The sequence below is a fragment of the Osmerus eperlanus genome, chromosome 20 (assembly GCF_963692335.1).
Source record: "Osmerus eperlanus chromosome 20, fOsmEpe2.1, whole genome shotgun sequence".
Classification (NCBI taxonomy): domain Eukaryota; kingdom Metazoa; phylum Chordata; class Actinopteri; order Osmeriformes; family Osmeridae; genus Osmerus; species Osmerus eperlanus.
The window spans coordinates 4287651-4357577 of NC_085037.1; the positions used below are offsets into that span (position 1 = coordinate 4287651).

The 69927-nt window shown below is 48.0% G+C and overlaps 1 protein-coding gene across 4 annotated transcripts; it reads right to left on the minus strand.

Moving 5' to 3' along the window:
• Positions 1-8140: 8140 nt before the first annotated feature.
• runx1t1 (RUNX1 partner transcriptional co-repressor 1) lies at positions 8141-58259 on the minus strand. 4 transcript variants are annotated; one of them, XM_062446150.1, is made up of 11 exons: positions 57605-58259; positions 27311-27448; positions 26060-26301; positions 23580-23669; positions 19482-19663; positions 16473-16798; positions 15609-15697; positions 14936-15149; positions 14609-14677; positions 11931-12121; positions 8141-11076 (listed from the first exon to the last, which is right to left on the minus strand). In XM_062446150.1, the coding sequence occupies exons 1-11, from the start codon at positions 57630-57632 to the stop codon at positions 10762-10764; spliced, it is 1884 nt and encodes a 627-aa protein (XP_062302134.1). In that variant the 5' UTR covers positions 57633-58259; the 3' UTR covers positions 8141-10761. The 4 variants fall into 4 exon arrangements, with proteins under 4 accessions (XP_062302134.1, XP_062302135.1, XP_062302133.1 ...); XM_062446151.1 differs by having other exon boundaries at positions 14936-15131; positions 15600-15697; XM_062446149.1 differs by having other exon boundaries at positions 15600-15697.
• Positions 58260-69927: the final 11668 nt, after the last annotated feature.

Consider the following 69927-nt stretch of genomic DNA (forward strand, 5'->3'; position numbering starts at 1 on the left):
GTTTATTCTGTAAATATCCAATGTGTGCTGTCCTGCTGACTGGAAGTTAGCAATGCAAGTTGCATGAAATATTCAGCTTCGCTGACAGATGAGCACAAACAAGTTAAAAGGCACTCCAGAGATATGGAAATAACACGCCTATGACACTTTCTAATATTCAGTCCATGCATTGCTCCCAGGACCCAGGCGTTGGGTCAACCGCTATGTTTGTGCGCTCTGATGGAAGTGTCGTCCATTTCGTTTGTTTGTTTGAATTCATCCTTGTGCATGTAGTCCGATGATTTAAAGGGTAGTGACAATAGAAAAGTGGATGAACACACATATCCCTGACTGTAGGCAATTAGTTACTGTTGCGAGGCGTGCCCTCCAACACTGAGAACACTCTGGAGCAAAGCAACAAAGTCTGTATCCTAGAGCCCACCCCCACACAGACACACACGCACGCGCACACACACACGCGCACACACATACACGCACACATACGCACAAACCTCACCTTGGTCCCTGAGAACACCTGCCAACCCCTACCCCCACCCCCCCTCCCCCCCCTCCTCACATACCCCCTCGGAGAGATGGATGTGTGAGTGTCTCTCTCGCTTTCTCCTGCTTTTTCTTTCGCTCTCAGGCCAGCATCCAGGTGCCGAACAGCTGGGGAGAGACCAGGGGGAGGGGGAGTGGAGGAGGGATGGAGGAGTGGAGAAGCAGGAGGGGGGGGGGGGGGTGGAGGGGTGCCGGGCAGGGGCTATAAATTTCCCGGTGTGCTTCTCTGGGGTGCTTAACACCGCCGCGTCTCCCGGACGCCGTATTAATCACGCCAGCGCGAGGGGCTCAGGTGTGTCCCGTCACTCCTCGCCTCGTCAGACGCACTTATTTACCTCCTCCTGCCCCCCCCACCACCACCCTCCACCTCTCCTTCATATCTCTGCCTCTTCCTTTCTGGCACCGCCAGCAGGCCTCAACCCCCAACCCCCCCCCCCCCCGTGCCCTGTTTCACTCTACTGCTCCACGGCTGCCCGGGGAACAGGGAATGGTGTGTGTGGGAGTGTGTGTGAGGGTGGTGGTTGTGGGGGGGTGGGGGGGGAGGGGTGGAGGGGGTCTGGAAGGATTGAGACTGCGTATGGGCGAGTGAACTAAAGAGAGAGAGCGAGGGGAAAAGGAAGGGAGCAAGGGAGGAAGGCAGGAGCGGGTGACCTTGCTGTTTTAGAAGCCCTCTCAGGTGCACACCGAGGAGCTTGGGAGAGACACAAAGGAACTCTCACCACTCCCTCATGGGGTTTAAGAGAACTTAGCATAAACCGTGTAACATTCAGCAACTTTTAAGTCCGAAAGAGTTCAAATCCAGTAATGCTTCCATTTTGACCTGCGTTGCTGAGTGGACGCACATCCCAGAATTTCAGCGCCCAGCAGGCTCTGTGAGGGAGTTTGCAGCGTAGCTGCCAAATGCACTCCCTGAGCTAAAACAGCTTTAGACAGGATTCAAGGGGAAGAGACGGTTGCCTGTCTCAGGTAACGGTCCTGTGTTTTATGTTATAACATTTATATTATAGAATGATGTACCAGTCTCAATGTTACAAATTAACTCATTGGGATGCCTCTGCAACTTCTGGACGCTTCAGTGAAGTTCAGTTCAAAAGGCCGTTGCCAATTCTCCAGAGAAACCAAGTTACAGATATCTTTAGAAGTTCAACTTCTCACATGACATGTTATACTGTAGTTGAGGTCATTTGTCTTCACTTATCTCTATTCAGACCTAAACATCTAGCTTACTCTAGCTCAAGACTCAGTATTAGAAACTCGAAAAGATACACGTCTGCAAGGACAAACTCCCTTCCTGCTTCCTGTCGCCTGTATTCATCTATTGGTCGACTGGTGAGATCCCCACTTGTGTCTTTGATCCAAAATAAAACCGATCCGGATGGAGTGTTGTCTAAAATGGGCATGGAATCTACGGGACTCAACATTCCAGTGTGTTGTGTCTCCCAGAATGCACCATGGCAAAATGGCCTTGGTGTCCTGGTGAGTTTAGCCTGGAATGGAATGGAATAGATCAGATGGCAGCTGATTGGACACACAATGTGCTGCCGCTGATAAGAGGTCTACTCACTGGATGCGCCGAAAGTGAATCTGTGCACTGAGAATGAATTTGGTTGAATACGACCTGATCCTGTTAGCTGTTCCTGTGTCCATGCAGTACATACAGACCTCCCCCGATTAGCCTTACTTCTTGTACAGTGCGCACACCTTCGCAGATTTGAGTCCTCAGACACACACATACCCACACACACACAAACACGTTCCTGGATTTTGCGTGCGCCGTCGAATCTGTGCGGCGTGCTGGGATCTCTGAGCGCCATCCATCATGTGCTAAACACACAGTAGGCAGCAGCGTGGCGCCCTCGACCGCTCCTCATTCAGAACTCATTACCCATCAATCACCTGGGCCGGCGGGAGAACCGATTGGCACTCCTCGCAAGGCGTTCGCGTCTGCACTTTTCACAAAGCCTATCGGCCCACAAAGTCAGTGTCCAAAATATTAATAATAATCATAAGACTTTATTTATATAGCACATTTCATACGAGAATTGCAGCTCAAGGTGCTTTACATAAAATCCATAAAAACAATAATATAAGTAATAAAAGTAATAAAATATTTGATGCTTGTCGTTTATAAACTCTTGGTTTCTGATTACAAATGAGGCCTATGTATAGCTGTGTCAGGTTTTTCACCGTGCAAAAACCTACAGTACAGTCAAAAGGGATCATTTTAACCAAGAAGCTGCCTCTACGACAGTATAATAAACCATAACTATATACTACAGTATAGTATAATATGTAGAAAAGATATAGGGGCCGGGTGGGTCTCTTGTCGCTGTTGGACAGCCGTGACAGCTGGGACACACACACACACAACAAGCCTGTGTCTGAACGTGTTCTCCATCTACCCAGCTCCTCCGAGATGGGAAGATTCAGTCCTTCATCATCTCCACCGCGGCCTCCAGACTGTCCAGTTTTGGTCCAACAACCGAGCGAGCCTTCCTCACCTGCTTGTCGAGCCTGTTGGGTCTCCCCCAGCCTCGGCGCTGCCTACCCCGCACGGCGGAGCAGAGCGCAGCGCGCTGACCTGATGGAGGAGTCATCAGAGAGCTCCCGGAGGTGGCGCGTTCTAGGGTTGAAGCTGAAGTCAGAGGTGTGGATGGTGAAAAGAAGAGGCGCCGGTGTTGCACCTCAGCACATCTAACAGGCTGCCCTGCCGGTGAGGTAGTCCGCAATTAAAACGTACGACAAGCCCGCACACTCAAATACACTGTTCCGTAGGATCTTCATCTACATATCGATGCGCGGCTTAGATTGACATATATGTGTGTGTGTTAAACAGCAGGTTGTGCTTCGGGTGGATTACATGTTTTCCCATATGAGACCAGGGGAGAAAAGAGAGGACTACTGGAGGTTTTTCCATCCTCAGTAAGTTTCGATGATCGCCTCCAAGGAAAAGCCTCAATCTTTACTTCCCCTCTCTCTCTCTCTCTCTCTCTCTCTCTCTCTCTCTCTCTCTCTCTCTCTCTCTCTCTCTCTCTCTCTCTCTCTCTCTCTCTCTCTCCCCCCCTTCCTGAGCTCACCTGCTGGTAGGATAGTGTGAGGACACAATGTCTACTTTCTCCTTGGCCTGCAGGTGCCTCAGTCCTTACCTCATTCGATCCTCTACCACAGAGCTCTCTATTTTCTCTCTCTTTTTTTCCTATTTCCTCTCCCTCTTCTCTCACTTCTACGTCTTAATCTCTCAGTATTCCCTCCGTCTATCCCTCTCCCGTTATCTCTCCTCCCTGCTCTAAAACATAGCCCGCTCTCCTCTCTTTCCCGGTCTTATCCACCTTGAGCTTCCTTGGTCCAAACTGATAGAGTTTCTGTCGGCCGCGTGCATCGCTCAGCCAACCCCGAGAAGAGACGTTCACCCTAAACCTCGTAATAATGTCATTCACTCTGAAGGCTATTAGCAGATTACCCTGGCCTGGGGCAGCCAAGCATGTGTGGAGAGGAGATAACCTTGTGTTCAGTCATTTAATATCAACACTTGCACTCGTTCTTACCACGTTAACGGAACACAAATGCAGCGCCGTCCCCTCGCAGACAAGCCCACTATCCCTTGGTTGCGGAGAGAAAGAGAGCAAAAATAAAAAGGGATTACAAGATAGGGAGTTCCTGAACATTTGCCGGAGAAGTGTTGCAAATCATCCCGAGGATTGGGAAGTGATTAAAATAAACAGGCTTCTGGGAGATTTAGTATGGCTACAATTTATAACTACATTTTCCTCAAGGGCTATGGTTACTTTTGCCACCTTACAGATCAAATACAAATAATGCGGAAAAACTCTGTAACACACGGTTTGATTTATAGCGAGAGAGGGAGGGCAGAGAAAATAATTGTAAACCGTTTAGAAGCAGTCTTTACGGAATTCAATACCACGCTCTATCCCGGGGAGTTGAATTTGTATCCTGCGTTAGCTATCATAGTGTCTAGAGTATTGCTCTTCTCCCACCGCAAGCATAGCGGGGGCCATACGGGTTTGGCCCTATCACTCACCACCACTCGCGCTCACCGGCATTACAGTCGCTTTATCTCATCGCGCGCAGCCCGTGCCGGCGCCCAACAGTCGGCCCTCTAGGCTACTTTACTAATAACCTATTTCTTATCAGGCTCTCTGCACCTCTGCTTGTGATCAAAGACCCAATTAATAGAGCGGGGAAAGGTGAAGCATTCAAATAATGGAGACAGCTGTTTTTCTCTGTTTGAGAAAATCCATTTGTATTGTTATCGGCCAAGAGCAGCTTCCCAGACTGACGCTTAATTCAAGCCCTGTCTGCTGTGGAACGCCATACGATAAAGAGAGAGGGAGAGAGGGAGAGAATGAGAGAGCGAGAAAGAAGGAGAGAGAGAGAGGAACTTAACAATGAACTTTTCTGGGAGAATGGCAGCAGAAATATCGCCACGTTGCAGCTCATCCCCCAGCTTTATCTAGTCTAAGTGGTAATATGGAGAGATAAAGAGAAAGAAAGCGGTTCGAAAAAAGGCAACCTCCTCCGGAGTCTGCGACGGCATGGTCCCTAGCTTCTTTATTGTTAACTTTGAAGGAAGAAAGGGCGAGGTATGGGGTGGGGGTAGGTCAGACTCCGCTATATCTGCGGGTTGATTGTGACTTTGATGGGGCAGTGGCTAAATGTGTTTAAATGATTCCTGCCAACGGCCCTAATCTAATTGGTTGACAGCGTGTCACCTCTTTCAATGTCAACTGTGTCTGCCTAGCCTTTTACTACAGCTGGCCCAAACACTTCAGCAATGAGTCATGACCAGCAGCAATCAGCTTGAACAACTTGGAAGGATAAGGAAGACAAGAATTTGTCAGTTAAACCAATACATTATTTAGTTGAAATATGAATTAGGTGGAAGACAAGAAAAGGGAAAAGCCACTTGTGTCAGGCCGAAAACTTCTCAAGTGATAACTTGAAACATTTTAGCATTATGACAACATATTAAGCAATTTCTGTGTAGGGGAATACAAATGGCTGACCACTACAACCACTTGGAACTCTGTCGCCCCAACTGCTTTAAATGTGTGAAACAAATACATTCAAATTATGTTATACATCAAGATGCTATTTTAATCCACTCTATAATCATCTTTGGATCCTTTTTAGCTAGCCTGAAATCAATGTCTATGATGTTTACTTATGTCATTATGTGTGCATCCAATTGATTTGTTACTGAGAGAAATCCATACGTTTATGTGTTTTTATAACCACTTTTACCAGCTAAAACCCCATTGTTGGTTGTGTCTTAATCATTTTGACACCTCAAGAGTTGGTGTTCATCACAGCATGGGGAGGAATGCACTGCCACAACACCCAATGCCTTGAAACATCAAATCCCTCTCATGCACTGTCATATCGGAGTGTGTGTGTGGATAATCTTCAATCCCTTCTTTTCAATGTGTCTTGCTAACTCCACAACTGACTGAGCCACTTTTAGCAGCTAGCTGTGAGCCTGATCAAAGTCCCCAAAAAGCAACACTGGGACCCAGGACTTCAAAGACATTGTGGACCAATACCTAATGGGTGAGGGACTCTTTAGAGAGAACACGCCACCGATGGGTGCAGAAAAACAGAGTCATCATTCATTCATCATGATCAGACAAGACCACAAAAAACACCAGAAGACTGCATCCCCTGGTAAAATATTGGATGAGGCCACTTTGACAACATTTCAAGAGGGTAGAAATCTTGGCAATTTTGAAGATGCTCAGTTAAAGGGACACCCGGGGAGAGAGTGTGCTTTGGGAATAATGCCTTTGAGAGCACCAACTGAGTGGCTTTCAAAGGGAACATTTTCTATAATCAGAAACCAGTGCATTTGCAGAGCACAGGGTAGGCCTGCAGTAATATTTGCAAAAAACATTCACACTTAAAGTAACACGTCAGGGGGCAACTCACGCTTTCATGTTTTAACACGTGGAGTTGGTTATTCCTCCGTGAACACAGACAAGGAACAAAGTTGGGTACACAGACAACGTAACGACTCATTTTCTCTTTCTGTCTACAAATAGAACACAACTCAAGTCGCCAAGGCAGGTATTAACATATTTATTACACTGTAAAGAGAACAACAATACCAGAATTATACTGCAAAGATTCACAGACTGACAGACCATATATTACAGCCCAAAAAAAGTAAAAAGAAAATTAAAAAAAAAGAAAATAAAACGAAGAATTGAAACAAGAAACCACAAGTATGACATAGTAGACTCAAAGTTCTAGAGTGTACTAAACCCATGTGATGTTAAGACCACTGGGGTCGGTCAATTCGGTGGTTCCTGTTTGAATTAAGTATTGCACAACAAGTTCAAATCATTTCAGTTTTTTCACAATAAATTTCCCAACCACCCCGTTCCCGGCCCAGAGTTACCCCAAATCATAGTTATTTGCTTTAAAACTGTACCCCGAGGCAATTTTCCAATGTTTTTTTTTCGAAATAAGAAAATGAAATAAAATTGTCCCCTCAAACTGATTCTGAAAAACTGGCATGCTTAAATTCACAAGCCTTCATCCATCTTTTCAACAAGCTTCATATTTTGAGAATTGTTCCTCTTTGAAACAAATCTAGTGGACAAGCCATTAAGCGTGTCCTACAACAGAGACAAAGAGAAAAGAGAAGAGGGAGAAGGAGACAACACCATTTCTTATCTGTGACCAATGCTTTTATCTTCAAAACTGATTCACCACTTTCCTCAAAAGTAGCACAGTTTATTTGATCTGTAGATTTACAAATCAAAGCTTCAACGTATTCTAGAAACGTGACAAGCATAAAGGAACGTAACAAAAGTTCTTTATTCTTTTTTTTCTCATTTTATTCTATTCGTTAAGTTTTTTTTTTTTTCTTCATGAGGTCTGCATTGTTACCAAGTAGTGATATGGTTTTGCAGCTGTATGAGCTTCAACTTTGGGTTTCATTTCCTGTTCTCTTGTGCCCATTTGGTTCGACTAGACCAGTGTCTGCTCATTGACTGGTGCTCTTATCGTGCTGTAAGAGGTAGAGTGAGACTTTTTGCCACAGAGGAATTTGTAGCAAAACAGACATAGAGAAGAGAAGAGAGAGGAGGGATATAAGTAGAGCTTCTCAAGGACTCGGTAAGCAATTTCTTCATGTTTTTACCCAGGTTTGCCCTGATAACAATGAACACACACATCCTGTTTTTTTATACTTTTGAATACAACACACTTGTGTTAAACAGCTTTGCTGCTTTCTTCACAGCTTCTGAGGAGTCATGAGTTGGTGTCAGACACCTTTTTGGATTATTTAACCCTTTAGAGTCAAGAATGCAGGTTTTGTACGAGAGAGAGCTGAGGAAGGAGAGAGAAAAAAGACTCCAAACGATCTGAAACCTATGTGGAACCTACGCACCAGGAGGTCAAAGGTGAAATACGTTTGTACGCAGCACCATGGTATTTAGGGGGAAAGAGTATTGTGTACGTTGTGATAAGTGCTCTCTTTCTGCCAATCATTGAGGTTTGTTAGCCTTGTGTTGAAGACACAAGTGTCTTCAACACAAGACACAAGTGTCTTCAACACAAGACACAAGTGTGTTCAAGTTCAGATATGATGACGTTGTTATCTGTATGGAATCTAACTGCCGACGTGCACTGAGAATAGAAAACCAGGAGTTTAAATTACTTTTGAAAAGTCCGGCAACTCTCTTGTCTTTTGAGGGTTCATGACTCCCCAACTGCTTAAAGCTGATGTGAGGCAAAGTCTGATATTTGTGTAATGAGGGAAAAAGCACACTAACATAAGAGGTGGGAGGAGACCTCACAAATACAACAAGTGATCCGTTGTTGTGGATACAGCGGTTGTCATGTGACACCCTTGGTATTATTGCTCCTGTTCCACTATAAGACATGATCTCTAATGCTGTAAAACACAATTCTTAGTTTGCCCACACAAGCTGAGCAAGGGCTGGTCATGCTTCTGAACAGGAAAGGGTTAAAGTTTGAAACTGAAACCGCCATCCACTACTCCAACTCATGAAAGCTTGGAAAAATACAGCAAAAAAATAAACAACCATACAGTTAGGTGAAGAAACCTATTTTTGTTATATCTTGAGTCAGGGTTTGGTCCTTGGTGTCAGTCTTTGGCTGTCGTCCACATTTTTTAACTCGTGTTAATACTGTGTGTTACCTGGTGCTCTGCATTGTTAAAGCTGTCAATCTGAATCTACACCTTTGCATTTGGATAGTTAGTTTTGTAGAGATTTTTTTAAAGAGTTTTTTCTTCATTTTTTTGTGAAAAATAACAACAAATACTTGAACAAATGTTCAGTCATGTGCATGCACTGCCTGTAACTATTTAAAGTAAAAGTTATGACATCTTGGTCAGGAAAAAAACAACAAAAACGAATTATTAACAATAAGTGGGTTGTGTTTACACGTTTCCAGCTTTACAAAATAATAATAAATGCACGGAACGGGTACGCTAGCATTACATACAAAAATTGGTGAAGCATGGCACTATACCTGAAAAACAAGTTTTGACAAAAGAAGCATGCTGAAATAACCTTTGTGACAGTGCAAATACATTTATGTACGTCCCTTGTACAAAAACATTAAAAGGTTAGCATTCCATGTAACATGCTAGTTCTCAGAAAAAAATCTGGTTCAGACTGTGGTAGCAGCTCTGAGATATAGCGTGTCTTTTCTTGAGGACAAAAAAATTACGACCAATAAAAAATGAAAAATCTAACAGATAAAAAATAAAATGCATCTTTCCTTCTCAAAGAACTACTAGGGAACTACCATTTACACACATAAATAGAAAAGCAGCTCCGAAAAGTTACGTTTCATTTTTTTTTTCTCTTTTTGTACTGGCTAGAAGAGGGATATGAGGACCAAAAAGTTGTGACTGTTTAAAGTACTATGTATTTCCACAAGCGTCCAACACATATACAATAAATAACCATCGGTGACGCCACAGGACAGAAATGTTAAACACTGGGAGATCTACAAGGAGGAAAACATAATAGTATAGAGCAATATTGGCGGGCTTAGAGTTGGGTACGAAGGTCTAGACTGTCCAGAGTCTTGGGAGAAAGACACTGTGACATGTCATGGTGTTGTGGTGTGTCAGCCCTTGGTTGCCAGTGGCTGTCATCGTGAGGTTCTGACAGTTTGCACACGGGTAGGCTGATGACTTCCTTTCTTGAAAGCTGTTCCTTTATTCGATGACATCGCCCAAAGATTCTCTAGACTACAGTACCCCCTCCACATGTAAGGTAAATATTTATGTCACATCCGAGATTGCTATTCCCTTTGCCTTTGCCATCCTTCAGTGCGACAGCTTTGTGTTTCACAGCCCATTGACCTGGATATTATTAAAAGTCAGGGGGAGGGGGTAGTGGGAAGGGGAGGCTATCAGGGGGGGGGGGGGCACAGGATGAACAGCTGGGGTTCTTCACAATCTGGTGCACATCTGCCCTGTTCTTGTAGATGTCTGAGAAGCCCAGTTTGCAACCCAGAGATTCAGCGTCCATCCTGCTGGCCAAAGTGTGTGTCTGCTCCTCTTCTGTCCAGTCGGCCCGTCTCTCCGCCCTCCAGGACACGTGGGTCTGCTGATTTCCTTTAGCAGAGGATTGGTGGTCTTTAGCTCTACACAGCTACAGCTAAGTCATGTAGTAATCCCTTGGTATGTTGTTTGGTAAAGTGTCTTTTGTGAGGTCAACTCGTTTCATATCCCAGGTAAAGGAAATAGAAGCAATTTGTTAGAAAAAGAAAAGCAAAGGGGAGGTCAGATATACTTGTCTGGAGTTAACCACTGTTTCTGCTCAGTCTCTTTACGTTCATATTTACAGGAAACGGAAGATAAGCAACAATGACATCAACAACAACGACAACGTAGACAACAATAATAGCGATAGTAAAGGTTGAAGGACATCTAATAATTAAAAAACAAAGAATATCTTTGCGTTCTTGAAATCATGGCAAGTCAATATGACCCGATATGGAGCTCTTACTGCTTTGTGGTCACTACTCCGTCCAAGATAGATAGATCGTCGCCATCTCTCTTTGTTAGCACATTCGCTTTAGCATTAGCATCTTTGAGTAAGTGAGGCAAGTGAGACAGTCATGTTGGGGGTTAGGGCAGGTGGGAAGAGTTAGGGACAATGGAGTATAAGTGGGGGGGAGGGGGGGAGGGGTGCGGGGGTTGAGCGTCTGCCATCATTAGCGCGCCGCCGTTTCGAGGGTGGTGGAGGGGGTGCCTGGGGTAGCGGAGCGAGGGGTGGCGTTGGCAGGCGGGGTTGCGGCCGGGCTACCGGCCCCGCTGCTCGGGGTGGCAGAGGAGGAGCTGACCGGGGCGGGGGTCTCGGGCCCCGGGACGCCCCCTCCTCCTTGTTGCTGCTGCTGGGCCTGGAGGGTTTGGCCACACACGTGGTGGTGCTTTTCCCAGTCCTTGTGCTGGCAGAAGGAGCCGCAGTAGCGAGCTGTGTTGCAGCCGCTGCAAGTCTCGCTCGCCTTGCGCCCACAGTTCCAACAGCTCTAAATGGATGGATAGGAGAGGAAAGTGGGTTACAACCACTTTCAAAATGCTAACAATAATACAAGTCATTTTAACACGTTTCCCACAGTATTTGATACTCTACTCAAATAAAAATGATTTACAAAGGTATTGTGGCAGCAGAAGCCACAGGAATGAGCTGCCAAGGCACATTAGTAACACGTTAGCTCCGCACAAACTAGAGAGGAGATCAAGCTCTGGTTCAGATTACACCTAAGGCCTTTCTGTATACCTCCTTCAAGTTAACGACGAGGACATTACGACAGCATGTTGGTGGTGCACCAGAGACGGCAGACCTCAGTTATAAACAGCTACTGAACCTGATTTGGGGGAGGTTTGAAAAAAGGAGCACACCCCCACCCCCCCTTCACCCCCTTCTGTAAACATGACTCTCGCAATCAAAGTCAGGTGTGTGTCTGAGTCCGTATACCCCCCCCCCCCCAACTGATTAACCACTGAGGTTGCCAACAGTAATTAGTAACTGAGCACTGCTTTCTCCGTTTCCAAATGTCAGATCTGTACGGCATTTCCAAACACGGTAGCGAATGTGGGGGGGAGCAAAGAAGAGTGTTGGTGGTGGGGGGTGGCACAGATAGACTTGACTGCGTTGGTCATCTAACTGGTTTGCTGTTTCTCTTAAGCTGCCGTTAAGATCTTCTTTTGCCTTCGGAGGGATCGTGGCGACAACTAATCGTCCTCCACCTTGTTGTTCCAACGCTTTACAAGCTAACAAGATCATCAGTCCAGAAATGAGCATTCGAATACTTGATACATAACGAATGACTCGTTAACAGTATGTAGGCTGTGGGGATTGGGGGGGAGGGGGGGGGTCTACCTCGCTGGAGTCCTCCTGCTGGTTGATGACCGTGAGCGCGTCTTCGGCCGCCTGTCTCTTGGCCTCGGCCACGGTGCGCTCCATCTTGGCGCGCTCGGTGCTGATCATGTCGTGGGCCTTGCGCTCGGCCTCCGCCACAGCCTTCTGGAGCTCCGACATGGCCTGCCTCTTCACCTCGTTCACAGCCTCTTCTGAAAGACAGGGCGGGAGAGGACCTCAAATACCAGCTGACAAACCACAGTGAAATACTTGGACCCTCTTGGCCAGCACGCTGCCCCTGACAAGGCTAGTGTGGTGTTGAAGGAGCCAAACACTTCACCAAGTCAGGTTAAGTCTGTTGTCGGGTTTGAAGGACCCAGGTTCGCTCACTGAACACCTGTAGATTAATGCATCTGTTGTCACTTTTCCTTTTCCAAATACGACTCAGCAGTCGAATTTGGAGTCTTTAAACCCTGAGATGTTGATAAAGTGAGACTGCTCCTTTTATCTACTGAACTTTCAACGAAAACAAAGGCTTGCGGATTTCACGTGTCTTACTTGATTTTAAACACTAATTCCCTTATTTCCTGTAGCTCAGGCATTTGTAAAGGAAAGACTGTGAACTGAGAGCTAAATTGAAACAAATTATTGTCTTTGCATATCAAAGACCAATTAGCACACGCCTTTGAAAAAAAGTGTAGTATGTTAATTGGTTTGATCCACTAGCAAGTGAATGCATGATGTTTAGAATTGCAAAATTAATTGGACTGATGATTCCTGTCTTTGATTACAATGGGTAAACATCATAAAAAATACATTTTTGCTGGTATTGTTTTGCTTTCGATTTATAGTGAAACTTCTGTGTGAAGGTGCAATGGCATTGATCTCAGGTAATCCAAAAAAAAGCAATGTAACAATTTTGGAGTAATTTTCTGCCTGCGTGCTCGCTAACCTAAAAGTGTGGGTGTTAAACAGTGGAATTCCAGCTGAACGTCAAAGCCAGGCAGTTCTCTTTTGTTTGCTGCCATCAAGGCAGTAACTGGACTAATTGTGTATGCAAATCAAGCAATTTATATGCATTTCCATTGTGATCCCAAAGGCCCATGCAGCGTGGAATGTGGGGGACCGGTAGGGCATTGTGCAAGGTGCTTGAATATTTATCACCAACTGTAAACATTTAGCCCACTGAAACAGATGTATTCACTGCAGTCTGCCATTGTGTAAATAATATAATTTTGCAAACCTCTGTAGAACATATTCAAAGCTGTCACTTTCACACCACAATAAATTCTTGAAAATAATACAGGGGACTAAAAAAAGATTGTGTCGCAAACATGGACGTAACTCTTTGATTTTCGAAACAAGGAACCCATACACCTCTTTCTATCCAATATATTTCCATCTTCCAATAGCCCAGTTGTCCTCTATTGGAGAGACATGCTGCCTTTACATAACACCATATCAAAACATCTACATTCATCTGCACGTATACGCTATTTCATAAAGGTAGACATTTTCTCTATTGTGATTGAGCTCAATTGTTTTTTTTTCTCTCCACTGGAACTTAAATCTACTGTGAAGTCTGAGGTCATGGAAATTGTTCAGTGCTTCTTGATATATGCCTTGTGCAGGGAAGTGTGATTACACCAAACACCACAGATGGAAGATCAGTCTGAAGGGAGGAGAGCTGGTAGTCGAGTCACGGCTGTGCAACTCAATTCAATTTAAATGCATATTACTTGTTCCGAGTATCTTTCACACATCACGCTTGGTCAAGCAAGGGCGTCAATTTCATTCCCCTCTGGGGTTTCAAAGAAGTGCCATTGACTGGTAGATACACAGACGAGATTGCCTTTCACAGAACTCTTCCTGATATTCTAGAACATTCCCTCAGCAGTTTAGAACATTGTAGCCGCTGTCATAGAACATCAATAACGACCATTCCAGGTCAGTCTATTTCAGTCTGGAACCAGGAAGTCTTTTTAACAATTCAGCTCACTTTATAAATATGATCTGGTCAATTTTTAACTGTATTGTAAAAATCTCTTATGGTATGACAAACCAGCCTCGGTTACAAAAAACAACAGCAGAATTCATGCTTCTGTACCTCTAATAGCTAAACCATTAGACTGCTGTAAAAACGAGGTTGGATTACTCAAGCTTAAAAATAAAATAAAAAATACAGAACCGTTAAGACCATTTCATGATCTGACATCATATTTGGAGTGTGCAAACCTCATACAGAGAAACTCTGTCTTCCAGGCTTACTATTGTAGAATTCACGTAGCATTCCTTTTCTAGTGCGTAGAACTCCATCCGAGGCTTCTGTGTCTGTAGCTTTAGAGTCTCTAGTTGAGGAAAGGCTGAGTGCTCTAGGCGTTAACATTCTAAAGGGAGGCTCTTAGTCAGAGAATAGCAGAGTGTTTCTGTTTGAATAGTACGTGTTTGAATGCCGCAGACAGATGAAAAGGACACCTGTTTTAGGTTTAGAAGCTTGCTTAATAACGACGCGGCCGCAAAACGCTAGGGAGAGCGTCATGTGGCAATCTTCGTCAAGGCAAACGTTTGGAATGTGTCGGGGGAGAATTCAGAGTGAACCCTAGTACCATGCTGGTGCGACAAACAATGTGTGTGCGTGTGTGACTTCATCGGGTGCGTGTTGCAGGACGCTTTCAGTGGGGCGTGAGGGCCACACTCACCGGCTTTCTTCCAGATCTCTTCCGGAACATAACCAGACACGGGCCTGTGCATGAGCTCCCTGTGAATCTCTGGAAGGCACACACACACACACACACACACACACACACACACACACACACACGCAGGCAGTCATGTCACCTGTCAGGATCAAACACCAACAATGTTCGACTCGAACTATAAACAATCATACCACAAACTACTAATCCAAACACTAACCAGTTAACCTCTATGCTCTATCCTCTAACCTCTATGTTCCAGCAGATGCCGTTTGAAAGTCTACAGTGAGGACCTAGAAGAAAAAAAAACGTAGTTCAAGTCCTCCGTACCTGGCGTGGCGGTCTCCTGTCCCGCCGGGCTCTGCTGCCGCGATTGGCTGCTGCCGGTGCCCTTCTTCAGGTCCTCGGCGTCGCTGTAGCGCCTGATCCAATAGTTGAGCTCCTCGCGGTCGGCCTCCTGGCAGCGGCGCAGCACGGTGAGCGAGCGGCGAGTCTTCTCCACCATGTCCATGATGCAGTTGAGCAACTGTGGAGGGGCAAGGCGCTGAGTACACGCACACACAGATAGAGGGGCTTCACCAGGCTGAACTGCCACACAGACACACACCAATGACGACAAGGCGGTGCGGACGCGTCGGCCCCCGTTCTGAACTGAACTGCTCGCAGACACGCGCGCCGCCCCGCGCGAGGTACTCCGACGCGAACGCCCCCCCCCCCCCCCCCCCCCGAAATCGTTCAAACTGAGGGGCCGCACACGATCGAAGTACTGTAAGTGCACACTCACGTATAAATAACGTTTTCTCCGTTTTTCCAAAATGCTTATCTCTCTTTAAGTCAACCTTGGCTACATCAGGACGCAGTCATTCTCAAACAAAAGTATGGATCCCCCCCCCCATTCTTTTCATCATCTTTTCCAGTGACACACCAACTCTGTAGCCACAGAAAGAGGCAGAGGTAGACTAGGCACAGTATAGTAATAAAAAAATGTTATTACTTTTCTTACATGGTCAAGGTGTTTCCATTCCTCCGCCCACTCCCTCTCTGTGAGTCTGTGGTCAATGACCTCTTCCTGTCGACTTCCCCCATGCATTCCTGTGAAGCGATAGAAGAGGAACGGAGGGATGAAAAGGGAAGAGAGATGGATGGAAGGCCAAGTGAGGGATGGATATAGAAGAGAGTAAGATAGAGGTATGACGGACAGAGGGAAAATAGAGTGATGGGGGGGTGGGGGGGAAGATAAATAGAGGGTTTGGAAAAAAGGGGGTGAGAGTGAGAGAGAGCTAGTCAGTTGCTGCCCTCTCACAGACAGACCCACATGGAATATTCCTTCTTCCTGTCTGTCCATCATTTATTAGCTCCCGGATGACACACTCCCTTCACCCCTCTCTCCTTCCCTCCACCCCCTCACCCCCACCCCATCTCTTCCATCACCAGAACTAGCCTGAGGGGATAACCACCTAGCCGGAGAGTGAGACCCACACTGATGAAGCTAACACACATTCTCATAGACATCCATCACTGGGCCAGAAATGGTTAATGTCTTTGGTATTTTTAGACTGAACTAGTCACATGCACTGAGGGCAGAAGCTTAAGCCTCATGCACACCGCGATACACTCAAGACAGATTCTTCTCTATTTGTGCAGTGACCCCCCTCAACCATGCCCCCAGCCCCAACCCCTCCCCCCAGCCCCCTGCCTCCGTATACACCCCCCCCCCCAGGCTCTGGCACTCCTTCACTTCCCCTCCCCACCTCTGTCTGCTTCCTGCTTCCTCAACTCCTTAATCACACTCCCCCCCCCCTCCCCTCCTTGCTTCCCTCCCTCGTCAGCAACTCGTCCCTCCCTCCCTCTCCCGGGGGTCTCGTACCCAGCGGCCGGGGCCTCTCCCTCAGCTCCCCGCCGCCGCCGCCGCCGCCGCCGCGGTGGTTGTGGTTGTGGTTGGGCGGGTGGCGGTAGGGCGAGTCGCGGTAGTGGTGGGCGATGGCCATGTCGTCCAGGCGGTAGTGCTGCGGCGGGTGGGGCGGCGGGTGCGGGGGCGGGGGCGTGGGGTGGGCCAGACCCCCGTTGGGCTGGTAGGAGGAGAGGCCGTTGGACGGGCTGAAGCGCTGGCCCGGGCTGATGGTGCAGGGCCTCTTGTTGGGGTGCTCCGCGTGGAGGGAGTCCCGCTCAGGCCCAAATCCGTTCTCTTTGGTTCTGAGGAAGGGGGGAGTGGGGGAGGTGGAGCGAGAGGGGGGGGGGGGGAGGGGGAGGGGGAGGAGGAGGGAAAAGAAAAGGAGATAGGTGGAGGATATCAGGTGGGAGGAGGATGAGGCGGGGGGGGGAGAGGAAGGGAAGGAGGAGGTCAAAGGGGGAGGCGGGGTGAGAGGAGAAAGTGATTGGAAAAGACGATTGGAAAACGAGAGGGGGAGGAGGAGGGGAAAGAGGCGGAAGGAAGAGGCGGGGAGAGAAAAGGAAAAGGGGGGAAAGGAGAAGAAGGAAGGAGGAAATAAGCAGAAAGGTCAGTTTTTTGGAAACCATGACATTAGAGACTAGTCGTGCTACAGCTCAACAGTCCTCCTAAGAATGCCCTTCATGGCATGATACACACACATATACCTTGCACCTGGGGAATCTTGTGGTAAATTGTTGAGGCTGTTTCAGGGAAAAGATACCCCTTTGGTGTGTGTGTGTAATACAGGTGTGTGTGTGTTCATGGGCACGTGTGTGCCTATTGACATTTCAGGGTTAAACCCCTCTAGCCCTTCCTCCCATCCCCTTATCTCTCTCACTCTCTATCTCTCACTCTCTATCTCATGCTTTCTCTCTCTCTCTCTCTCTCTCTCTCTCTCTCTCTCTCTCTCTCTCTCTCTCTCTCTCTCTCTCTCTCTTTCTCTCTCTCACTTCTCTTTTCCCTCCCGTTACCACAGAAACAGATTGAACTTCTTAATGAGCTGTTTTTTATGGTTTCCTAATGCTCAACCCTGGCAGTCCATATGTTCCATCCCTCCCTGCCCCCTTTCCTGCACCCTCTTCCTCTATTACCCCCCCCCCCCCCACACACACACACACACACACACACACATACACACACTGTGCCAGTGGCTGTCCTGGTCTGCAACAATGCTGATTTGTAAACACATATATAGGCACATACACAAGCAGAACCACACACAAACTCAAGGGCAGTCACTCACACTCATGCTTAAACGTAGACACACACACACACAATCTGTATGTATGCATAGGCACAATTGTCTTCCCCTATTCTATGGTGCAGCAGTTCTATGCATACTTTATTGGCTTATTCAAATAACTATGCGGCAATATGGTATACATAACAAAATATGAGAATGAGTACATTGACTCTAACACAAACTCGGGGAAGGAAAACAAATTGTGCAAGACTTCCGCAATGCAAAAAGGCACAACATTCCAAGGTGCAATGTGTATTCCTAACCAATTCCCCAAGGCCTGTGATATTAATCAGAGGGGAATTGACCATGCATTGTATTCTGTGATTAAGGACCAGTGAAATTTCCATTCAAATTCCGATATCCCTTTGCTTGGGGTCCAATAAGGAAGCAGAGCATAGGTAAGCAGAAACAAGAGGTGCTTAGCTAGCCGGATTGGTGTGGAGGGCTCATCTGTATGTGTTAGCCCATCTCCCCAGGCTCACACACACACACGCACGTGTACACAAACACACACACACACACACACTCAGGCACGCACATAGATGCACGCCAACATGCCTGACCTCATAGGTGAACGAATGCATGGATAGACGCAAACGTGCACACACGCACACACACACACACACACGTACAGACATAAAACTGCATATCTTCCGTGCTCACACACACACATACCTATCTCCCCATAGGCTCACCCTCTGCACCGCACACAGCAGCAAATATGCAGGTATTACAGAAAAGAAGGCAGCTCAACCAACCTCTGGGAACTGAGGTGAGAATTATTCATACCTGATCCTCTATTCCTTTCTTTTTTCCCCTCAGCAAATATAAAAAGTAAAAATGTCTCCCTGCTTGTATGTACATATATATATAAATATATATATATATATATATATATATATGTGAAAAAGAAAAAAAAAGTTATCCCCGTAGGAATTTTCCTCTCACAATTCGAAAAGCACACATCAGCCTCATGGCCGGAATATGGAATATCGGTTTCTGGCTCTCTGGAGGCTTGAATAGAGACTGTGAGTCTGGAGATCTCGGCTCAGCTTTACGGTCTTCACGTTCCCTGGATGGCTCGTCTCAGCTCCCTTCTGCTGGGCTGAGGAGCGCAGGGCAGGGACCCCGGACGGAGCCGGAGTCTTACTTACTACTAAACTCACACACGGTGACGTGGACACTTACACACCTGCACACACACACTGCACACATTCTCCAGATGGGAGTTTGGCCCTGATTCACACGCCTCGGTCTTGGTGGACACAGCTGGCTGTGCACCATTAAGGAGAAGAGCTGAAAAACCCAATGAGCCACGCCACAAGGCCCAGAGTGCTGAAAAGATGCACCCCGGCGCGTAACATAACATCTCATATTCTTGACAGGTCCATCTCCTGGCTGCCTACGAGCAGTTACGGCACAAGACCGTAACCCCTCGACATCCCCTCGCCGGGAAGCATATCGTTAAACCTTCTTCTCTTGTTATTAGGATCGCAGCGCCACCGACTCGTCCGTCATCCATCAGTTGTCAGCCCCGTTCCCGATGCCAGGCGTGCGCCATACTGTGTGGAACTGGAGGTTCCCCTCATTCAACCCAACGGTCCACAGAACCTAACCCTCGCCCCGATCAGGCGATCCCCTGGCGGACTCCGAACCCCCCCCGATCATGTGACTTCCGCCTGCAGAGTTTGGGCCGGACTCACCTGTCGGGCGTCCTCCTCTTGCCGTTGTCGTTGACGTCCAGCATGAGCTCGGAGGAGTCCACAGGCGAGGAGGTGCTGGTGTCCAGGAGGAGCTGCTCGTGCTGGGCCAGATACTGGGCCGGGTTCTGCTTGGCCAGCCGGGCGCAGTGGAGGAGCTCCCGCTGCAGTAGCGGCAGGTTGGCCTGTAGGGGGAGACGGTGATTAGCGCTGGAGGTTGAAGTTGCTTTTTCGGTGTGTCAAGGTGCAGAGATCCAGACGAGAAGCATGGCTTCTGCCAAGTGGGGAGACGTCGTGGTTTCTGTAATAGGGTCAAAAACGTGTTGAGTATTGGTGGTTATTCATCAATTCATCAGTCAATCATTCATGAAAAAAACTTTTTGTGACAGGTCTACTGAGGTAAAGAACTCTCACACACACACACACACACACACACACACACACGCAAGGTGCTTTGCAGAACACTTGGATAACCTTTGGAATTAAAACCTCTGAAGTTCCTTTTCAGTTAAAGCAGAAGATAATTTTGCCGTGTCACTTCCCCCTTCAGTGCACTGTTCCCCATTTCCACCAAGACCCCAGCTTCCTGTCACTGACCCAGCATGCATTAGTCCTCCCGGGGTCTTTCTGCAAAAAAAACTGAAGGAAACACAGAGTGCCACCTTCAAAGCAGAGGTGTCGGAAATAGCAGGTATTTTCAGTCCTTTTGCTCTCATCCTTTCATTCTGGTGGGGTAACGAGAGCCGGATGGGGGATTGAGGGAAGGGGCATCGGAGGACGGGGGTGGTCCTGCTTTCTTCTGAAGACACTCTTGAGAGGTTTTTCCAGTTACGCCCGCGTGACTTCAAAGAAGCCTGATGGAGAGTTTTCTGAGGCCACATGATGAAAGGGTAGTGTCATTCTCGTTACAAAGTGGGGGAGTCAGAAGGGGGCCATTTGCACGCGTCCGGATCGGCACTGGCCTTTCCGGGAACTGCCGGTTCTTACTTTGTCGGGCTTTCTTTGTCCTCGCTCCTCTTCCCTCGCTCCTAACCCTCTCGTTTTTGGTCTCGCGCTCGCACAGATGGCTCGCGCTCTTCTCCTCACCCCCCTACTCCTCCTCAACCCTCTCCCTTTGTCGTTCGCTCTCTGCCTCTCTACATTGTGGCTCTCCGATCCTCTCAAATGACCATGTTGCGGCGGTTACATTTGGCTGCTACGTCCACTTGCGTCCAATCCAAGGTCCAAACTGGTTAAATATTGAGGATGAGCTGTTGACTCCATATTTCACCACAACATAGTAGTTATCGACCTGCCGGGGGCGAAAGACGCAGATCGTTCTCTACTGTCCTTCCTCACAGCTGTCAGACTTAATGATCCATCTCTAGTTTACGACGGTAATTACTACTTCCCTCTGAGAAAGAAAAGAAAAATGGATTGCTTTGACCCCGGTGAACTCTTGCTTGTGTTAATCAGGAGGTCCTCATAATTGCGGCGTTCGTTTAGCCGAGTCATCTTCCCTTATGCACCAACCGGACTTGATGAGTTTTGCTGGGACTGGATCAGAACTGGGCAAATCTTTCTGTACTGTGTTTACGGCGACGTCTTTATGACGGTATCCCATTAGAAATGCATACACATAGAACAACCGCATTTTGTCGATGCTGTGAGGATTCAGGTTTTACTATCTAGGGTTGTAAAACAGTAATGTTATTGCAACATGTTAAACAAAATAGATTCTCCCATATAATGCACATTATACCCTCTCTCCCTTGAATGTACACAGACGCATGTTGCTACTTGGCTATGGTGGCTGTCCTGAAGGTTGTTTTCTCAGAACCTTGAAGTCACTGTGACAACAAAGCAAGCAACTTTACAACGGGGACAAAAAAAATTAATAGGTAACATTAGCTTAATGAATCCCCCCCCCTCCGCCCCACCTGTCCTGGTGCACGTTGTTGCAGCTGGGCTTCTGTGTACCTATAAAAGCCCCCTCACACACGCACACACACACACACACATCTCCCAACTCCCCCTCGCCATATGGTCCCAGGTATTAAAGGCTCCGTTGAGGGAAAGCACTAAAATTAGACGAGGGAGAACGAGAGAAAGAAAGCCAGAGAGCACAAGAGGGAAAAAACCCTGAAAAGTTGCATCTTTGATTTCGGCTCTCCCTTCCGACTCAGTGATACAGAGACCATATGGCCAGGAGAGCGCAGGGGAATGAGAGAGAGAGAGAGAGAGAGAGAGAGTGAGAGAGAGAGAGAGAGAGAAGACAATACAATAGAGGATAGACTGAGATAGAGACCACAAAGGAAAGAAAAAGAGAGTGTAGAAAGAAAGGTCCCTGTTCGCCTCACTATCCGTCCACAACCAGTTAGACGTCTCTGTTGGGACCAATTTCGGGCTGGGCCAGACGTCCGGGCCTCCGATGGCCGTAATGGAGCTGAGAGTAATGTCACCTGGAGGCTAGGAGGCACAAGGCCCTCTGTGGTACCCGTGTTCTGGCTGTCGTAAATAACAACCGCGTTATGTCGCTGTCAATCAGAGAAGAGGGGGAGAGAGGGAGGGAGGGAAGGAGAGAGGGAGGGAGGGAGGGAAGGAGAGAGGGAGGGAGGGAGGGAAGGGAAGGAGGGGAGGGAAGGAGGGAAGGAGAGAAGGAGGGAGGGAGGGTGGGAAGGAGGGAGGGAGGGAGGGAGAAGAGAGGGACAGTGTGAGGCAGAAGGGGAGAGAGATGGAGATTTGTATTTATAATATAAATCACTTATTTATATTATTTTCCGAGTTTTTTGGGATATCTTAAACGTATTCCGCGAAAGGTTTTGAGAGAGTCCAGTGAGAAAGGTTCTACGTTCTGGTTTTCGATGTTTTCTATCCGTCAACAAAGATATGATCACAGCCCGATCTGGACACGGCCCTACACAGCACCCACAGAGGTGCCCTGTGCCTCCATACCGCCCATCCATTTCTCACGCTCAACCAAAACAAAACCCGTTTTCTGTCTTTCACCTGAGCACCATTACGGCTCACATATCATCCAATCTCAGTGGAAGATCACGATTTGCCTATCTGAGTGGTTCGAGTGATTGAATAGGGCATTGATACAAATCTTAAGTTAGTCCAGAATGTTTCTTTGAGTTCCTCAGTCTCAATAAACAGACACGCCAATACGCACACACACCCACACACACACACAGAGCCCAAGAATTATGGAAATAACCCAGGTCTCACTGACAAATGCAATGAATCAGGGGCACAAGTAAATGTTAGTCACTCCAGTACCTTCTCTCATGTTACAGTGCTTATAGTCCAAAATGGGAAATAACGCCTCAAAATGTAGCTGGAGAGAAAAATCCATTTGGGAGCAGGGCCCTAGACCTCTAACACAGAATAAAGGCACATTGTGATGCAGCCAAACCCAGCATTTGCTATGGTTGCTGAGGCTATGTCAGTTCAAATCACTCTATCTGTTTTTTCCAGATCAAATACAAGTGGGTTTACACACACCAGATGCTAATGCATGTATAGCGAGACACACATGCACATAGGAATCCTTTAAATCACAGACACACACACACACAAACACACACACACTAAGGAACAGGAAATTCAATGCTGTCAGTCAGCTGAGAGCACAGAGAAGAACACACCGGAAAACAAGAACGACCAGATCAAGCAGGCAGATGTGTCTTCGGCAAAGTCTCTCTGAGGCATGAAGGTGGAGGAGCTCCTTTATATAGAAAGAAGGAGAGATGGAGGGAGGATGAAGATTGACAACCCAATAGTTGAGACAGAGCAACAACACACAGCAGGAACTCATAAAGCATACATAAACATGTATGCTTTCATTCTTGCTGTGACTCTATGGTCATTGAAACAGGGAATGAGAGAAAGAGAGAGAGAGAGAGAGAGAGAGAGAGAGAGAGAGAGAGAGAGAGAGAGAGAGAGAGAGAGAGAGAGAGAGAGAGAGAGAGAGAGAGAGAGAGAGAGAGAGAGAGAGAGAGAGAGAGAGAGAGAGATGGAGAACAAGCAGGGGGGAAAGAAAAATGTGCAATTATGCACATTTGCGCCGTGGCTGTTAAAATGGTTTCCAGAGACGGATGCAGGGGACTTGAGTCATACCTTTAGAAATGGGATGACGAAAGGACGCAGGGGGAAGTTGGTGGCTTCTTGCAGTTTGGAGTGGAACTCCTCAATGGTTAACGTGGAATTCTGGAGAAAAGAGAGCGAGGGAGGGAGGGAGAGAGAGAGAGAGAGAGAGGGAGAAAGAGAGAGAGAGAGAGAGAGAGAGAGAGAGAGAGAGAGAGAGAGAGAGAGAGAGAGAGAGAGAGAGAGAGAGAGAGAGAGAGAGAGAGAGAGAGAGAGAAAGAGAGTGAGAGAAAGGGAGAAAGAGAGAGAGAGAGACAGAGAGGGGGGAGAGAGAGAGTTAAACGGAGAAAAAGCAGAAAAACACACATGAATCCATGTGGAAGACATTATGTGATAATATTACTTATTGGAAGCTAAGCTGTATCCTGCTCTGGATTGAATGATTTGGGGTTTTAATGGAAGCCACATGTGTGGGGCTACAGCGGTGAGGAGAAGGAGCCAAGATGTGGCTCGTTCAGCCTGTCATTTAGTGCGTGTAAATAACAACATATAACAATGGCAGAGCGGAAGTTACAATCCCATACAAATACGCAGTAGTCTACTATTGACATTGAAGGTCAATACTGGAACAAGCACTGAACTGTCAGAGTGGAGATGGGATGATAAAGATGGAATACTCCTTATTTAGCAACTCGACTTTGTTTTTAGTTGAGATCAAGTTTTTCTCTGTGATGCCGTTCTTGCACTGTGTCTTGTAAACATTGACTGTTCCCGAGCCTTAACCACTGGACCTCTTGTAGAACTGTGCACTTGATTATTGATCCTGTCCTTGATTGTTTGTTGCTCTTACCATATGGACTTGTGAACGTCGTTTTGCATAAAAGCGTCTTCAATATGAGTAAAGGTAATATTGGAATCAGTAGACTAAATGCACTCTTAGTAGGCTATAAATATAACCAGCTTAACAAAGCACTATCATACATTTTACATGTCTCCATCTAGTAGACGCTCTTATCCTAATTGAAAACAATAAATAGTGCGTATAGTAAGTGCGGCAGATACATGGAGGGAGGTATATGTATATGTGTGTTTTGGGTTACAGAGATAGAGATGTATTTGCAAAGGCGTGTGAGTGCGCGTGTGTGAGTGTGTGCGTGTGTGTGGTCCACTCTGTACTCTCACTCTCTTGTTGATAGAGCGGGACCCCGATAATAGCTTTGCCCCGACCCCCCCCCCCCCCATAAGAAAACAACCAAAACAAATGTTCCCTTCTCTCTCTCTCACTGACATCCATCTCACATCTCACGACACTAGTTTTTAATTTTCACGATACTGTTCCAAGAAAAGGGGAGAGAGAGAGGGAGAGAGAGATATAGAGGTAGAGAGAGAGATAGAGAGAAAGAGAGAGAGATAGAGAGAGAGAGATAGAGAGAGAGATAGAGAGAGAGATAGAGAGAAATAAGAAAAACATCAGATTTTGGAAGAAGAAAAAAAAAGAAAAGAAAAAGGCTTGTTTTTTTTCTTCCTTTCCCTGTGTTATTTTCCCAGACCTGAATTTTGTTGCATTAGGCTTACATCTGTTGGGCCAGATTGCGTAGTCCCCACGCTGACAGCTAGCCGAGCCTCGCCAGTCTCCCACCAGCGTGGAGACTGCTAATTAAGTGTGTCACTCTTTTCAATAACACAGCGACGGAGGAGGAGAAAGAAACGAGGGAGGGAGGGGGAGGGAGTGGGGGGAGAGAGAGAGAACCAGGGGGAGAGAGAGTGAGAGAGAGAGAACCAGGGGGAGAGAGAGTGAGAGAGAGAGAACCAGGGGGAGAGAGAGAGAGAACCAGGGGAAGAGAGAGTGAGAGAGTGAGAGAACCAGGGGGAGAGAGAGTGAGAGAACCAGGGGGAGAGAGAGTGAGAGAGAGGGAGTGGGGGGGAGAGAGAGATGGGGGGGAGGGGGGGAGGCACTAGGAGGAAGCCAGGGGGATGCGGGGGAGTCTCATAGACACACACAGAGGAAAGTAAACAAGCCGGTGCCAAAAGGAGGCTATGCTCTGTGTGGTTAATTAAAAAAATCCCTCCCCCCCACCCACCTCCATTTTCTCCTACTCCCCCCTCTCTGCTCTTCCCAACACACACACGATTTTCTGCCTTTAAGCTTGTTATTTTAGACCTACGTTCAATCTGTTCTCATTGTATGGAGATGGTTTTCAATTCCCTGTAAAATTCCCCTTTCTGTTGTCTATTTTAGTCACTAAGCCCACTTTCTAAGAAATGCAATGATGCATGTATGTCCCTGGAAAAAATTATGGTCTGGTATACAACTGTTTATTCATGTTCTGTTTTGCAAATTTGATTCTTGTCATGTTTATACTGTTCCAAACAGAACAGAAACACATATCTGTAGTTCTCATTAACTGGCCAAGTACTTGTCCTTTAGTCTCTTGTGCAGCACTCAAGTATCATAGAAGCAACTTAAGACTAGATTAGTGCACTGAGCTAAAGCCGGCTCTGCAGTTACTCACCACCAGTCCGAGGACCAGAGTGCGGACGCGCTCTCCGATCTCGGGCGAGATGTCGTTTCCGAACTGCTGTAGCGTGGTGAGGAAGCGCTTCAGCTTGCTGAGCTGGCGGGCGCCGCACGCTGGCGGCAGCTGCTGATTGGCCAGCGAGGAGGACGAGGAGGAGGAGGGGCCGTTGCTGTAGCCGTTGGGAGGCGAGGGGGTGCCGTTCAGCGCCGTCGGGGAGTGGCTGCTGCCATTGGTTACTGAAAGAGCCAAACACAGATCAGGGTCAAATACTATCACATAGTTGAGGTTCACAATTTGTTTTCCTCAGTTCATATTGAGTTTTACATTTGTACAATTAAACCAATGGCACAGTCTCTCTGGGGGGCATTAAACATAGGCTAAACACTTTTAAATAATGGATACATGTAATCTCTGCCATGTTATTGTACACATGTATTTTGACGCAGTCGAGCCCTTAAATTAGCCACGAAAATCCCTTTTTTCTTTTTATGGCAGGCTGTTTGTTCTGAACTCCTGGCCGTGACATACCCCGCATTACAACCCGGCACGTTAAAAACTAAAGTGAAAGATTTGTGAAGAATCTGCGCATACACGTCACCCCCCCCCCCCCCTCACATGTTAAGTCAAAGTGCATCGAAAAATGAGCGGGGACAGTTTGACTGATGCTCCCTATCGGCGGCGCACAAAGGGATGCGAGGCGGCGGCAGCGACGGCGGGTCTTGCTAATGAGATTAGGCTGCGCGTTCTGACTCCCCCTCTGGCTGCCAGCCAAGCGGCCGCGCCAAACAAGATACTTCAGCTACATCTGGTAACAATTAGGTTGAGGGGGGTGGAGGAGACAGAGAGGGAGAGAGAGAGAGAGAGAGAGAGAGAGAGAGAGAGAGAGAGAGAGAGAGAGAGAGAGAGAGAGAGAGAGAGAGAGAGAGAGAGAGAGAGAGAGAGAGAGAGAGAGAGAGAGAAGGAGAAGAGGAAGATATCAAAGGGAGGGCCCGCTTTGTTAAAACCACCCTTAGAATGCATAATTAGAGGCTGCATTTTAAAAGTCTTCCCGACGCTTTTCGGAACTGGGTCTGTTTCATAAGCGTTAATTGTAGAGTTGAGTTTGCACTCCTGCTTTTACAGAAGCTGTCTACAAAGAGAGAGTGAGAGAGAGAGAGAGCAAGCCAGAGAGGAACAGTATTTGAAGGAAGCGAAAGGTTTAGTGTGTGAGTGTGTGAGTGCGTGTGTGCGTGTAACCCTACATACATGTGGTGGGTGTGTAGGAGCTGGTCCTGGGCGCTCCCTGCGTGGTGGGTGGGGGGGGCATGGCGGGCGGGGTCAACCTGGACTGTGCTTTGACGTCCGCAGGTGAGTCGGGCATGGTGGAGAGCTTCTCAGTGCGATCTGGGGAAGACACACAGACACGACAACATGTTAGATGACTAGATCAAAGTGTGTGCGTGTGTGATTGTTTCGTATGCGTGGGCAGCACGGGAAGGCTTTTTTTCCCCTTAACCTTGAAACATTTACAAGCCGCACATACTGCACAACATGTAGGAAGCACTAACACGCATTCATTTGCATAAACTATCCTATGATTAAACACACTCTACGAACAGAACCATTTGAAACACACGACTTAATAAAATGTCCACGGACAACAGCAACGTGCACACGTAACTGTAGACACTGTCATCATTTGATCCCTTCTAATGACTCAACTGTAGCTGGTTTATCAGTGTAGATACACTGAGTCTATCAGGAATTGACTGGAGGTGAGGGGGGGGGGGCGGGGAGGGGCTATCGAGCTGATGTTCTATGAGTTCCTGCTGTGTGTTGTTGCTCTGTCTCAACTATTGGGTTGTCAATCTTCATCCTCCCTCCATCTCTCATTCTTTCTATATAAAGGAGCTCCTCCACCTTCATGCCTCAGAGAGACTTTGCCGAAGACACATCTGCCTGCTTGATCTGGTCGTTCTTGTTTTCCGGTGTGTTCTTCTCTGTGCTCTCAGCTGACTGACAACTAGTGCAGGAATCCCAGAACCTGAAAAGGCGCCACAACGCTTTGACGAACACTGACCGTCTTCTTATACAAGACTGCAGAGAGAGCGAGAGCGAGAGAGAGATACAAAGAGAGAAAGATGGAGAGTGTAAGAGAAAGACAGGGGGTGGAATAGAAAGTATACATTTCTAGCATCTGTGGGTCTGTTAATTCTGTTCCCATCTGTGCCACCCTCATGTCTGCCACATAAGGAGGCAACTGAAACCTGCCCTGCTAATGACTGCCTCGCTCATTACACACACACACACACACACACACACACACACACACACACACACACACACACACACACACACACACAAGCACCGACCCCATACTGCATCTCACAAAATCAAGGGCGCGATTGCGTGTGTGCTTAGCTAACCTCATCTACGGAGCGCAGCTTGGTAGAATCCAGTACAGAAAGGATTATGTACACGCCTGAGTATGACTCCAGACTGCGTTACACCGCTGAGCTAAGGCTGACGCAAGTCTTCAAGCCAAAAAAAAAAAAAACTCACACTTGTTACTCATCAGGCCACCACACATAAACACGAGGTTCTCGACGGCGGCCTCAAAACCCTGAATGGCTCGACGTAAAAGCTGAGTCGTTGAAAGTCGTTTGGGATCCTTCTCTGTTGCACACATCGCCCGGGCTCTGTGAAGCCATTTCAGTGATTCCCAAAAAAGAAAAAGGAAAAACAGAAAAACTTAAATAGAGTCAAACCCCCGCAGGCTTTCACTTCAGAGTATCAAACCTCTTCTTATCCACAAACGTTCGGCGTGGCACACTCGATCGCGGTGCGTTCCCGGCGCCACCGAGAGTTGTGCTCGGAAAGGCGTGCGCTTATCTCGCGGGCTCAAGCTATCGGTGTCTTTCAACTCGAATGTTTCTCTGACACTTGAACTTGGGATTGGTCGCTTCCTGTCCTCATCTGCAGTGCTTGTGATACGACAAGGCGCGCTAGCACACACACACACACACACACACACACACGCACACACACACTGAAAGCAGGTATGCAAAAAGCTCCCAAACACTCAACACATACATAAGAGCACACGTTGTACCACACACACACGCACACACACACACACACATGTCCGTCTGCTTGTTCCTGTGGCGTCTCCGGAGGACACAGTGTGTGCCCGGGGGCCACGCCTTGCATCTGGAACACATGCCCCCGCCGCCCTGATTACAGTGTGCGTGCGTGTGTGTATTCTATGATTACAGCCTGTCATGGGAGCCCCACCGCCACAGATAGCGCTTGTTTCTCTAGTGTCACCTCCCTTCCCTCTCTTCCACTTGTCCGTCCTCCTATCTGCACCACTCTTTCCACCCTTCAGTCTCTCCCTCCCAACATGCTACAGCAGACATGCTTGATGGCCACGGAAATAGCGTTGACGTGACATTACTGGTCATGTACTGCTAGTAAACATTTTTACACACACACACACACCACAAAACAAGGACGATAGTTTGGAGGAAACCAGCATAGGCAAGACCGGTACATTCGACTGGGGCTGAAAAGAGAAGCAGGGGGAAAACAGTACCCCGCAGTCCCGTCCCGTCCCCCCCCCACCCTCAGTCCGTACCCCTGCACCAGACCACAACTGGCAAACCTCACGAGATAGCAAGGATGAGAATACGAACCCTATCTGGCTCCCACTACGGAGGTGCTGGGGGGTGGGGGGGCGGGGCGGGGGACGACGACAAGGGGGTGAGGGGAGATAAAGAGAGGAAGGGACCAGGGGGAAGGGAGGGGGAAAGGTGTGAGAGAAAAAGCTTGGAAAGGGAGGTGAGGGTGGGAGAGAGGAGAGAGAGGAGAGGGAAGGTTAAGGATAGAGACAGAGAGAAAGAGAGAGATAGAGAGAGAGATGCACAGGCCTCGCAGCACACGCGTGTCCGTGCTGAGGCTTTAATCCAGCACATACTTTCATCCCTATCTCCAGCCCCCGCCCCCAGCACTAGCCCACACTAGCCACTATTGATAACAGACCCCAGGGAAAATCCATTACACACACACACGTGCTCACACACACTTTCCGCTTTTTCATGCACCTTTGAGACCTGCTCAGCCTACATGCAGCCTGTGCAGCACTGAATGCAGAAAAGAAGCTTTTCATGTACTGTATATAAGAGGATCATTAAAAGGAAAGTTATGGTGGAACTCTAATACTGCTCATCTGTACCTAGAGGTCTGGGGAAACCGAAAGATACAATACTTTGAAGAGATGATGACTAAAGGACAAGACTAAACCAATTTGTTGCTCTCGAACTACTTAGAAATAGCGGCATAACACGCACTTAGTGGTCAAGAGTAAAAAAGCGCAAAATAGCTTCTACAACAGGTCAGGGCACAAGTAAAATTGCCAAATTCCCCCTTTTACGGTGATCAAATCAAACCACGTCCAGCATAAAGTCATGCATGGAAAGGATGTCTCAGAAAATTTCGATTTTGCAAAAAGGACCTTTAAAACTTTAACTGAATAGTGCAATGGTATACCGACATTAAAAAAAGCAGACACATCCAACTGGCCAACAGTGGCTGAAAATCTGTGTTTGGCAACAGGATTGTATTGGGGGATTAACACCTAGGTCAGTGTTATGATTGGTTGGTGGTTACTGAAGGATAATGGGAGAAACACGACCCTGTAGCTGGTGAAACTCCACTCCACCATCCCTCAGGGCATCCAAGATCCAGGATCAAGTCAGGGGTTGGTGGATAATCTTTTCCCACACGTACATACACACCTGTGGTGATATGCAGCCGTTTGCTTTCCTTTCATGTGTGCATTATCAGAATCAGAATCAGAATTCGGTTTATTCGCCATGTATGTTATACAAACACAGAATTTACTGTGGCAGGGAGGTGCAAAACACTAAACATATACGAATCTTAAATTAAGTAAAAGTACAAAAGTTTAACTATTTCTAAGAACTAAACAATCTAAGAATATAACAATTTAATGTGTATTTATGTATGTAGGCTACGTGTAAAAGATACCGTACGGAATGTTTGTATAAATAAATTGCGCCAATGAGATGCGTGATTAAAACAAAGGCTCTTCAGAAGCCAAAGAGGTTGACTATTTTTGCAGCAACAATAAGCTCTGCAGTTGCTGTGACACTTGAATCAACCGGAACCTACTCACCGGAACATGCTTTAAGAATAGGCAATGTTCGGGTATAGAGAATTTTACAAATCCCGAGCTGAATGAAAGAATAGCTGTATACGATTGGGCTTACAGAGTGTGTGACTGACAAACATTGGAAAGGCAATGTGTGGTTACCTTTCAGCCTAGTCTCAAGTGAACGACAACATCAAAAGTTCTGTGTATCTCTGCAAACGACATGCATAATTCATATGAAAGAAGCTTGAAATCACCACGGGTCTCTTTCAGCGAACAACTTAAACAACCTTGAAAACAAAGCCTTGCTTACTTCAACAACACTGGACACCTCCACAAACTTAATGACTGATTTAATGCATACAGTCAATTTGTTTAGGCCGGCATTATTTTTACCTCCCATAAGAGGAAAGCGTCCAAAGTAAGAAGCGCATGAATATTAATATTCATGCGATTGGATATTGACGTCGTGGTGGAGGTAGGGGCGGGAGCCTTTTAATGCGTCTCCATCGAGGACAACTAAGTGCTTTGACTTCTCTCCCACGAGTTTGTCTTTTACGACTTCTCAGAAGCGCTGGGCGGTAATGAGAGCATTAGCGTCTGCAGTGTAGTCGCGCCGGGAGGCTGGAACAGATAAACCATTAGAGCAGGGAGGTTTGGTTTCTGTTTGACCCCCCCCCCCTCCCCCCTCCCCCAACTACAACAGATCACACCTACCTTTACAGTAATCGTGCCCACTAAATCCCCCACAAAAAAAATGAAGGGGGCCACCTTCGACAATCTTCGGAAACCATCATACCATCTTCCATAAGACCCTGACAGTCCTTTCCATGGGTGCTTCATAGAAAGTTGACAAAGTCAGTCGACCTGTAACCCACAACTTGAACCAATCGCAACAGAGAGCGGCCGCACGATAAGGCCCGCCCCCTCCTCCGGCAGCCGAACCGCGTGGGCGCGTGGTCCTCCCACCTCCATCAGCCTTGCGCCGTCTCCTGCCCCGCAGGACCCCAGACCGGGTTCAGGAGAGTCCTCTCTCGGGTGCCAGTCGAAAGAAACAATCCCATGGTGTGTGTGTGTGTTTCGGAGGTTACACGTATGTTACATCACTCTGCGAGAAAACGACTCGTATTCAGACTGCTGCTGAGGAAGCCTTTCAAAGACGAGGAGCCACGAGTCTCCGTTGATTCGAGGAGAGATGTGGAATAACAATCCCCGGGCACTGTGTGGACAGGCTGTACCAAACCACTATACCTTTTCTAGACCCTAAGGCCATGTATTGCACATGATTGCATACTCTTGCCCTAACAATCTGGTTTCATACAGAGCGACTAATAAAGGAGTCCTATGTGTCACAAGCTTGTTTGAGCCACAGTTTAGCAATCTCTGGACCTGATTTCAAATTGACATCACACACTTGAAATGGGAGAATTACCTCAGAGGGAAGGAGAAGAATGTTGTGATGATGAGGTAAGATATTGAGATAGTCAACAATAGCAGTGCTGGTAATAACATTCCACATGAGGGTACTTCAGACAGACAAACTCCATTCTTCTAAATGACTATGGATTTGAAACACTCAGCCAATCTCCAAGAGCGGGTATTTGCAGAGTGAATCTGGTGCTTGTCATAAACAATTTATACAGGCACCTCCGTGACTGTGTGATTATAGAAGCCAGATATCTTGTTTTTTTTCTCACACAGTCGATTTTAAAAGATGGTGGGGGGCCATTGGTATGGAGAGAAACACACACACACACACACACACACACACACACACGCATACAAACACACACATACACACTCCCATACACACACATACACAAACAAACACACACATACACATTTCTCAGGACCAATATCGCAATGTACGTCATATATATGAACATTTTATAATGCTGATGAAATAGGCCAGTTGGGCATTGATGCCCAACAGAATGCCAACACCACACAAAACACAATCACACAAATGTGCCCACTGAGGATGGGCCAGTGGTAAAGAGGGATGAGGAGAAACAAAGATACAAACAAAGATACAAACAAAGAGATAGACAAAACAAGATGTACTGTTTAAAGGTATACTGTTTAAAGGCATAGAGGACTAGTGCCTGTGTTATTACTACCACAGAGAGAGAGAGAGAGAGAGAGAGAGAGAGAGAGAGAGAGAGAGAGAGAGAGAGAGCGAGAGGGAGAGAGCGAGAGAGAGATAGAGCAAGAGAGAAAGAGAGAAAGAGAGAAAGAGAGAAAGAGAGAAAGAGAGAGAGGGGACAGAAGATGAAGAGTGTGCGTGAGGGGGGGTGAAGGGATGTGACAGGTTGAGGGGAAATAAGCGATGTGTTAAGAAGATTGTCGAGAGACACAGGGAGTGATCAGAATTCTGATCAGAGAGAGAGAGAGAGAGAGAGAGAGAGAGAGAGAGAGAGAGAGAGAGAGAGAGAGACAGACAGACAGAGAGAGAGAGAGAGAGAGAGAAGAAGAAGAAAAGGGAGACAGAGAGAGAGAGACACCTCATCTCTCCATTGGTATGCAAGGGCCGTAACCCCCTCCCCCTGCCCTCATCTCGCTCTCCCTTCTCTCCTCCACTTCTCCCTCCTCCACCTCTACCCCCCCCACACACACACCATCCCTTCCACCACCCCCCACACACACACCATCCCTTCCACCCCCCCCCCACACACACACCATCCCTTCCACCCCACCCCCCCGCCAAAGATCTGAATGCATTAGGGGGTTGCAGAGAACACCTCACGCAATCATCCCAGCCAGATGGAACCGTATGCAGAGCATGTCCTGTCTAACTCCTCCCGCTTGTCAGGAAGATGTATGGTGGCACTAACCCACCGTGCACACACAGACACACAGGCTGACAGAGACACAGCATGGGAGGCAAACGTACAGGATTCATACACTTGGATGTATGCAGGGATACGCACAGCCACAGACAGGCGGACACACACACACACACACACACACAAACACACCAATGTGCTCACCGACTGAACCTGGTTTTCCTCCTTTCTCTTTCCAGAGGCGGGTCACCGCACCACCCGTAGAACTCTCTCAGGCCCACACCCACCCACGCTTTTCCAGAACATTCCACACACACGCTCACACACACAAGCGCACACACACCTCTGCGGCCTGCATGTTTCCCATGGCGCAGCTCTCCGCTCCGCCAGCGCCAGGTGGGCCTGGCTCGCTCCGTCCCCGCCCGTCAGGTAACGTGGGGGGCTGAGGGGGGGGGGGGGGGGGAACGCGTCAACCTCCTGGTGATGTGTGATTCTTAGAGTTAACTGGTTTATATCCAGGATCGGACTCGAGCCTTAAAGCGAAACGACGGGAAGAGCGTGATGGCCTGATAATGAGTCACCTGCGTGTCTCGCTATCCCATCGCCGCGCCACGCTTGGCGGCGACGGCGACGGGAGCTCGCAGTACGGCCCGATGACACAGCGACCGTCCCTCCGTCTCCTAGGTGCAAGTGAGCACCTAGCATTTCAGAATATGATCAGATGGCGCTTGTGAAAGGAGTAAAAAGAAAGAGAGAGGGTAGCGAGAAAGACCCAAAAAGTTAAAAAAAAAGACCCATAAAACAGATGCAATCGTTTTTAAGGGGGTGGAGAAACAAGACTCTCTCTCGCTCTCTCTACGAAAAAAAAAAAAGATTTATAGAGCACGTCTGTTTAAACCATCTGCTGAAATAAGTCCCCCACTGGCAAAGTGCACGGAGGAGGACGAAAACAAGTGTTGAAGAACAATAAAAGTGATTCAGTGAGGCTCGCAACGGATCCACGGAAATCTCCACGAGATTGTTCTGCTTCATGTTTTGTTGCCAGGGAAAACCAGAAAGAGAGGGAGAGGGGGTACTCACTGGGTAGAGGTGCGAAGGGGAGAGAGGATGGAAGAGATAGAGGGCAGAGGGAAACCCAGGAAGGGGGAAGAGGAGGACAGGGGAAGGTGGAATGACAGATAGTCCTGGTGAAAGAAATGAAGCTTTAAAAGTGTGTTAATGACAAACATTGGAATGGATGGCTTTGTTAAATAGACCACTCCACAAACATACAGTATCAAACGTGAGGTACAGCAAAACTAATGACAGCTCATTCATAATTGACTCTAGCTTCCAAACCAATCCAATGCTTATGTAATACACACAATAGCCTGTATCATGTTGCACGCACCAACACCAAATAGACACTAATCACTAACTCACACACAATTCTGGAACGAATGGAGAACAATTATTTACCAGTTCCTTATCAGGACAGCTGGGGTCTATGAAGCCATATGACAGAGAAAAGGCTTTTATTCTGCTATTAGGGCACCACATTATTCTGATGAAGTGCCAAGTGCACAACTCTGGCAAGGGCCAATGCCAATTGAATTGTGTGCCTGTATGTATGTGTGTGTGTGTGTGTGTTGGAGAGGGAGGGGGGGGGGGGTGTTGCACAGAGGAACACACACAGCCATACAGACAGATGCCCACCCAGACTCATAAACACGCTATCGCAGTGAACAAAAAACACACTGCACCCACAAACCAAACACAGACAGCCCTCACACACACAGCATACGCACATACACACACGCGCTGTTGTGACAGCCACCCAGACACATGGCTTCAGTTACCTAAGCTTAGGAAAACTTCCTCATTCACTCCTATGATGATCAACCAAAGTGTGTCATAAAATCAGGCATCTGTCACGTAGCGGGTTTGTCAAGACACTGTGCACGGCTTCAGATGTGCACCCGGGACAAATTCAAAGTGTGTAAGACCAATGCTAGAACAATCACCTTCAGGGATGCCACTGTTGCACGGTTAACACTGACCCTCTGAATGCCCTCCTACACTTTACACTTCCACGCAATGTGGAACAGTGGATGCTTTGACGCCGGGAATGCTAGCTGTTGTTCCGCTAATGTTACACGGATACCCCCCCTCCCCATTTGTTCTCTCTCCGTAGCGAATCCACCACCCCCCCTCTCTCCATGGAGGCGGCTGGGTCTCAGAAGAGTCAACTCGCCAGCCATGAACGCCAAATCCATTTTCGACAGACAGTAAAGATGCTCGTGTTTTACATCCAGGGAAGAAAAGATTCTCTTTCTCTTTTTCGGCTTGAAGGACAGGGGGCGAGAGGACGGCAGGGGGAGAGAGGGGGAAGAGAGGGTGGGAGATGAAGGGAAGTGAGTGAGGGGAGAGGATGGAAAAACGGTGGTGGTGGGGTGGTGGGGGGGGGGGGTTGGGGGGGGTTTGGTGTTGTGAGAAAGCGAGAGGGAGAGAGGGGTAGAGGGAGAGAGGGGTAGAGGGAGAGAGGGGGAGAGGGGTAGAGGGAGAGAGGGGTAGAGGGAGAGAGGGAGAGAGGGGTAGAGGGAGAGAGGGAGAGAGGGATAGAGGGGTAGAGGGAGAGAGGGAGAGAGGGAGAGAGGGGTAGAGGGAGAGAGGGAGAGAGGGAGAGAGGGGTAGAGGGAGAGAGGGAGAGAGGGAGAGGGGTAGAGGGAGAGAGGGGTAGAGGGATGAGAGGGGTAGAGGGATGAGAGGGAGAGAGGGGTAGAGGGAGAGAGGGGGAGAGGGAGAGAGGGGTAGAGGGAGAGAGGGAGAGAGGGAGAGAGGGGTAGAGGGAGAGAGGGAGAGAGGGGTAGAGGGAGAGAGGGAGAGAGGGGTAGAGTGAGAGAGGGAGATGGTTTATTTCTGTTGGGACCTCCGTCTGCTAGTGTTTGGAAAATATCATATGACAAGAGCCATGTGTTCGAAATTACGCCAGTTAAGTTCCCCCCGCTCAGAAAAATATGTCGACAATTTATGAAATGCAAGCCAGGTACGTCGATTCGCTAAGTAGAACCAGGTTCGGAAAACAACACGGTCACTCTCAGGCCCAGTCCTCCCCCCTTCCCTTTTCCAGGGACCTTAAGTAAAGAGTCAAGTCGCATCTGTGTGAACAGGACTGGGGCAGGAGATGGTGGTTTGTGACCTCCCGTCAGGGCATTTCCCGAGCGAGCCCTTGGGTGTGTGTATATACGTGAGTGTGTACGCGTGTGCGTGTGTGTGTGTGGGTAGCCGCAGGTTTGCTAATGGCTTTGAGTGGAAGGGGACTGAGGCATAGCTTGAGGCAGAACTGACAGTGGGTTGGCCCCCTTGCGCGCACACACACACACACACACACACAGCCCAATGACTTAATGAGGCAGTCTGAAGGCTACCTCTCCACTATCAAGACATTCTCCTCTCTCTCTCTCTCTTTCCTCTCTCTCTCTGTTTCTGTCTCACTCCTCTAATGTTTCCATTAGGCCCTTGCACTCTAGGCAAGACCTTTCTATGTTAACCCAGTGTCATATAAAGTCCCAAAACACAAACCCCAAAACTAATTTCACCACTGTTGTACAGCCCTCTACTTCCGTGCAGTACTGGACAAATAGAAATGGTTACGAATGTTCTTCTTCTTCCATGTAATCATTTGCAATAAAACATACTTCAACTGCTCTCTCCACCAACGCTGTGCAACCTTCACACAACCGATTATCATTGTTTGCATGCCATATGAAATTACTCAGCAGCAATGATATCAGTATTTGCATATGCTAATGTCAGGTTTTACCACAACAAAAGATAATATCCATACATCAATCAAATAAACAGATGTCTTTGTTTTCTAAAACTGAGGTAAGTCACACTGAATCAGTTGGATTGAAAATGTGTGGATAATTGCAGGGGGGGGGGGGGGGTGCATACTCATATGCGCACACACGTGTACACACACACACTTGACTCGTCCGCTGCTGTGCCTTGCCTAGCTAACAGGACTGTCGCTGTCATCCGCAGCGGCGGTGCCGGAGAGTTGCAGCCCCAGCCTTGGCAGGTCCCTCTCAGGCACAGATGGACGCCACTCGTCCCTGGAGCGGTGCCAGTGAGCGAACAGCTTGTCGCTCTGCGTGTGTGTATGTGGCAGCGAGAGAGAGAGGGAGAGAGGGAGGGAGGGTGCGAGGGCCCGCCTGTAGAAACAGTAGCGGTTGGTTGCAGATGGGTGGCTAGGACAGACCCCTGCACCAGTCTGCGTCGGCCTTGCTCAAGTGTCCCTGACCAGGGGCGTCCCCCCTAATATCTTCCTACCCCTACTCCCCTACCCCCCCCCCCCCACAACCCCCTCACACACATAAGAAGGATATAACGCGCATACTGTACTCTATACCATACAATGTACTGTATAGCACATGCATAAAGACCCGCTTCCTTGCACACACTCCAGTCATTAACCACAGCATATCCATGGTAAACAACTCTGGACGTTTTGCGGACTCTGTTATCCCGACAAAAGAACAGGGGAGCGCTAGCCGAGCTGCGAGCTGGAAATTGTCCAAACGTTTAGCTCGGCTTCTCGGGGAGAGCGCCGCCGCCACGCGACGCGACATTATGAAAGGAAGGGGTTGGGGGAGGGGGGGTCAAACGTTGTGACAATTAAATAATGAAGTTGAGGCAGGGCCCTCTCCCTTGGGAGTGCCGCTAGCTAGCGAGAGAGGGATGTTGTTGTTGTCTTTTCATCGACAGCTTGCAAGGCGGCGCTCCCTGAAGAGAGAGGTCTGTTGTTGCTACTGTATCATCAGGTGGGGTTTTTCGAGCTGCAAAAGGATGCGATGAAAGAGGTGCTCGAATGATGTTGTAGTCCTTTTCTACTTTACTGAACTACAAATGTTTGAATAGTAGGAGATTGGGGAAACTTGGAATTTGGGATTCTGGATGGTCCAGAGATCGTTGACCTGGCAACCAGATAGTCCAGCGTGTCGTGGTGAGGATGTTGATGTCTGTGGGTTTGTGTGGTCCTCATTATTTGCAGAACTCTTTCCAGAGGATCGCATCTAGATCTCGATCTGAGAGAGTCCAAGCCTTGACGAAGCCTCGTTGTCTCTCTCTCTCTCTTTTCTCATCCTTTAATTGGAGAAGAGAGAGAGCGAGAGGGACGGACAGCCAAGGGTGTGTTGTGCATTCGGAGGCAGTTCGGAAAAGAGGAAAGTAGAGACCGAGAGTGGATGAAGGCACAGAGAGAGAGAGAGGGAGACGCTGTGTGTTTGTGCGTGTGTCGTAGAGAGGCAGAGTGTGTGTGTGTGTGTGTGGTGTGAGAGAGAGAGAGAGAGAGACGGAGGAAGGAAGGGAGGGATGGCATGGAAAGAGGCAGGCAGGCAGAGGGTTTCTGGCTGCTTGGCTGTGGCAGTCTCCCCCTGGTGCCCTGGAGAGCATGAGGACAGGGGGTGGCAGGATTGCCGGTTGGCACCGGCAACCTCGCGGTCTCCCTGCGCCATCTGGGAAGAGCAGGCATAAGAGCAGACGTTGCTCAGCCGCCAGTTTTTCGCAATCCACACACACGTTTGCACACACACACACACACACATTCACGCGCCCCGGTCGAACACTGACAGTCTGCCATCTGCGCGCTCTATTCCTCTCTCTTTCCTCCTCTCTCTCTCTCTCTCTCTCTCTCTCTCTCTCTTTCTCTCTGTGTATTCTCTTTTTCCTTATTTTAGCCATCTTTCAGTAAATAGAGAACGAGCAGTTTACAACCCTACTGGAATACAGGAGATGCTGTCGGTAAAGGCGCTTCACCTTCAGATTGCCCATCTGGTAACAAGCTGACACGGTGTCTGTGTGAGACACAGGAGGGATGGAGTCCCTGGCCCCGCCCCGCTCTCCTGCCTTTCCCCCGCATTCCTTTCCTCCTTTCACCTCTTGTATCTCCTTCATTCCCTCCTCCCTCTCTCTTCCTCTCCCTCTCTCTTCCTCTCCCTCTCTCCCTGTCTCTCTCTCTCTGTCATTCTCAAAAGCCCTTCCTGTATCAAGGACCGTCTTTACATCGTATAAGTATTTCGGCTCATTCATCTCACACAGCCCCAGAACTCGAGGGGTGTAGGAGGAGAACATGAGGAACAGTGGGAGCCTAAACGGCGAGGGACGGGGATGAGCAGGTAAGCGGCAATAGACGTGCACAAGTAAGTAAGTAAGTAAGTAAGTAAGTAAGTAAGTAAGTGCATTTTATTCATAAAGCACACTCACAACACAGCAAGGCTGACCGAGGTGCCAAATACATTTAAAAAAACCTATAAAATACACAGTCAAACAAAATACAAAACAGTCAACAACAGAAAAACAAGCAACAGCACAACTCAAGTGGTGGGAAACGCCAGAACATAAAGGTGGGTCTTAAGCCTGGATTTAAAAATAGACAAAGACGGAGCCTGCGTAATAGACAGGGAAAGCTGATTCCACAGCTTAGGACCAGCAACTGCAAAGGCCCTATCACCTGTGTGTATACAGCGTGATGAGGACAAACAAAAAACAACCGGTGGGAGGGAGATAAGGGATGAGAGGAGAACCCCCCCAAAAAAGAATGGAAAAGATTAAATGAATAAGGACAGGTATGGGGGGTTTCGAACCGGAGGAATGCACATCAAAGAAATGGATTTGAAGACAGGTCGGCTATTTCTTCAGCGGCGGTGTCTCGCCTCAGGTGGAGCTCTACGCGCTCATGTGTTTCCACTTTCTAACGTGGCTGGCTCAAAATGGCTACCCCTGCCGCACGCTCCATTGGACACAGGTGAAAGTCCACGCTACGTTTGGATTGTTCACACAGGGCCTTTCGTAAGGAGGGTTCCAACCGGAGCACGACTGCGTGTCTGACGCCGTGTCCTACGTCGTCCGCGTCCTCCGGGGGAGTCGCACGCCCCCCTCTCTTCCTGCTCCCGATGAACCGCCTGGACGTTCTTCCCCCTCTCTCACCTTCCCGCCTCCTCCCTCTTTGTATTCTCGTGTTCCCGCCCCCTCCTGCCCTTTCTGGGTGTCTCTCTCTTTCTGCGTCTGTCCGAACTCTCTCCCTGTCTCTCTCCTTTCCGTCTCTCTCTCTCTCCGTTCCCACTCTCTTCCCCTGTCTCTCGCTCTTCTCCTCCCGCGCTGCCGTCTACATCTGATTAACATATGTCTGGTTTTCAGTCCCTGTCAGCTTACAGGCATTTGTGTGCTTTCTCACTCACTCACACACACACACACACACACATTCATACCCACGCTCACGCACACACTCGCAGCTTTAAACGCCAGATGAGCTCCATGTGAGGGAAAACACGAGATCAAAAAAAGTAACACATTTTTCTCTCTCTTTAATGGCATTCTCTCCCTGCCTCTCTGTCTCCCCATCTGCGCGTGTTTGTGTGTATGAGAGAGAGAGAGTAGGAGAGAGAGAGAGAGAGAGAGAGAGAGAGAGAGAGAGAGAGAGAGAGAGAGAGAGAGAGAGAGAGAGAGAGAGAGAGAGAGAGAGAGAGAGAGAGAGAGAGAGAGAGAGAGAGAGAGTGGGTGGGTGGGTGGAACAGCATGGGACCAAGACAAATGGTTTCAGAAAAGAAGGATTCCAACACTGATGTTCGCCAGCCAGTCTCACCTTCCCCTCAAGGCCCCCTTAAAATGGCAAAGTGAAGGTGTGTGTATGTGTGTGTATCTGCTGATAAACAACAGCAAATATTCTGCCAGTTCCCCAGGAAGTAGGCCTTCCTCAAAGTACTCCGCCACTCAGGCTACAGCAGACTATTACTCTACACACACACACACACACACACATTTGACCCCCATCTAGACATAAGAGGCTCCTTATAGAGGCTCCATTTGTTTATCCCATTCACTGCGGCTCGATGCATCCAGGTCGACACCTCGGTGATGTCATCCGCCAGAATCGAATCGATCTTGGGACCGGTGCCAGGTTCCGGGCATCCTGCCTACACGGTGCCAGTCTCCAAGCCAGGCATTTCCCGAACACGCCATAAGCTTAAGTTTCGTCTGATCTCCCTGATCCCATTAAAAAAGCTTTTATTGGTTGTGATGGTGTAGATGTGATGGTGTTTGGATAGGTATGAGTTAGATCCTCAGGGCTTATGCCTGGCCTTGCAATAGGATGGATGGAATATGAGTACTGCTTATCCCTGTCCGGTCATTGTGGAGCCATAAACCAGAAGAGTGGAAGGAACTGGGCTCACACAATAACAAGGCAGGCACACTCACACACACACACACACACACACACACACACAAAGACCCCCCTACTCACTTTAGGCAACGCTTGCCAAAATGTAAAACGGAGCACACAGTAACAAACAGTCAAATCCTGCCGCCAAACAATAATTATTGTGTGGCAGTCCAGACCCAGTAATACCCGTTTTTCTTCTCCAGCCAGCCTAGTATTAACGAATAGTCAGCCTCCATGGAATGGTTGGCTAAGGCTTTCAGGAAGTGGAGCGTCCTGCTTTTTAATCGGTTCCTGATTGCTGAAGAGTGAAAGTGAGATGCTGTGTTGTTATTTCTCAGCCTACAATGTGTGTGCGTGTGTGTGTGTGTGCGCGCGACGTGCTTGGTCACACTCGTTGGATGAGCACATCAATGTGTTTGTACTGTGTGTCCTCATTTTGGTCTGTTCTCTGTGGGTGTGCAAATGCGTGATGGGTAGACTTGCGTCCGTGTAACCCCACCCCCCACACACCCACACCACCAGCAACCCACCTTGAACAAGAGCTCCCACTCCTCCAGCCTCACAGGGAGTGGACACCCCTGTACCCCGCCCCCTCCGCCCCCCCCCTCCCTCCCTCCCTCGCTACCAATCCCCTCCCCTCATCCCCCCATCCCCTTGACCTGCCGACCTTGGCTAGTATGAGACACAGGGTGAGGTTGTAGTGTGTGTGTGTGTGTGCTTGTGTGAGTGTGTTCTCCTAGCCCCGCAGGGCAGTCAGAAAAGAGGGGAGGCATTAGCGGAGCTTTCTGCCGCGTCGTCAGCCCCTCAGCACAGCGCCCCGAAGGGCCCCGGTTTTCCACCCAGCTGGAGGCCATTAGCGTTCTGCCTCCAAACGACCCACAAGACAGAGACAGAACCTGAGAGAGAGGGAGAGAGGGAGGTGGAGGGAGGGAGGGACCGAGTGAGAAATAGAGAGAGAGAGAGAGAGGGAGGGAGAGAGGGATGTGGAGGGAGAAAGAGAGAGAGATCTGGAGAGACGGAGGTTGGGATGGAGAAAGAGAGAGAGAGAGAGAGAGAGAGAGAGAGAGAGGGAGAGAGAGAGAGAGAGAGAGAAAAATGGAGGGAGAGAGATGGAGAGAGAGAGAGAGAGAGAGAGAGAGAGAGAGAGAGAGAGAGAGAGAGAGAGAGAGAGAGAGAGAGAGAGAGAGAGAGAGAGAGAGAGAGAGAGAGAGAAAGAGAGAGAGAGAGAGAGAGAGAGAGAGAGAGGAAGAAAGCATGTGGAAAGGTCTTTGGTCATACCGTGACAACTTCTCTCTCCTCCCCCTGTTCCTCTGTCTGTCTGCCCATCTGCCTGTCTCTTAGAGTCATGTTCTCACACGCACACACACACTCAATATGAGGGGCACAAATGTTTCTCGACCTATATATAACCATTCACCACTGTATGGAAAAAAACCCATAACCAAGCTATGGAGAAACTTGACATCCATTTACTGAATGGATAAGTCCACTTCCTGCCATATCAGCTGAAAAGAACTTGCCTGACATGGAAACAGTTCTCTTCGGACAGTGTAAAAGATGGTGTGTAACTGGACTAGCAGGTGTCGGACCGCAGCTGTGTACTGCTCTCATCTGCTGTCACACACACACACACACAAAGGAAAAGGTGGTGGTGGGGGGGGGGGGGGGTCAAAGGGAAAAGCATGAGGAGGGGAGAGGGGAGGTGAAGTGAGGGAGGGAGAGAGGGGAGGGGAGAGAAGGAGGAGGGAGAAAGAGAGAGGGATGGTGATCAGGAGACAGCTCGTGTTGAGATGCGAGGGCCACAGCATACGCTCCACTGAGCCCCACCTCGCTTCCTCTGTACCCCAGGACACGCAGACAAACAGCCCTGTGTGTGTGTGTGTGTGTGTGTAAAAGACTCTGTGTGGGCATGGGAGTGTGTGTCCGTGAGCTGGAAAGAGAGAGAAAGAGCAAGAGTGCAAGAGAGAAAAAGAGAGAGAGAGCTAGTGAGAGAGAGACTCCCTGTGTGAGAAGCAGGTCCCCAGCCATCTGGCTAACTCTCCTCCCTCTCTCCTCCCTCCCCTCCTCCCTCTCTTCCAGCCCTCCCTCTCTCCTCCCGCTCCTCCTCTTCCCCTCCTCTGTGTGGTGGCGCTATTTGTAAATAACCCACTTAATTTAATTTCCCCCACAACACAAGCTAATGGGGATAACAAATGTATTTTGCTGTGCGCGCGTGTGTGTGCGTGCGTGTTGTTTGTCAGTCAAGAAATCTCCCTTCCCCTTTTTAAAAGAGAGGTGAAACGAGTCCATAGGTGTTGCAAGCGATAGGACCATAATCATACGCGTGTGTGTGTGCGCGCGCCTCCTGCGCGCGGGCAAAAGACACAGAGACGTCATCCGTTCTCGAATCCCTTCGCCCTCTCACCTCCAGCCTGCTCTCACAAGGTGGCGCTGGAAACACGCGTGTTTGCCAGCCAAGCTGCTTCCCTTCTGTCCCTCCCTCGACACCACCGCCACCACCACTGTCACCCCCCCTCTCACCCAGCACACCCACACTGAATCCCAGTGACAGGCCAGCTCTCTAGTCAGATGGCTAATTAGCAGAGTGCACCGGCACCTAGATACAAGTGTTGCATTAGCCTTAGCCTTGCCCCCCGTCGCCATATTGCACTCGGCTCCAAGCCAGACGGGAGAAAGACTCAGTCTCCCAGGATGCACCTCGCAGCTGCCCGCCAAGGTCTGATACGAATCAAATCTGATACCAGTCCAGCCTTACGTGTGTTCTGAACTGGAGGATAGGTAGCGTTCTCCACAGCATGACCACACGCTGACACACACACACACACACACACTACACTGCCGATTGTTCCCTTGACTGCCCTGGGACTGCGATCAAGGATGTTGTCAACCGAGACCCAGCAAGGACTGGACATGATGGGATGTGTTTGAAGGAGCAGAGGAACAAGAAGACTGGGAAAACAAACGACTGGGAAAACAAAACCAGCGGAACACAAATCTTTTCAAGCCACCTTTTTAGACCGAGAGAGAAAGAGAGACACAGAGAACGGAAAATAAGAGAGATTTCCAGCCCAGAGACAGACAGATAAAGATAGACTCTCAGGCCAGAGACTCACCAGAGAGAGAGAGAGAGAGAGAAGAGAGAGAGAAGAGAGAGAGAGAGAGAGAGAGAGAGAGAGAGAGAGAGAGAGAGAGAGAGAGAGAGAGAGAGAGAGAGAGAGAGAGAGAGAGAGAGAGAGAGAGACCGAGACAGAGAGAGCGAGAGAGCGTCACCCTCGATTCGGACAGGAACCGGACCGAGGTGGTTCCCGGACCCTGCCCTGCTCCACACAATGGCAACAGAATGGAAGGAACCATGGGCCGGCCAGAGATAGCCCCTCTGTCAGGAACCAGCAACCCAAAGGAACCGGGAGGGGAACCGGGGAGGGGGGAAACCGCCAGGGCCTTTCGTCCAGGATGTGTGTGAGGCGGGCTGGGTCGCCTAGATAGGGCTGCCCCTCCCCCACTCCCCCCCCCCGTTCACACACGCACACTCTGTGGATCGGCGGGATGTTTTGCTCCGGTCAGGTAATTAAACTCGGAAGCCTGGTGGGGTGGAGAAAGAGCGTTGTGTGTGCGTGTGTGTATTTGGAGGTTCGACATTGTGTGTGTGCGTGTGGCGCTGGGGGCCTGACCCCTCTGTTCTTGGCTCTGAGGCCAGGCTCCTATCTGGCTTCCTCAGGCCTCTCTCTCTGTCTGCCCAGGGCTTCAACAAGCTGGGTTAACACGCCACCTACCTCACCAGCTCCTCCACCGTCCTCAACCCATCTCCCCTCCCTTCTGTTGTTCTTCCCCCTCCTGAGTTGCTGTGCGTACAGAGGAGGGAGAGAAGAGACAGGAGGGTACTGTAGATAGGAGTAAATATAGAGACAGAGAGGAGAGAGAGAGAGACATATAGGAGGAGGAGGAGAATGAGAGGTAACAGTGCCCCCGTGAACCAGCACCCAGCTTTCCCTCCTTCCCCACCTCCCTTCATTTCCCCCTCCTTTTCCCTCCCCTCTCTCCTCTTTCTCCACGTTATCTCTATCTCTCTCCATCCATCCACCTCTCTACCCCCCCCACCTCTCTCTCTCTCTCTCTCTCTCTCTCTCTCTCTCTCTGCTCTACTTCGTGGGGTCTCTGATGAGCACCACACTTGGAGCACCCGCCGCTGTTTCCATGACAACGGGCACTGCAGATACGTTGTCTGCCGAGAAAACTCCCCCCTCCAAACTGCTGGAGTACACCGACACTCTCTCTCTCTCACACACACACACACACACCCATAGCATCACATGTGAGCAATATGCTAAATAAAGTTGCTGTCGCCATGACAGGTAGAGAGAGAGAGCACAAAAAGAAAGAGGGAGAGACAGAGAAAGAGACAGACAGAGAGGAAAAGAGAGGCACAGAGAGAGAGAGAGAGAGAGAGAGAGAGAGAGAGAGAGAGAGAGAGAGAGAGAGAGAGAGAGAGAGAGAGAGAGAGGGACTGAGACAGAGAACACAAGACCAAGCTCGGACTCACCAAAACTCACCCCAAAAAAACATCCTCAAGAACAAGGCAAGGGTGTAAACAGAAACGAAAACACAAGAAAGAGGAACAGGAGGGGCCGTAAATAAGGGACGTCGAGCCGCGCGGCATGGAGGAGAAGTTACGACTCCAGCCCTCTTGCATTAGAAACGGCCCGTCTGTCTGCCCGACGATTTATATAAAACACCCCTGTCCTCACCCCAGGCAGATGCCATCCATTAGTATTACTGTGGGCCGCTGGTGAGAACGCCTCGGAGACACTAGATCAAAACCCCCTTGACAGCGCTGGAATTGATGTTCTATAAGAGTGTGTGTGTGTGTGTGTGTGTGTGTGGTATGGTGGCACAGGGGGATGGTGGGGATACGGGATGGAGGAGGACAGGCATCAGTAGTTCCTAAGCTTTGTGTGTGTGTGTGTGTGTGTACGGTATGTGTGCGTGTGAGAATTTTCCGCTTCGGCTCCGGCATTCTAGTTCAGGGAACTGTTATCTCTTCACCAAGTTATCAATTAAAACGAGCTGTCAGCTGGAACTGTCCAATCGTAGACATCGAAATACACAGCAGTAGAACAGATCCCAAGACCTATACTTAAAATACAGTTAGAGGGCCGAAATCCTGAACGAACCCATTGACGTTAGCTTGATAAATATAGGTTTTCGAAGATTGTCTTTTTCCAAACTTTGAACGGCAGCCAACAAAGCAGCCAAGTTGTCCTCGAAAGAGGTCATTTAACGCTGATCCACATCCAGAGAGGATCATGGTGAAATAACTGGGAAGACACACACACGCACTGGAGGCAATTAGGAAACAAATACATACATTTAAACATGACGTCATGAGATCTATCAAACTCAGTGTCTGAGAACCACTAGCCCTCATTTTCCATTTCCTCTCTTCCACTCTCTCTCCCTTAACTGTGTAGCTGCTAGCTCCTAGCTCCTGGCAAAGCAACAATACTACACTGTATGTCTGTAAAAAGATCTCTCCTCCCTCTGTCCCTCTCTTTCGTTCACACTCCCTCCATCTTCTGCGTCCGACAGCCGCGATAAATCAGTCTCGCAGCCTCAGGTCGCAGTTCCGTTTCCACACCAAAACTGGACACCAGGAGAGGTGGGCACCCGCGACACACAGACACAGAACTTCCCTTGTGCTGTGTCACGTGCACATCACGTGCGCACGTTTCAGGGAACTCGAACCTGCTCCTCACAAGGAATCAATAACCACTGTGCACTTTCACGATGGTCATTGAACTAACCATGGGGCAATTATTAAGCAATAATATACACTCCCAAACGACTAAATATAAACACGTTCATCGTCTTATGATGTTAGATGGTGTATTTCCAATGGCTGTGTGCATTTTAAAGAAATCTCACACAATTCTTTGGCAGGTCGGACTCTACAACTGTCTTCACAGTGCTGCTAAATTATTGAAAACAAGCGTGGGGATTTGGCTGGCAGCAACCCTCTCTCTTTTCATATGGTAATCTCAAACCAACAATTGTTGGGGATAATAGCGTCCTCTTCAAACACGTGTGCTCACTCACACACACACACCTTCCCTCCTTAGCCTCCAGAACCTAAATATGGGGCAACTCTCAGATTTGCTCAAACGTGCATGTGTGTGTGTGTGTGCTCGCATGTCTGTGAGTGTGTGTGTGTGTATTTAAGATGCATAAGACAGCAAAAAGGCAGCCTGGTCGCCCGTAGACTTCCTGACAACCCTGACGATGTGTGTGTGTGTGTGTGGGGAGGGGGTATCCCTTCATTGGAAATCATTATGGACAAACAGCCCCAGGCTAGGCAAGACTAATGCATTAGTGTCTCTGGCAGGAGTGGGGTTTGTCTGAGGGGCTCTTCTGAGAGGGGTGGAGTGTGTCTTCAAGCCCTCAGCTATATGGCACAACCTGCACAGGCTATTATCCCCACCAGTGTGAGTTGCCTCCGGGTGTGGTTTGGCATTCAAAACAAGTGTCAAGGTATGTGTAAAATGATCAATTTGTCTCTCTGGCACATGGATAGGAACAAAATTAAGAAAGAAATTCATGCTTTGGATTCAAAAGCGTGTCATTGTGGGTTTGTGCGTGCTTGGAAGTGTATTGATGCTTGTGTGTGGGATGTTCGCACGTGTAGGTTGTGTTGTGTATGATATACATATACGAGTGCAATGATTGTGTGTGTGAATGTGTGTGTGTCTGTGTGTTCAGGGCATCTGCTGTGGCATACTGTTCTCTCTGCATCATTCCCCTATCAAACACCAGAAATATCGTACAACATCCCACATGTGATTCTCTCAACAGCACGCTTGGCTTGCTTTAGCTTCAGATTGACAGCTTCCCCCATATGCCGTTGCTCTCTTGTGTGTGTGTGTAGGTGTGTGCGTGTGTGTGTACGCCTGTGTGTCTACATCTGTGTAGTAGTCCTCATGTGTATGCGTGTGTCTTGTGTGCGCGAGGGACAGTTAAATTTGCAAACATAAAAATTGCAGCTGCACTATTATATGCTGTCCCTCTGCAGCTGTGAATTATTACGTGGACAATTTGATACTGCCAAAGAGGAAATAGCAGATTAAGATCATATCTTTGCAACGCTGCCAAACTGTGCGCTTGTCTCCCGGGCTCCTACAACACGCGCAGACACAGAGCATCTTCCATTCACCTGCTGAAAGACACGGGTCGTCTTGAGGGGAGAGAAAATAAGGTTGACCCCCCCCCCCCCCACAACCCCCCCCCCCCCCCCCAGGTGAGCGGCACACATGACCCCCGTGGTCGCCCTATATCGGAGCTGAGACATAGGGGTCTCTTCTGACTAAATCAGCCACCCAGAGGGCTGGAGAAGGAGGTGGGAAGGTTGAGGGGTTTAAGGGTGAGGTGTGTGTGTGTGTGTGTGTGTGAGTGTGTGATTGGGACTGCAAAAAGAAACTCTTCACACTTGTGGAAAAAGCGAAGAGGGAAAAAAAGTGGATGAAAAACAATCCCTCCCTCCCCGCCCCTGTCTTCTGAAAGTTATTACATTTTATGAATGGTATGGAGTAATGGCAAGCACATGTGAAGGGTCAAGTCAGTGGGACACTGCTGTAGTTTGGGGGCTAATAGCGAGAACAGGAAAAAAGAAATGTCTGTGTGTGTGTTTGGGGGGGGGGGGGTACTTCTTGTCCAGTAAAAAAAGGATACTTGTTGCCACCGAGGCCGCACAAAACCAGATGTCGATAAAGAGATGCAGAGACAGATGGACGAGTGATTACTGGCTAGCACCGAGCGTCTCAAAACATACCTTCCTCTACTTGCTTGCCCACCCCCCCTTCTCCCCCCCCCCCCACCTCCCCCCTCCCAAAAACATTTCTGACCTTATAAGGGAAGATGGATTTATACGGCGAGTCGTTTTATTGCTTCAAGAGACCCCCCCCCCCTACTTTTTTTTGCTCTGTGCCTGGTCTCAATATTACTGTTGCTGTATCTGCTGAAAGAAATCTGTAGATGTTTAAAGTTCTGGCGGGACTGGTGGAGTTCTCTAGAACAACTATATTAGGAGGGCAACAGAGCACGCATCATCTAAATGCTTCTAAAAAAACAACAGAGGGGACCACACTTCTAAAATTCCAGGTTATGAGAATCCAGAATCCATCTCTTTTACATATTGTCAACGCAATGCTTCTATTTCCAACTTCACTTTCCTGATGTAATGGCATTTTGTTGTAAATGTTCCTGGCCCTGTGTGAGTGCTTTATGTGTGCATGTGTGTGTGAAAGAGAGAAAGACAAAGAGAAAGAGAGAGACAGAGAGAAGAGAGAGAGAAGGGACTTCAGATGTTCCGCGTTTCATCATCAATCCAGCCACAGCCTCATTTCATCCTTTCCTAGTAGTTGGAAGTAACATCTATCTTTACTCAACCGCCATTTCTGTCAAAACCACACATAATGTTACCCCCTGTGCCCACTCACTCACTCACAAAAAAAAAGAGATACAATAAAGAGAGATAACACCAATGGCATTCAACGCCAATAATAATCATCGGCTCTTTAGGAGAAAGGAGAAATGCTTTCAATATCATTTTTCGTCGCGACTGGTGGTAAAATGGTGCCTATAATCTTGTTCCCAGTGCGCACCATTGACTGTGAGGCTACAAACACTTAGCAAGGGGCCGCCGGATTCCATTCGAGCCATTCAGCCGCAAACAACGGAACAGAGATGCGACAGCAGTTAAACAAAATGGCCCTTTTTCATCACGTCCCCATGCATTGAAAAACACACATACACACACACACACACACACACACACACACAACCCCTGCGCCCCCCGCTCTCTTCATCTTTCACGCCCTCTCTCATTCTGTAACCCCCCCCTGCCAAGGCCCACTTTTGAAGCTTTTTGTGTGAGAGAACCTCTTGGTTATAATGGTGTTGTCAATTCTTTTTTTTTTTATCTCCCGGGGCACCTGCTGACGGTTTGACAACAACACGGCCTGCCATTGGGATGGGTGGCACTCCCTTTTGTCCCGTCTCGGTGTCTGTGACACTTAACTGACAGAGGCAGGAAGCCTCCGCGCCTACCCACAATACAGTTCAAACCCCACCAAGAATTAAGGGCCACTTACAAGGATGATGACAAATAAAACCAATTGAATCCCAAGGTGATTTAAAAAAAAACATTACAGTGACTGTAGTGTGCCAGGCTGGCTGTGTTAGTCGTGGTTGCCAGGTTTCTCCTGAAAATCAGAACAAAGCCCTAAGAAGAATAGAGTAACCAGCATTTATATAGACAGTAATTAATCAAATGTCATTTTTGCAATTCTCCTTTGTTCCATTCCCTAAATGTTGTATTTCAGAATACTTGACAAGATGTGACGCAATGACCTCACACCTTCGCATGCGTACAGCCTCTCACCTCCCTCCCTCTCCTCGTCATGCCTCCTGAAATCCCCTCGCTTCGCCTCTCTCTTCTTTTCCTCATCCCCTCTCCCTCTCTTTAGTTATAATTGACTGAGCACGTCAATAAGTGAAGTGAAAACACAAGAGGTCCACTGTCTGCGTCCATCGATCCATTTTCTCTCTCTCTCTTCCTCCATCTCTCTTTCTCTCTCTCCATTTCTCTCTCTGTCTCTCTCTCTCTCTCCATCTCTCTCTCTCTCTCTCTCTCTCTCTCTCTCTCTCTCTCTCTCTCTGTCTCTCCATCTCTATCTCCCTCCATCTCTCTTTCTCTCTGGCTCAGAGACGTGAAGGCTCCATCCCCAAAATGGTAATCTTAATTAGCATTCCTTTTTACCGGGGCAACGCGTATCACGCAGGGCTTCACACACTCCAGCGAGCAGCCCTTTTCATAAATACACATCAAAATCCATAAATCACATTTAATGAGGAAGAACGGCCTCGTAAATCATCTTTCGGCGGATGGAAGCGATACGCCCGGTGGACACCGTAAATTAGATTTGTTTTTTTTTAAGAGGGGGGGGGGAGGCGAGTTTCTCACGATGGGGTCAGCGTTCGCGACGTAGATCTTCTGGCGGCCGAGGGCAACGGAAGACCTCGGCGAGAGGGGAGGGAGGAGGCGGGAAGGTTTTACTAGCCATCTCTTTCTCTCTTGTCCGTCTCTCCCCTCGGCCTCTGTCTACCTCGCTTGCCCTCCCCCTCCTCTCCCCTTGTCTCTCCAACCCCCCCCCCACACCCCTTTTCACACTGACCAGCATAAAAAGAGTGAGAGAATTAAACCCCCCCTCTTTTTTTTATGAACCGTCTTTATGGACTTGCGGCGGCAATTGTCACCTCGTAAAGCAGCCGTGAAACCCTAATCAGACCATTACTGTGTTCACTCTCCCCATCAATCACATCCATCTCCAGATATGGCCGTGCGTAAGGTTTCTGGGATGGCGCTCCAATGCTGGTGTGCATTCCGAGCGTGTACGCACACTAGGGGCCCCGCGCGTGCACGGCCAGTCCTCAGAGACACGCCCAGACGTCCACACGCGCACGTCCCGATCCGTGAACTTAGAACCCTTGACTCCTTACAGTGCGCACAAACACGCAAGCACACAAGGACACACGCTCACCTTCTTAGAGGGCCCAAGCTTCCCCGGAATCCACAAACAAAAGCCATTATAGATAACAACGTGGTAATCTCCCACGGCACAGACAGAAAGGCTGGGAAGACAGGGGGAGCAGATAGGGAGGCCAGCTGTGAGGCTCGCACACACACACGCACGCGCACGCACCTCGCCTCGTTTCTCAGTCTCTCTCAAAAATACACGCACCACTTACACACCTTTGTTTCTCAGCCCATCCTGCCCAATACATGAAACACACGGGCGCACACTTGCCATCCCGAAACACGTGTGCGCACACGGGCACACCTTCCCGACCCCCTGAATCCTTCACCCTTTCACGGCTAATCTGGGAACGCAAACGCGCTGACAGGAAGATAGAGGGAGCCGCGAGATAACAGGTTACATCTTCACTCGCACCCCTGCTATCAGCCACGCCATCGCTGAAAGGCACACATTCAATACCATTACCTTCTGGCAGGGCGGGTGCACGCCGCTGCTTTGTATTCATGAAACGCACACACACACACACACGCACCCACACACGCTTATCTGGGAATAAGCAAGGAGGACATGTCAGGATGGCACATTGTGTGCGAGAGTGTCTGAGAGGAAGGCAATGTGCGTTAGGGTGATTACAATATCAGCTGTCTCCAGACGGACGCAGGAAAATAAATAGAAAGAGAGAAATACAGAGAGAGGGAGACAGACAGAGAGAGAGAGAGAGAGAGAGAGAGAGAGAGAGAGAGAGAGAGAGAGAGAGAGAGAGAGAGAGAGAGAGAGAGAGAGAGAGAGAGAGAGAGAGAGAGAAGAGAGAGAGAGAGAGAGAGAGAGAGAGAGAGAGAGAGAGAGAGAGAGAGAGAGAGAGAGAGAGAGGAGAGAGAGAGAGAGAGAGAGAGAGAGAGAGAGAGAGAGAAAGGAGACAAGAGGGGGAAAAGAGAGAGAGGGGTATCGGGCAAGCACGTTGTGATGGCTGTATGTGTGTGTGTACGTACAGATAAGTTAATTAGCAACTCAATCCCGGATTACAGAGCTAGACTGGGAGGAAGAGATGAGGGGAAAGAGAGGGAGGGAGGGTGGGATGGAGGCCAAGAGACCGTGAAGGAACGTGGGGCCAGGAGCAGACACCTGTCAGCTGGATCAGGGGGTTGGTCTAGTTCACTGTTCAACAGCTGTGAATCTGGGAGGACAACAAAGACCAAAAAAAAACTACAAATCCCTACAACCGAACGGTAAAAAGGGTAGAGCTGTCCTAGATTTTTCTCACTTTGTCATTACACGGAATACACTTAACGTTTTCTGTCATTACATTGAAATCTAAAAGGACAACAGATTCAATCAGATCCCCTTATCTAATCAAGTGATGCCTCTCTAGGTGATCATTTATGTATAGTAATAGTGTATCAGGCCAATAAAAGCTTGTTTGTAATGTGGTCGATTTCCTTCCCATTGCACTGGACCTGTAAACTCCTGCTCTGAAATACAAAGAAATACTTTTATCCTCCTCAAAACACACACCCTTCTCACATACACATACTCTTCAACTCATACCCCCTTTCCCACACACACCTCCCCCCCTTCACACACACCCTGCTCTTCACACACACCCTTCCACGATTCTCACATGCACACTGTTACACACACTTCCCTCCTACGCACACACGACTCCACTCCGCACACTCACACACGCATACGCACACCGCACAACGTTCTTTCATATTAGCTTGGCTCTTTCATGGATAATGAAATTCAATAACCAGCGCGTTAAATTCCCCTCGCTGATAAATGGATGAGCATCAATGGGGTCTATCGATCAGACGCCCTAGAAGCATTCTCAGGAGCCTGTGGCTCCATCTATAATTCACCTTGCTGGACGTTCTGCCTTGTACGTCACGCCACTCCATGCTAGGAGTCTGCCGTCCACTTTTTACACTCTCATCTCCGTCCGATGGTCTATTGGTCTGTGTGCCTGCCAGCCGGCCGGTCGGTCTATATAGCTATCCATCCATCGCTATCCATCTATCAGTATGTTGACTGCTTTCCAACATTTGCAACGGCATACTGCAGCTCATGTGAGTTGTCAATTCATCTCTAAGTAAATCAAAGCTTTTTTTTCTTTTATAGAACCTAAATAATGTATGCTTTTCTGCGTTATGATAGATGTCAATGGCGCTATCTGTTGCGCTTTACATTTTTCCGAGCTTTGTTGGCACGGTCTGAAAACAGTTTTGATGCGTGCTAGGCCTAAACTTTGCCGCTCGCGACACACTTCTGATAAATCAACAGCTGTTTCCCTGCAGTGAAAACATTTATAAACTGAACAATTAATCAAACACCTAGGTCCTAACACGCGTACACACACAAACACAACCTCATCACCGCATCCATCTCACATCTTGCACTAACTCAGCCCTCGCTTCTCGTTGTCCAGTCCGCCAAGTGTGTTTGCGTGCGCGCGCGCGTCAACAGTGCGTAAGAGAGTAATAGCCTCTATGGCCACTTTCATGAGGCCGCTGCCCCGGTTCCAGGGGATTGACCCCATAGCTCAAACAAGGAGGCGGAGAAGAGGGGCGTAGGAAGGGGGTGACAGTTGAGGCAAGCATGTTGGTGACTAGGCAGATGGCCTCTGTGCACCAGCGGATGCTATCACTACCGCAGAGCCCGTGACTGCAGACGCTGGAGCCTATCGCGGGGCCAGGCTGAAGGCGACAGCATCCGGCTCTGTTTAAACACGCATGAACACACACTTTACACAGCGACAGGCTGCTCACTGCACTTATCACTGACAGTATAGACTCCGATTACTTATAGCCACGGTTCTGTTTACATTTCATTTAATATCTCTCTCTACACACTCTCTGTAAACACATTCTCTCCCGTGGTCCTATCTTTCCAGCCACTGCCGAATGAGGTGAATAGATCAAAAAAACAAGGAGACATTACAATGATGTAGAGTGGATGGGCTGAGGATACTCATTGGCCTGTGTGACGTGTATGAACACCTGTTCATGCGGTTGTGTTCATATTCAGGAGAGTGGGCAGTGGGCCACGCACAGGCGTGCGCGCGCACACACACACACGCATACTTGTACATCCATAGACAAAGCCAAAAGGCTGATTTCATATATTAATAGTCTCTCCGGCAAGGGACTTACAATAAAAACTGCATGGAAAATAATAACATGCAGACTTGACAATTAGCCTAGTTGCAAACAGCTGCTTAGTCCAAAGCATAGCCTATATGATGTAAATGGCCTATTGTTCATAATAGCCTTCAGGACAATAGAACGAACAAGTCCTTTTCAAATGCGAATAGACATGAGTTAGAGCCTATATTGCAAAGAGTCAAGTGGATCAAAGCTTCACTGTTGTGAGAACCATCTAGTTATAGCCGTCGCCTGCACCCCAGCCACCCTGCCCCGGTGTCCACTCATTTCTCAGCCGGCCGGAGAAGACACGCTGATTGCAAAGGAGACTAGTTCCCACAAGGGGAAAATATAGAACAAGCCTTTAATTTTCAACCAAAGCCTGCCACCGCCCCCCACAAAAAAATATTATTTTAACTTCAACTTTACTCTGTCACGTGAGAATTTAGCAAGCAACAAAGTCGCGGCGGGTGGAGACAGAAACATCCCAATGGATTGAGGAGATGCGTTTGACAGTTGTGACTGGTGCAGGGAGTTTTCAAATTCAAAGTCCCCAAGGGAAGGGGGGTGCCGTGCAATGCGCTAAAACCTTTGAATGTGCCGGTGCTGCTCTCAGCCAGCTTGTCAGCTGATATGCACCTCTACAAGAATGGGGTAAATAGGATATGACAGATCGGTCCTCTGCAAGAGAAAGCGAATAGACCGGCCAGCCGCGAGCTTTGCTTCGCATGCCTATTACTACACGTGCCGCTCCGTTAAAAAGCCATTTAAAAGACCATGAATTGATATGTTTTTTTTTGCATTGAGGGTGACAGCTGACATGAGATATTGTCATTCCACACAGGTTACTATTGGACCTGTTATTTAAATACGTGTATTGTTCCTTAATATGACAATAATACATGCATTAAATGGTGTTTATACCAAAAGTGTTGACTAAGATAAATGAAAAGGTGAAACACTGGCCTAAATAATCAATGAAGTGATAGCCTAAGTACACCATAAGAGATATATTTGCTGAGATGCTAACAATTTAAACTTAAAGAAACAATCTTTAGCTAAATATAGCCTAGTTTGTTATTGTGGTATGACAAAATAGCCAACATGCAGAATAGATCATTATCAGGCTACCATTTCATCAAATAACTATAATAAAACCAAATCATTAGCGTTCCAAAAAGCATTGGCTATGTATGCCAACTAGAAACATCATGTTGTCAAACACGACAAAATAAAACACAACAACAAATCAAACAACAAATAATAATAAATGTTGGCCAGTAGCCTAAGAGTTCGTACATTGTAGAAATTATTTAGTTTTTCACCATGATGTTGACCTCGCTCTTGCATGTATTAAAAATAAAGTCAAGATCCATTGTGAATTGTTAATGCGTTCAATTTAACTGCAAAATCGTTGCATGTAAAAGATTATTAAGGGTGCGTACTATGCGTACATTTAAAGACAATATAGCTACTGAGCAAATGCACATGGTAGGCTATCTTAGGATACACCCAGTTTTTGGTCAAAGTCCAGACACCTCTTCTTGCGCATCTGAAGCGGACTCGATCTTGGCATTAACGCAGCATATCAAACTAGGTCCTAAAACCTGTGAGTTCTCTCAACAAAGACGCACATCAACATCAAAAAAGGAGATAAGGTGTTGGAACTTACACTGAAAAGAGGCAGAAATTCCCACCATGCGTTACGGTGATGTGAGGGAGCAAAATTAATTTCCAGTCTCCGCGACTCCCACTGTCCACCTCGGTGTGTTCCGACGGATTTGATTCAGTCCAGACAAAAAGCTACACCTCCAAGAATTCAGAACTGCAGGTTCAAACTCCAGCACGTACTGTATGCTTTGCGAAGCAGCGGGGTTGCAATTTATCTTCATTCACTGAAGACAATTCTGGATGGGAAACTGGCATTCAAGCGCACGCAGCGACAAAACGGGATCGGACAGAAGACAGGGGATGGAACACGCAAAACGCCCTTTTGCTTTCGCTATTTAAAACTCCTTATTTTGTCTGTCAAATGCACAAACTCTCGACATGACACGCTCTTGTCGCTTTAGGTTAGAAACGATCAAAAATCACACACTTGATAGCGTCTTGTACGGAATGTCTCCAGTGCCTGTCTGTATCGGTCGACGGTGGGAAGAGGAATAGCGAAGACTCGGTGCAGCTCTGCAAACCCAGGTGCCGAGTGGGCGGGATTCAAGCGATGGGGAGGCGACTGGGGTAACAGCGAGCATCTGTGTCCTAAAACAGGTTAGAGGGGTCAGGTCAAGTAGTTTGAAGTGTTCAGACGACAACAATCGAGTGTTGCGGACAAGAAGCAGCTTCGTCCGAATTCCTTTTAGGCCGAAGTGACTGCCGCTTGACCAAGGAGTGGAGGATTGCACGCGCTTGGAGTCACAAGTGCGCGCGAGAAATTGTGTGGTGGGTAATGGCTACGTGCCTTACCCCCACCCCAGCCCCCAAAAGCGCAGACTACCCTGCAGTAACCTAAGGCAAACACTTTCCCCTGACCATCTGGAACACATCTTGCTCGAGCCAGAAAAAGCAGAAGCTTCGTTAACAGACCGATGATAACAGCCCACAGAGAACCACAGAGAACCGCATATGCCGCGAAGTTAACCCCCCACATTTTTTTGTAGAATATGATTATAGAAATCACGCTTGTTATAATAAAAAATATTCACTTGTACCGGTACCACCCTCCAGAAAATAGGTCTTAACTGTAAACACCTAAGGCTATCTAAAAAAAAAACAGATATGTCATGCAAGTTTCTCCGTTTTTCATACACTTTAAACACTTTAAATTCAAGAGCGCTATATATAGGTTAGCTACACTCAAATAATTGATATTAGTCAATCTCCCACGAGCTGACCGATAGAACATTTTATATGTCCATAAGGTTGATGGTAGAATCATGTTCAGAAGTCGTCTCTCTCATTCAGTCACTGTACATCAGAGTTCTGTTAAGACCTGCTTTCAGTTCAGTTCTTTCCTTCTGAGAGCTGACGGCTATACCATTAACATCAAGAGAGCATATAGAGGCACCATATGTCTCCTATCTCATCTCTCCAACTGGAGTGCTATCTCCCATTGTGCTCGCAGAGACACATTTATAGTAGACACAATGCCACTGCTTGCTCTCTCCAAGACCTTACAAGGACTATTCTCTCACTGAATTCGCTCCAATTTTCCACTCATATCCTTTTGTTACATACAGACAAAGAAGGGATTGAGTGAGAGGAGAGAAAGAGATGGGGAGATAGGAGGCAGGGGAGTGGAGAGAGAGAGAAAATACGAGAGAGAGAGGTCAGTAGTTAGTTTTCTCCTGAGTCTCTGCCCACTCAAACACAGGGAGCCCGCCAGTTTAATAATAAGAGCTGTCACTCCACACTCCTTTGTGTCCCTGTGTGGTCAGACAGACAAGCCCTTCTCATGACAATCAAACGAAAACATCTTGACGGCCGGAGGCGCGAGAATAGGCGTTTAGGAAACCTGCAGAGGAAAGAGAGAAGGGCACGGAGGGTGTGTGTACCCAACGTGGGTGTGGGTGTGTGTATGGGGGTGTGTGGGTGTGTGTGTGTGCCTCCACTGATAACGGTGTGCAGGAGCAGGAAACACACTGTGCTGTTTTGGCCACGGGTTCCTGAAAGTTGGTTGCTCTGTGAGATCGCATCTCACACCACACACACGCACACACACATGCACACACAGGATACCTCGCCTCTGAAGGGGAAAAACACGCTGTGACTGAAACACACATGCACACACACACACACACACACACTCACTCAGAGACTTCCTGCATTTTCCCACCTACTGTGCAGCCACCTGTGACACAGGGCACATATACACACCCACACACACAGAAACACACACACATGCACACACACAGCACACACAAATACATGGTCAGTTGACTGTAAACAACTATCACTTGAACCACCATCATTATTAGGTTTAAGTCAACAAGGCCTGAGGCTGGTCCTCAGTATCAACAACAGAGGAAGAATGGAGCCTTGTATCCTGAGGTACAAAGCATTATCTTCTAACATCCATGTTAAGACTACAATTATCTACTGTGGATGTGAGCAAATGAATTCACCTTAAAAGGATCTTTAATTATTTTCAACCAGTTCATCACTTTCAAATCCACGAGGTTGCAATGTGAGAGTAAGAGATCTTAATACAACTCACCCCACATAATAATGCTCATTCTGACTGTACTGTACTATTTCTAAAAGTGATGGATCCTGATGGGCAAATACAAATATTGTACTAAACATATGCTTATTGTTGGATTATCCCGATGTGCACAAATTGTTTAATAATCACAAACTGTTGCTGATGATACAAGGCTAGGCAGAAAGTATTGAAATGTATTTGTTTCTTTGGCTATATTTTGTTCCAGGGCCCTCTATAATGTATGGATGTTCAGAGAGAGAGAGAGAGAGAGAGACAGAGAGAGAGAGAGAGACAGAGAGAGAGACAGAGAGAGACAGAGAGACAGAGACAGAGAGAGAGAGAGAGAGAGAGAGAGAGAGAGAGAGAGAGAGAGAGAGAGAGACAGAGAGAGAGACAGAGAGAGAGACAGAGAGAGACAGAGAGACAGAGACAGAGAGAGAGAGAGAGAGAGAGAGAGAGAGAGAGAGAGAGAGAGAGAGACAGAGAGAGAGACAGAGTGAGACAGAGAGAGAGAGAGAGGCCATGCTCTATAATCCCAACTGCTGGGCCCACAAATGACCTCTCAGGCTGATGGTGAGAAAGCTCAGCATAGAAAACCTCACCTCCTTCAACAGCACAACAGATTAAACCAAAACAATGAAACAAATTACAAACTTTTGGGACAATGGGAGAAACATCTTTTTGTGGCTCTAACATGTTTTAAACAGTAAAAAGAAAGCAGACTGTCTTCAGAGACCAGGAGCTCACTGACTAACAATTTGCCAACACTTGGAAAAGTATGACACACAAAGACCTAGGCATTGAAAGAGTAAAGAGTGTCTGAGTGCAGGACAGTGTGGGTGGAGACAGAGATGCACTTCCTCCTGCACTGTTGAAAGGAATTCTACAGTAACTAGTCGACATGTCAAACCTGACTTGACCAAAGGTCAACGTGCTTTCTGTGTTTTATTTACTGTTAAATATTTTTTGTTTCATTTCAAAATAAAGCTGGCAATATATTACAGAAGCATGCCGCCAGTTGAACAATCTGAACTTTTTTAGAGGAAGAAAAAAAGGACAGAGAAAAGTCAAATGTACAGAGAGAGAAGAGAAGTCAGACAGATGGAGAACGAGAACACAACTCAAGGAGAGGTGCATGCTGGGATAAGCACTGCAGTGCAGTATGTACAGCGAACAGTCAGGTTGGTAGGTAGGTTGACCCTCCCCTCCTCACACGCACCCCTGTGGCCATCTGAGCATTCTAGAACTCTCCCCCACCTCGACATCAAGCAGTACAAAGGAGCAAATAGGAAATTGAAAGCCCTTCTGACTTCTGTGATAATGCAATTCTATTCCCTCCCTCTCTCTCCTGAGTCGTGCTTAATACACAGAACAGCTTCTGTCGGCAGACTGTAAACGTATGATCATTTTCAGCACTTTGCAAAGTAACGACGCTTCGCTACATCACAGGAGGAATAGGGCCCCCCTCAACGCCGCAGAACTCTCATCTCTGGGAGAGAAAAAACAAATCCTTTCTGAAGCCTGGAGGGAATTCCCCGGCTTGGGGTAAATGACAGTCTGTCCTTTCTTTGAGAGACGGGAAGAAATTCAGGAAGAAAGAGAGTCAAGAACTAGCGAAACCTCCCTCCTTCTGTATCGTTTCAGGGTACTTCAGGCTCCATACATGGCAGATATACAAGTCTCTCTCTGCTTCAGCACAGGGACCTGGGGGCTATCCCACAATCCTTTTGGGAGGGTGCCGGAGATCTGCCGGGGCCCCTTTCATGTGCACACATGTGAAAAACACATTTCCCTGCCACCCCTCCCCCCCATCTCTAATCCCCCCATCCCCTCGCCCCCGTTGGCTCCCCTTGGTCGAAAAGTGTTCCGATGCCTCTCCTGTCAGTCAGACTGACAGAGAAAGTCTTGCTTTTGAAACAGAACACGTTCCCTGGATGTTACCCCCCCCTCCTTCCCTACCCCCTCCTTTTTTTCACATGGGGGGGGGGATTAATTCATTTTCCGTGGCAGCCAGACAGTGCTACACCATAACAACTGGTATCGTGATCAGTGTAAAACAAAAGAAAAAAAAAAGAATCTTCTGGAGAAAACCTAAAACGTCATCATATGTGCAAGAGAAAGACAAACGAATCTAACGATTGAATGATATGTGTATGCCTCACACGGGCAAACACGCACACAGGCACATTCAACACGCATCGGGCACCTAATTCACTCTTAATTAGCAATCGTTTGCTGATAAAATGACAAGGGCATGATGCTTCTGGTGTGTATGGAGGCTTTGCCCTTTGAAATGTTCACACCTTCCTTCCTCCTTGTCGCTGTAGTCAGGCTCCGATGGTGAATTATCTTCAGCGTGTAGGCACTTAATGTCTGGAGAGGAAAATTGTGCCACAGAATGTCAGACGAGACAGAGAAGCACTCAGTTGCCAAGATAATAATTAACCACCTATGAGAGGCCTTTGTCTTTCGTATTCAGAAACACAAGGTGCTTGTGACTCACTCAATTCAATTAGTTCCTTTGTGGGAAATGCACACGTTCACATTACGGTAAGTATCACGTTTGATGAAAGCCTGTTAATTGACAGATTTCCGAGCCGAGCGCTTTAACTGCTAACATTTTACAGGTACACAAAAGGAGGAGCTAGTTCTGGTTTATGAAAACTGGTATTTGATAAATGGTATGACTTTTTACCGTGACTGTGGTTATCATTATCTTCCCTGAGTGAAGGATACATCAACGAAGAACTCATGGGCTGGATTCATCGCTCCTCTAATGCAGGCCTCCAGGAAATCCTGGCCAAGGTATAGAGTTTACAGTGTGGAGTAAAACACAGTCAAACACAGTGCAGTACAGTTCAGAACAGTATGGGAGTCTCAGTAACAGCAATAATCGCAAAAACACAGAAAGGAAAGAGAGCTCAGGGGAACGGGAGAGAAGCAAGGGAGAAAATCAGAGAAGAAGAGAGAGGTAGAGGTCGCCGCAAAAAAAAGGAGAAGAACGACGAGACGAGAGGACGCAAGGAAAACGACGCGAAGCGGAGGCGGAAAGTAGGAGGAGGGGTGGGGGGTGGGGGGGGGTTCACGCCGCCGGCGTCCCACGCAGTTTATCAATCCCGGGGAACCCGCCGGACTCCACTTCCCTCCCTCTCCGGATCGTCAGACAGATGGGCCGGCCGCCGGGGTTTGAACACCTGATATGAAGCCATCCGTCATGTGGGTAACGCGGCAGCGGGGCCGTGCAGCTGGGGCCTGACGTCGGGCTCTGCTGCCTGCCGCTCCAACACACCCCGGGACGTCTGGCTTGACTGCCTCTCTGATAGACTGGAGCCAGCTACACTGGAGGGCGTGGACTGCTGTGTGTGTGTGTGTGTGTGTGTGTGTGTGTGTGCGTGCGTGCGTGTGTGCGTACGTGATAGGGAATAGATGGGTGAGTAGAGTGTTTGGAGGTGTGTGTGTGGGGGCGCGAGCGTGTGTGTATGTCTGTTTTTTCGTGTGTGTGTGACACTGAATTAATGGATGAGGAGAGTGTGCGTGGGTGTTTGCGTGTGCGTGTGTGCAAGCGCGTGTGTGTCTCTGTGTTTGTGTGTGTGTGACAGGGATTAGATGGGCACGGAGAGTGTGTGCGTGTTTGGATGTGAGTGAAAAAAGAGAAAGAGAGAAAGTGGTGTGTGAGTGAAAGAGTGTGCGTGTCTATGCAGCCGTGTGTGTGTGTTTGCGAGAGAGAGAGAGAGAGAGAGAGAGAGAGAGAGAGAGAGAGAGAGAGAGAGAGAGAGAGAGAGACAGAGAGAGACAGAGAGGAGGCGGGTTGCAAAGTCCCTTGATAGGATTCACAGCCGTCCAATGGACCATGGAACAGGTGGAGGCTGAAAGAATGGAGGAGCGAGTAGAAGAGAGAGAGGGAAAAGAGAGCGAGCGAAATTACCATGTGGTGGGTGGCTGGGGCTGAGGTGGGTGGGTGGCTGGGGCTGAGGTGGGTGGAGGGGAGCGGTTAGATGAGAAAACGACACACCAGGCTGCTCCTCCTCTTCCTCCTCTTCCTCCTCATCCCCTCACCTGCATACCAATGGTGATCCAACCTTGAAAACAGTTCATCAACTCGTACTGGAGTCTCTATCTATCTCGACCAGGAGAGTTTCCTTGGCCAGATATGTTGTTGTTTGGGTTTGCTATGAGAGTATACACTGTATATTTAAGATTAATCTTGTGGGGAAATGGTTGGGAAGTATAGAGTTGCTAACTATTTGTTTTATGTATGGAATAAACTGTGTGTATATACAGTATGTCTGTATACATAGGTAACCTCAATGCTAGTTCATATATCAATATTAAATCTGTCTCAGTTTAGAAAAGACACAATCCTTTCTAAATGAGCTGTTACATGCTCACTCTTACTTATGTCTCACTCAAACACACACAAAAACACACAAAGACACACACCCACACACACACACACACAGAGACACACACCACCTAGTCCTTGTCTCCTTTTTTCTGCAATCACTCCAGCTACACTCACACACACACAGATCATTAGCTGTGCTGCAGACAGTGCTCTGTAGAAGAGCTTGTCACTGGAAGCAATTAGCAGGGAATGATCCGTTATATAGGTTTTAATGAGTAATGTCTGGTCACTCTACTCCACTGAGGGTGGCAACACACAAAGGGCACCATGGAGGCCCTCCTGGAAGTCCCAAATGAGCGCGCTCACACACACACACACATTGTCTCTCACTCAGCCCCACACACTTCCATGCACACACAGGCACGCACACACACATGCAGACACACACCAACTCGCTCTCGGACATACACTCTCCATTCTGTGCGTGTGTGTGTGTGTGTGTGTGTGTGCATTTTGGGCGGTGGATTCTCATGGGCCTAATTGCCTGCTGTGCACCCGATACAAACACACAAACAAGAGCTACTTCTCAAACAATGTTCCTCCTCTCACTTGTGCCATCACCCACACATTGAAATGACCATCAAAGAGCAGCCGGATGGGAAGGGAATTATTACCATAGATCACAAAAGAAGCATTGTCTGTGACCTTGGATACATTCTGTGGAGCCTCCTGGTCCTGGAACACAGGGATGGATTTGACTGTTCCACCGGTAACTATAGTAACGTGAAGTAGAACAAAACACCAATTCCTCTCTCTAGAAACAAAATGTTGGATGTACCATTTGTAGACCACTGAACCCGATTCATTTGCCAATAAAAAAATACTTGATTGATTTGCAATTTGTTTAGCATGATTAATGAAGTCTTGTAACTGTCTGTGTACTGCATTGTGTTATGTATGACTTCAGGAGCCCCCTAGTGTGTATGTAACTACAAACAGGCAATATTATGATGTAGTATTCTGAAACCTGACAGTATAAAAAAGGCAGACAGAGCTTTTTCACCAACAAGTTAATCTCTGTTGTAACAACCCCTACCCAGACAGGCTCCTCAGACACGCTGCGACAATGCTTCATCTCTCTGACATCCATCCGGAACGTTCTACTGTCTCACCCCATTGGCTGTGGTGGGGGACTGGGTGAGATGAGGTGCTGGGGGGAGGGCAGAGAGAGAGAGCACGGGGGCTGGAAGAGAGAGAGGGGGGAAATCTGAAAATACGTCTTCAATTCACCTCATGAATGCATGTTGTTTCGCAGTCTGCACAGAGAAATGCATTTAGAACATTTTAGCATTGAAATGAGAGAAAAAAGAAACTCTGCTACATGTGTCACACGATTATTATGTTGTTGTTTTTTTATTTGACAGAGGGAGAAAGCAGAGCGCCTTATTACAGAGAGACCCCCTGTTAGTTCAGCAGCCAACTCCAGGACATGAATGACAGAAAAAGGTGTGTTTGTATGTGTGTGTGTTGGGTGTGTGTGTGTGTGTGTGTATGTGTGTGTGTGACGTGGGTGTACAGTATGTGTATTTGTGGGGGAGCTGTGGTGTGTGTGTGTGAGGGGTCATTCACATGTCATTTCTTTCATTGCAGACCCGTCAATAAGGGGTGTTTACTAAAGGACCCTGGAGGAGGGGAGAGCAGCACTCGAGACCCCACTGCGATAGGCCCACAGTCGCCGTGGCAGCGTGGGGGAGTGACGTTATGAAGACCTGGACCTTGGTGACACCTGGAGTGGTAAGTGCTATTGTGTGTGTATGCGTGTGTGTGTGTGAGAGTGTGAGGGCTGTCGAATGGGCATGGAATTTCAATATGTGTTAGAATTATGATATATCTAAAAGTGAGAAAAAGTGCGGGCACTTCTGTTTGATTTGTCCATCAATTACAAGCTAGGCTATCAATACATTAATTGTAAGTGCTGAAACATTCTCTCCCCTTGAGTGCGCTTTCCTTCTAAACACAGACCTCCCATGACGGAGGAGGCTTAAATACCCCTTCAGCCCATGCTTATTAAGACAAATCCATAGATTCAACCTCAAATCTGTGTCTAGATTTGAGCATCACCCCAAAATAGCTGAATTCCAACCAACTCCATCCATCATTTTCCGCTTTTCCAGGGGTCGGGTCGCGGGGGCAGCAACCTAAGCAGGGAGGTCCAACCAACTCAAGGGACAATTTACATTAAGATACAATTTCCCTTGACAAAACAACACGTTTCTGACTTTAAAGGGCTAACTGAGAACTGGGGACTGAGGGCTAAGGGCTAACTTCGGCTGTCAGGCGTGCATGTTTGGTTTTCCTGGAAAGTGCAATTGCGTTGGAGAGAACATGTCACCGCATTTGCGCCACATGTAATTAGCGGACACGCGGGGCAAAGTGGGAAAGTGCTTTATGCTAATACGGGGCTGTACTGTAGGTAATTAAGAGGAAGGTCCTCGCTAGAGTGCCCATACCACTTTTGAAAGAGTCATTCCTGCCATAGATTATGTGATGATTGCCAAATCAATGAAGGGAGGCGAGAAAAAGAGCTAGAGAGAGAAAGACAAGTGAGAGAGAAAGAGAGAGTGTGTGTGTGTGTGTGAGAGAGAGAGAGAGAGAGAGAGAGAGAAAGAGAGAGAGAGAGAGAGAGAGAGAGAGAGAGAGAGAGAGAGAGAGAGAGAGAGAGAGAGAGGATGTGAGGACATTTAGGCTGTGCCACAGGTCAGGGCGAGAACGACAAGCCAATTTGTGTGTGTGAGTGGATGGGTGGATGGATGAATGTGTGTGGATGTGTGTAGGCGTGTGTACTTTTCCAGTCTCTAGGTGTCCTTCTATGTGTGTGTGTGTGTGTGTGTGTGTGTGTGTGTGTGTGTGTGAGTGTCTGTATTTGTCTATGTCTGTTTGAAAGGACTGAAAAGGAGCATCGGACTGGCAGGTTGACAGCTCCAGTATACGTCGCAGCTCTGTAGCAACCAGCTATCAGGGAACAACAATTCAGAGTTAGACAAAAGGGAAAAAGCTGTGTGTAATGAAAGGCAGGTCTCAGTGGGACTCTCCCCCTCCCACCCACACACACCCTGGCGAGATAATTCTCCTTCCAAATTGCAATCAAAGCTTAGAAAAACACTTGAGGACCGATAACCCTTTCAACCCTTAACTCGCCAAACTCCTGGGGCTTGCTTTTTTAATATTACATTTTTTGGCGGAGGGGGGGGGGGGCGGGGGGTTCAGGGGGTTTCGGGGGGGTTGTTTTTTGCATCTGTGTATTTTTTTCCCCCTTCTGTTTTTAGAATGATGGGTGTTCAAGCTGTGTTCCTGTTTTTTTTATGTTACATGCCTGTTTGTGCACATGGAGGTGAATGTTAAACGAGCTTTGACATCAAATCTCAATGCCAAAAAGCCTTCGGTAATCCTGACACATCAGAGCTGCTTTCGAGCCTCTCTTCTCGACTGTAATACTGACCTTGAGCACACAAGCAACATCCTAAAGAACACGTGAGGATGCAAGGTTCGGCTGCTTCCATTCATTCACCGTCAATATAGGACAAACAATCAGAATTACGTGGAGAAAAGGAGAGTGAATATACAACTGTCTCACTTCAATAGATGAAATGACGAAGAAGAAATAAAATAAGTACTTTTTTCTCCTACCTTCCTTACCATGTCACTTTCATTGCGGAACCTCTCACCCTTCACATACAGCATTGTAACGCTAGGACACTATCTGCTTTGATTCAGTTGTTTGTTAGTGTTATTGCACAATAATGTTTGTGTTAATTAAAGAATCTTCTGTATGGTCTAATAGAGATGTGGTAGCTAGACCAGTCAATACAGTGAGAGACATAGTAATGGCTTGTGAGGCAAATTACATTAAAATGGTCTGCTAATACTTGCAGATAATGTAGCCAGTGAACAGATTGTCTTCATGCAGATTTTCACAGTAAATGGTTAGTCATTCTCTTTGGCACAGTTAATATATTCAGAGATAAGCATTTACTGTACTACTGCACCTTTAATGGTAGTGATAGGAAGCCAAAGTCTTGGATTTGGGTGTCAAGTGGCTCTATTTGTCATAATTATGTGGTTGTGGGGGAAGTCTGCGAAAGGTCTAATCAATCTGATTTAATTAAGTGCAGTCAATCATTTGAAATGAGCAGAATAGAATTAATAAGCACATTTAAATCTGCATTTGAAACTCGCATAATTATACCAATCCAATGCCCTCAAAAGCTCTCTCTTTATTCTGGAGGTAGCAGAACATTATTTTTTCTTTCTTTAGGTGTGTATAAAGGCTGGGATGAAACATAGCAAGGAGAAAAGAGATTTTACCAGCGTAAACACAACAAAGTGTGGTCTACATAAATCATGTAAAAAAACAAAACACAAATGTGGCTTATACCTGTCTACTGTACATTTGCAAATACATTTTGCCGGCATCATTTGTGTGCATACCGTGTCTGAGAGGGCAGGGTCACAAATGAGCTGGACAGAGAATAAAAAAGCCGGTGCAGAGACAGAGAGACGAGGGGAGCGTGGTGGCGGCACTAACGCGAGGAGACGCAGGATCATTAAAGGTCCGTGAAGCCAGACGGAGGGAAGTGATGGAGAAGTGAGACACTGGACTCCCGGCCTCCTCTGACCACCACCGCACTTCACACACTCAAGGTGCCTGTTACACCCATCGACACTCGCATGGCCAAGTCCAGTGTGACGGGTCTGTAAGAGCCGTAGCCACGCTCCGTCTGACAAGGTAGTTCGCCACTTACGGGATTCGAACGCTCGGCCTCCGACTTGCCAAGCGCGACCACTACCAACTGCTCCAAAGAAAAGCTAGCTCTTCTCTGACGCGGGTGGCCTGTTACATACCTGAGGAGCGAGTTTCACGGTTCTCACTCCGTTACACCAGCAACCACACTCAAGTCTCCTATGCGATGAATGACTCTGCGTTTCTCACTTCCCCTTTTATCGGCGGTGTACAACATCGCGCTTGTCATTCCAGTGTGTGAAACTGAAAATCATGAAAAACGAAACGGATCAACTTTAAAACTATCTTTGACGCGTTCCGTACACACGTGCTGTACACCACACCATGCTCCGTAGCTACATCCCCTTACATTCACAGGTTCATACATTACACATCAATTTGCATCTGTCATGTCGGAGCTATCCATAAACATGTGACATGTTTCGGACACAGCCACAGTCAGTGCATGGAGTCACACACTACCTGGCTGCCATGGTGACGGTGGAGAAGAACTCTCACAATGCTTGTGCTATTTACAGTACTTTTGAAAGACACACTTGCAGAACCATCCCTAATTCACTCCAGAATCTGTGTGGATATGATCTTCATGTGGATCTTTATTCCACACGGTAAAAGACAGGAAGATAAGTTGCCTCTGTCTCTTAATTG

Coding starts and splice junctions, on each gene's coding strand:
- runx1t1 (XM_062446149.1), bottom strand. CDS start 57,632: ATGGTGGGAATTTCTGCCTCTTTTCAGT. Junction 19,664..23,579: donor TCGTCATCCCATTTCTAAAG/GTATGACTCAAG, acceptor CTCCCCCTACAG/GCCAACCTGCCGCTACTGCA. Junction 12,122..14,608: donor AGAGATCTGGAAGAAAGCCG/GTGAGTGTGGCC, acceptor CCTGTCTTTCAG/AAGAGGCTGTGAACGAGGTG.